General features: G+C 40.4%; 1 protein-coding gene and 1 long non-coding RNA gene across 10 annotated transcripts; both read left to right on the top strand.

Annotated features, from left to right (window-relative positions):
* Positions 1 to 5,384: 5,384 nt before the first annotated feature.
* LOC135315510 (uncharacterized) lies at positions 5,385 to 11,229 on the top strand. 2 transcript variants are annotated; one of them, XR_010374995.1, is made up of 3 exons: positions 5,385 to 5,606; positions 7,186 to 7,268; positions 10,743 to 11,229. It is a non-coding gene; the product is annotated as an uncharacterized LOC135315510 (long non-coding RNA). The 2 variants fall into 2 exon arrangements; XR_010374994.1 differs by having other exon boundaries at positions 10,263 to 11,229.
* A 13,787-nt stretch (positions 11,230 to 25,016) lies between these two features.
* On the top strand, positions 25,017 to 57,135 carry GPAM (glycerol-3-phosphate acyltransferase, mitochondrial). 8 transcript variants are annotated; one of them, XM_064464147.1, is made up of 21 exons: positions 25,017 to 25,132; positions 27,419 to 27,549; positions 29,566 to 29,688; positions 32,707 to 32,780; positions 35,681 to 35,794; positions 37,035 to 37,184; positions 38,103 to 38,199; positions 39,168 to 39,304; positions 40,638 to 40,737; positions 41,458 to 41,670; positions 42,063 to 42,176; positions 44,144 to 44,229; positions 45,240 to 45,355; positions 46,059 to 46,129; positions 47,242 to 47,506; positions 48,000 to 48,142; positions 49,681 to 49,758; positions 52,768 to 52,908; positions 53,664 to 53,853; positions 53,963 to 54,021; positions 55,242 to 57,135. In XM_064464147.1, the coding sequence occupies exons 2-21, from the start codon at positions 27,448 to 27,450 to the stop codon at positions 55,356 to 55,358; spliced, it is 2,490 nt and encodes an 829-aa protein (XP_064320217.1). In that variant the 5' UTR covers positions 25,017 to 25,132; positions 27,419 to 27,447; the 3' UTR covers positions 55,359 to 57,135. The 8 variants fall into 8 exon arrangements, with proteins under 8 accessions (XP_064320217.1, XP_064320215.1, XP_064320219.1 ...); XM_064464145.1 differs by lacking the exon at positions 25,017 to 25,132 and adding an exon at positions 25,597 to 25,699; XM_064464149.1 differs by lacking the exon at positions 25,017 to 25,132 and adding an exon at positions 25,714 to 25,746.
* Positions 57,136 to 62,231: the final 5,096 nt, after the last annotated feature.

The raw sequence follows: 62,231 nt of genomic DNA, 5'->3' as shown, positions 1-62,231 counted from the left end.
GAAGTTGACCCTATCTTCCTGAATGAATTTAAAGGCAAAAATACAAGTTACTGATTCTGGTAATTTTTCTGGAAATACAGTCTCTAAAGCCAAAGCTTTAGAGTTGTGAGTCAGTTCTTAAATGATTTTGAAATGAAAGGTGTCTGGGCCAATTAATATATATGAACAATATCCCCATGGCAATTTCCAGGATAACTCCTTAACATGCTATGTTGGACCTCTAGAGATATTTAAGTGTTTGGAAGGTTAAGACTGTGTCAAAGCCTTGTTTTAAATGCTTGAAAACAGCTGGATAAATTCACTGAGTGTTAACTGGACAGACCTCAGTCTTTTGACTGTCTGTACCAAAAGCACATAAAGTTGAAGAGTTACTTTTTGCATCTCTGGATGGTCTTAATATCTAAAAATTTACTAAAAAGAACAGGAAATACTGAATCTTTGGTAGCAATAGGTGGTGAAGACACATTAGTGATGTTTCAGAAACCTTGTAAGGTTCAAAGTGCTGAACTTGAAACACTGGAAAAGGGTTGGTTTTCACAGGCTTCTCCTTAATTTCAGTTTTGGTTTTCTCAGTGGGCCCCAAAACAAAGTGTACCCAAATTAATGTTCCATTCTGAAAATGCAAGCTGATTTCAGACTATTCCGGTACACCTTGCTGGAAACCCTTTGGAAAAAAAAAATGTAGTTGAAATGCCTGCACCCTACATCTAATTCTGTGGGGTTCCTTTTGGTATTATTTTGGCATACGTAAAGTCAGTGAATAAGAATGCATATAAGATACAGCAAAGATAATATTTTTCTAGGTTTGCAACACCTTTCATTCCAGGCTCTCACAAACCTTTATAAAGATTTAACTCCAGACACCAACTGGCCAGGAGATGGTGTTAGTGGTGTACTATAAACAGACAACACATAACACAGAAATGCAAAGTGACTCACTCCCTCATATGAAATCTGGTGAAGACATCTCACCCTTCTCTGAGTGCTGCCCCATCTCTTGGACCTTTCATTGGCCTGTTCCAATTATTTGCATTATCCATGATAATTATTATTCAGTGTTGCTGTTTCAACATGGCAAGCAAGCAAAGATACGAAGGCAAACATCATTTCCTTGAAATAATTTCTTTTGATATACTTTCATCAACTAAGAATGCAGATAATTTATTATCAGGTAATTTAAAATAGAATAGATCAAAGCCTACACCAGTCAGGAATATCAGATGTGAGTGAAGAAAGTTCAGTCATCCAGACATTTTTGACTTCTTTTCCAAGCCTTAATCTTGTGGCTAGTAACACATAGTTTGGAAAGATGTTCCTCTCCAGGACAAATGCCACACGTTCCCTTCCTCCTTCAGGTCCTGTCAGGAGCCAACTCAGCTGAGATCCCCAGTTGCAGTGACCTCGAACCTTTCAGTCTCCTTTTCTATCAGCATAGTTAATCTCTGTGCCAGCTCATTTCTCCATTCTCTGGTCTTCATTTTCCTCCGGTAGCTGCAACCTTACGGTCTGTCCAATATGCCACTAAAACCGCATCATCTGCAGTCGTAACTATGTAATGCCGCCTTCTGGTATTGTGGGCTGGCGTCTCATCTTCACACCTCCTTTAACGTTTCCGCTTCCACCACCCTTCTGTTCAGTTCCCACTTTCATTCAGGTCAGCAAACACTGATGCTCGTACGGTCTCCTTCACTTCATGACTTTGCCTGTGCTACTCAGATATGGTTGTGCATGAGATTTTGTTTGTAAATCTTTCCTTCCAACACTCCCCCACTTCGTGCAGGGTTTCAGTGATGGTTTCCTGTTTGCTTTTCTGCCTCTGCTCCTCTCACCAGGACTATGCCATCAGCCAGGAAGGGCTCTGGGGGGAGGGTGCTGGGTAGTCCATGGTGGTCAGCTAACACAGTTCCTTGGCATCAGGCTGTTGCTGTGATCCCAGGTTATTCATGCATGGTTTTGCACTTTATCAGCTGTTTTAATCATTATCATCCAAAGAGAAGGAAATGAAGGCTCTTGTGCTGCCTGTGTTACTGCACAGTCACAGCCAGGTACAGCCTGAGTTTTGCTGCTCAGAGGCCCCAGAAGCTCAAAGGAGAAAGAAGGAAACTGTACCTTGATATTTCATTGCTCTGCCTTCTTCAGGGAGATATCCATGGCTTGGTGTGCAAGGGGACCTGACCCAGCCTCCCCCGACGCATGGACTGTCCTTGCCTCTCATTTTGCACAGAACACATAAGAAAGGGCAGCTCCTCTTGTCCTCATATCTTTTATTTGTCTGTACATGCCAGAGCTGGGGGCATCCTGAACTAGTGGACGAGATAGTTCTTGTGCAGGGGCATGCCTTGATATTTGTACCTAAATGCTGTATATAGCCGTGTTATCTACAATAGTTATTTTTTAGATTGAACATGCTGGACAAAGTGTCCTAGATGGCCTGGGAAAAGAGCCATCAGGATTAAAGGCCACTGAGATCAATCATGCTGATGATTTATTTATGTGCTTGGCTACTGTGATGGTAACAGTTCTTTCTGCTTGGCCAGTATGCTTTAATTTTGAAATGGTTTTTCACCATTTTTACATAGCTATTCTATTCAAAACTTCCTCTTTATTGTCAAATATCTTAACTCAAGAGGGACTTGGCACCTAAATACCTTTAAAAAAAATTGACCTACGTGATTTAGATGGCTAATTCTTATTTTCAAAAAAAGATATTTAGGAGTCTAAATCTAGTGATTTTCAGGATTGCAAAACTGATGGTCCTCTTGCCATTACTATTCAGCACTGGAAGCTGCTTCGTCTACATTTGCCAAATGAATCTATTGCACTTTGAGTTTCACACAGACCAGCTTTTTAAAAAATAACTCCTATCTTTCATGAAGTACCTTTGCAATGAAGCTACTTTGCCTGCAGTGAGTCTACTTTACGTGAGGCTGTTGAGCCATCATGTATTCTTGAGATTGGTCTTCATCCTCAAGGACAGGGAGCCTCCATAATTTCTGAGGGCAATTCAGATTCATTGCCCTGAGAATACTGGCAGTGTTCACTCTGGAGGTGATCTGTTGCCCTTAAGTTATTTAAAAATGAGAACTGGTAAGGAGATAATGCTGCATTCTGTCAGGAGAGTATCTCTGTAGGATGTACCAATATTTCCATAGAGTTCATTATTTCAACTTTTCATTCAAATTCTGCAGAGAGTAAATGTGGAAATATTGCAGTGTTCTTCAGGATGGAAATTCTGAATTTTGATCAGCTGTGCTTACAAAGCTGGAAGCGCTTCTTATTTAGGAAAGTTTTCTGTCCCCCGGAATGCTCTAAAGCAGAAGTCTTTTCTCCCAAGAATTGTATAGACTGCAATTTTTACTTAGGAAGGGTGGAAGGAAAAGTCTACTTATTCAGTAGGTTTCTTTTTAAAGACTGGTCTTTAAGAAACTGAAAAGGCCTCAGTGTGTGAGGGAAATTGTGTTTGCATACAAAGGTCAGTTAACACAGAATTGGAGATTTATGTATGAGAATGTGAGAAAGCAGAAAATAGGCAAGTGTGGCTTGGGTACAAACATATATGGAATCCTAAGGAAAACAGCGATAGAATTCAGGAAATATTTAATCAGTGGTTGGACCATACCTGCAGCTCAAGCTTGGTAAATAAGTGACTACTCAAGGTAAGGATGCCAGTACAGGAACTTTAACAGGCTTCTTGCTGTTGTTTTAAATGGCCTTTGTAGCCTGAGGCCTCTCCTAGATATAATGTTAAAAATTTCCTTAGGTGTCACGGCATCATGTTTTGTTAAAATATTTTATTATTTTCACAGTCTTTGAGCTGAGAAATCTGTTGATTACAATTTCATTTAACTGCTACAGGTAGGATACCCTTCAGGAGATTACTGTCCTCATTCCTGCTGGCATTTCTGCTGTTGCAATGATGATGTTTTTTAAACATTGTTTTAGGAAAAAAAATATCTAGGGTTATTATTAATATATGATTATGATAATGAATTATGATGGCTTCAGTTTGTCTTCCAGTAATGCCCATGGAAGATCTGTGTGCACATCCAAAATAAGAGTCTTTAGGGGGCATTTACAGTAATTATATTCATTAGAGAACTGTTAGGGTAGTATTGCTACTTTCTAGCCCTTGGACTGACTATTTTAATCGCCCATGTGCAAAGACAATACTTCCCCGTATTTTGGTGAAGAAGGACTATCACAGTTACCTGAGAAGGGGGTGGCTTCAGCTGGATGATGAGTGCACCTGTGGCTGTGCAGCAGTGGAACCCATGTCCAGTCATCCAAAAAGACCAGTTTCAGGGCATGGCAGCATTTATTTTCTTGTGCAGACCTGTTGAATGTGAAACATATTTCTGAGAAACTAGAAGAAATTCAGGAAATAAAAATATTTTGCATAAACTGGCCACATGCATTAAACTGTGTAAGTGCCTGAGTAAGACTGCTTGTGCTTTGCAGTCATAACTTTTGTCATTTTGCTTTCTGCATTTTGTTTATCTTTCAGCTCACGTACTTATTGAACTTAATATTGTTAACTGCATCCATTTAGACAGAAATGAAAGTGAGGAGTTCTCTTGTTTTTCTGTTAGAAGTTCTTTTTGCCCCCATTATTGGGCATATGGGTACATATCTGCATACAAAATACACTATAATTTTGGAAGATGGACTGAGTCCATTTTTGGCTCATTTCTCTCTCATTGATGGTTTTAAAAAGGCTGCAGGATTGACATCAACATTACAGTTGTCTGGATGGCCCTGGTGACACTTTGGTTGAGGTTAAAGAAGATTCATTGTACAAAAAGCAAAGGAAAGGAAACTACAGAGTCTGGTTTAGAGAAGGATTTAAGAATGATACGTGTACGCATGAAGAATTAGGGTGTCAAAGCAAGCTGGATAATTCTGGAGTGGTCAGGTAAGCTCCGAGGCAGAACTGAATTCAAGTTGCGTGCAGATCCTGATAGCTCAAGAAATTCCATTTTTAAAATTGTACAATGATTTCCTTTAATCATTGTGGAAGGCTCTGAGAGGCAGAGGTGAAGGAGAAAAGGGCAGGCTGATCAGTCCAGGCACTAATTAGGACCAAGGTCTCTTGAGGAAGTTAATAAGTTTCTAAATAGCCAACTAGCAGCTGGTAGGGAGCGGAAGAATGGTCAGCCTCCACATCCTCTTTTTATTTCTGCCCTAATGTGGGAGATACCTTTAGGACATGTAGACAATGTTTCATGGTCAAAAATCTTCTACAAGGAAATATCTGCTTCTGATATGAAAACCTTCTTCTTACACACTGAGAGGGATAATTTAAACACATTTTTAGTTTCCTGAGATTGGTGATGATTTACATGAGAATCCCTTGAGTCTTACTGCAGTGCTCAGGATAGGTCATTTTGACTGATTTTAACTGTTCTGGTCTCCCTGACCCTGCCTTTGGCTACGCTTCTGAAAGCGTCTGGCATGACTGCTCTTGTTTGCACTTCTCCCCCATCTTTGTATGCCAAATAGCTTTTGCCATCTTCCTGACCTTGCTGGGTAAACATTGCAATAACACAGCTTTTGCATAGCATTCATTTGTTTTTGAAAAACAACAACCGCAAAAGAAATGCAAGTAGGTAAGTGAATGAGAAAAAAGAAATAAGATGGGAGGCCAAATTAGCACAAAGCAGCGGGGGATATGCTCGTAGCACAGACCAGAAAATTACCATGGAGGGGTGAGGGCTCTTCTTCAGTGTGCGTATGATGCTGTGTAGATACGTTATCCTAAATAGGGACAGAGATGCATGCACCCACCTGCGGATATGTGAATCAACAGTGCACCGACAGTGAAGATTTTCTCACTCAGGTTCTCAGCTCTAGAAGGGTCTGGTCTTTCTGAACCACTTGTGTGGTGGACCTGACTTCATCAATTTTGTTCCCACAGGACTCTATGCTACTCAGGCCTGATAGGTGTTTAATAGCATGTGTGATCTAAGTACAGTATTTTATCTGCTATAAGATTCCCTTTCATTTTCACTGCCTTACCAGCAGGTAGATCTGCATCAGGAAAGACCAGTGTATTTCCTTCCAGTTTGAAATGTTTATCATTCCTGTGGTGGCTCTTTTCTGAGTCACATCTTTTCTAATCACTATAAAAATAACATTAATATAGCAACAAGCAATTAAAAAAACCCCTGAATCTATTTGGCCCACGCTATCAATTGAGTGTGATTCCAGGGCTGTAATTAACTATGCAGTGTTTGGATGTGTGTTGTGTCCAAGACCTGCCTTCCCTGTGCTGAATTTCTGCTCCCTGTGTTGTTCTTACAGACCCAAACAGGAGTAAAAAGCAAGGCTCCAAACTGAGACATTTCTTGATTGAATGTCAAGGAGCCCAGGACTTCTCCTATGATGTGGTGGCGTGTCTTCTGCTGTTCTTGTTGAAACAATCCATGGTGACAGCTTAAGTTTTATGATCTTAACATTAAAGGCATTGATTGTTTCCAAGACAAATTGCCTGCCACTTTCTTTTTGGAAAAAACCTAACTCTCTCCCACCTGTAAAATAGGTAGTTGTTAATTCATTTATAGATTATGCTCTGCTTTTATGTGAAAGCAGTTGTTTTGTCATACATGTGTTTTACTTATGTCATGTTCATCGTTCTCTTTTAACTGCTTTTGGTTAATAATCTTTGGCTTAGGAGCATGGTTAGTGGACAGAATACCTCAGTGCCAGCACCTATATAAACTGGATATAGCTGAGCATGGGCATAATTTCTTGAACTTCAATATTTTCCCCTTTAAACTGGCATGTGAAAGGGAATTGCCAATGAGTCATGTGTTATTTGCAGGTTATTACTCTCCAGAACCTGGTGCCAAGGAAACGGATTTATTCTCTGTTATTACTATGTTATTCATTGCATTGTGCAATAGATCAATTCCAAACATAAACACACTGAGTAGTCCATGGGTAGGAATAAATCCTGTTATGTTCAAGTACGTACATGCTACATGCTAGCCCTGGCGCTGGGAATCAGACGTCTCATGTAGTTTCTTTGGATTTTTCATATTCTGCTACTAGTACTTTGATACAATTTTTTTTTTATTTGGCTGCTTCATTTTTGATGGCAACTTCAAAGAAATTACTTGAACAGAACATTTTGGACTTTGTTCTGAAACTCACCATGCTCACTGGGGGTCTCTTGTGTATTTTGAGCTCTGGGAGTCTTTGACAGTGGCATAAACTTTTGGAAGGACGTAATTTCACCTCGACTTTCCCACCAGGATTCAGCAGTTAAGGTATGTTTATTTTTGTATTGGTTACGTTTTGTTAGGTGTAGGAGATAGAATCACTCTGTGGTATTGTGTAGAACATATCCCTGTTTCTTGCAGCTCCTTGTGTTCAGACTGGAGGCACTCTGTGAACTTTGGTGTAGGTCAAAGCCCCTTTCCAGGCACGTGTGTCCAGTTTGGAAGGGATTTCTGCAGTGCCTTGGACCTCTCCTAAGGCTCACTCGGCGATTTGCGCTGGTCCTTTGTGGCTTCTGTAAAACAACTCTCTGATTCAGTTTGAGACTACTCATAATCAAATCCTCTACTGATTTCATCAGTCCTCAGACAGTGCTAGTAGGGTCAGTCATTTAGAAGCAGATTCTGCTGTCCATTTTACAGAAAAGTAGCCAGCAACTCATGCAATCTTGCACTGACTGAGATCTTTGGCTTCATATTAACATAAGGACAGTGTGAAAGGCATCGTTCCTTTTTTCTTGCAGTCTCTAGAGGGTTTTCTCATTTGCACTGGCACTCTCTGGCCTGTATTTAAGCAGTGCTGTGGGGACAGGGAACAGTCCTTGGGCGCACACCAGCCATGTGATCACAGGCATGGAGTATCACCCTGTGCCTTTGGCTGCCCTTCAGCCTCTGCCTTGTATTTTTAGCTTCCAGCCTCCTTAGTGGAAGAATTGTCTCTTCTTACTATATTTGTAGCACATCTAGCACAGTGGGTGGATTCACAGTTCTGCCCACTTCTCCTCTGGTCTGTAGTAAAAAGTAAATATTAAAGAAGGATTCCTTAACTGTGTTTAAGGAAGAACTGTATTTCCTAACACGTACGTGACAAAGCATCCTTGTTTAAGGGAATTTGTTTGAACTGGCATCCCAGCTTGCATATCTTTGTCACACAACAGGTGCTGCAAATCACTAATCCCCTGCAGTCCGAGCTGGCATTTATTCTTGTTCAATGTCAGAACCTTTTGCTTGGCGTAGCAGAGCATACCATGCAACCTGCAAATTGTGCTGGCGAGCATATTTAATCACACATCGTCAGATTATCTATAATTAGCTCCATCACAGCTAGATCATTGAAGATCTTCAGTGGCCAAATAATGTCTACTCCAAGGACTGAAGCAACCCTGCAAGGAAGATGGGTGCCCAGCTGCAAAGTACTGCTGGAATAGATTTGAGCTGGTTAAAGCCTTTGATGATCAGTCTGAAGTTGTTTATAGTTTCATATTTCAAAGTCCAGGCTTTGACTTCCTTGAGCTGTTCCTAACTACAAATATCTCAGGGCTTCATGTCAGTCTTGTCCATCTATAGAAACTCTTCATTTATTTGCCTTGTAACATACTGTCAAGGCTTGGCGACTGGGATGGACTTTACTCTGCCCATCACTAGAAGTCAGCGGTTTGTCTATATTTGGGCTAGTCACTTTACACTAATTTTGTATTCAGTGTAGAGAAGCAGGGTCCTTCACAGCTTGTCCTTCACATCTGGATGTTCGAGGCATCTGCTCTGGGATCAGATGAACTGTACCCTAGAAATTAATGTTTCTTCTCAGAGTGAGATATAGATATAGATGCCTAAGCCTAGCTGGAGGAAACTCACCCAGTACATTTGCCCTTCAGTCCGGTTTGGCTTTTCCTTAGCCTCTCAGTAATCTCAGTATTAGCAGGACTAAGCAGGACTTTGGATGATCCTTCTATGTTATAGGAGGCACAGAGAAAGCAGACAGAAAAGCAGGGTGTGGAAAATCACTTAAATAACTTGTTTGGACCTGGGAGTCTGCTCCAGTTTCATGCTATTAATGTTTTTTTTTTTAAAAAAAAAAACACTCCAAATTACCATCCCTTCTGAGTGTACTAGAGAAACACCTTCTACCTCATAGACCTTGCAGGTCTAGCATATGGCCAGGGAGACAGAATCACGTCTCCCCTTGGGCTAGACCTGGGGTTACAATATTGTGGCCAGGATACATGCAATATTTTCCCAGATGGTTAACGCCTCCAGATTAAAAACCCACACTAGATTTCGTGTTGCTATTACAGACTTTCCCACCTGATTAGCACCAAATCTGTTCTTCACTCATCTGAATATCTACCCACTAGTCATATTATATCTTATCAGCAACTGGATTTTCCTGGTTATTGGTATCTAATAATCTAATTTCTTGTAGGGATATATTTGAAAAGACTAAAAACTGAATCTTCTGATTTGGAGTGAACTGTGTCTATACCTTCCCCCCATAACAGACCAAGCTGCATCAGGATCACTTTTGTGACTTGAAAATCAAAATGAAATATGTATAAAAAGTAGAAGCAAGGAGACATACCTGAGGATGAGAATAAAGGTCAAGAATACAGGAATAAAGTCAGGAAGGCTAAACTGAGACATATTTGGGAGAGCATATAAAAAGCAAGAAGTAAAGATTCTGTAATAAAAATGTAAAGGAAAGACAAAGGCAAGTTAGAAGTTTACTACTTAACTTGGAAAGAGATCAAATAGCAGATGATAAGAAAATTAAATTATTCAAGGCTTTCAATCTGACAGGTATTTGCGTCCAGAAGTTTCGCAAAATTAATTCTAATTATGTGGTAGGAGCTTAAGTCTGAAAATGGAAAAAACAGTTTGAAGAATATTTTAAAGCAGATTCTGAAAAAAGTACCCTAAGATATTTGAGGAATTAGCAAAAGCAGCCACTGAATTGTTAGTTGTCTGTGGTAGTTGTGGAAAATTAAAAGATACAACACGATTCAGCCTTCTCAGCATCACTCATCAGTAGATTTCCATCTCCACTGAACAGCGAACACACTTTTTCCTTCCTCTTATTCGTGCACAGATTTCTGTCTTATTGCCTTTTATGGACCTTGTACCTTGAATCTTATTCTTTCTAATATGCATATCTAGGGGTTGAAATGGAAATTTTGAAAGCCTGTTACAAAAATTTAGACATGCTGGTGTAAAAATGTGCGAACTCCTCGTAGCCTTCATTCTGCCCTATTTCCTCTCCATGGAAAGTGCTGGATTGAAGTACGGCACAGCAGCAGCTACCAGCTCATCCCAGTTGCTGTGGAGAAGTGTCTGCAGGTACACATCTACTGCAGTATATCGCTGCTGCACTTACGTTGAATGCTTATAGATTTTTGTTTCTCCCAGTGCTGTGTGGTTGAAACGTATGTATCTATGTCAGGCTGCCATTAAGAGAACTGAAACCATACGTGCATAATGAGTTGCAAGTGAATTTCCAGTCTTGTGTCATGGCTCCTGTGAGTAATACTTATGTCACAGGCCTCTTCAGCATCACTGAGACTCTTCTCCTGAGAGGGGACTGTTCAGCCCAACAAATGTTCAAGTGTCAGGACTTGAGTTTATATTTTCTATTAATGCTTTTCTGCCGCAAACTGCCCTGCATGGCTAAACTTACTGGAAATATTGTCATGGCTATGTGCAATGCTGTGTCTGTAAAGAGAAGAGAGAACAGTTAGTCTGTGTTCACAGATTTGTCCAGAGATTCTGAAAGAGAAAACTCAAACGCCTGCCCATTCAGAAATACCGCTGCAGAGACCTGGCAAGAGGCATTTCAGTGCATGAACTTCCATCTCAGACAAAGTCTCTCCAGATGCACTACACCAGGGCAGATGTTGCAGAACATATAAGATAGCCAAGGATCCCAAAACAGAGAGGAGAATGAAGGCAGGAAGCATTCATTCTACATCTCTCCTGAAACAGAAGGATAACACACTATTAAGCTGTCAGCTCATCCTCCATCTCCATAAGGCAGCGTTGCAGTATTTCTGAGCTAACATCTTCATTTTTCAGCAAGTGATTGGGTCACAATTACTCATACTTCTGGACGAAATGAGAACTGAACAACAACAAAAATTCCCATGAAGACTGACTTTATATAATACTTGCCATCCATTCCGTCATGCAAAAATATCCTACCAGCTCTAATGCAAGGCATTATTAAAACCCATTAAGAACATTTTTGAGTTGGTTGGTTCTTACATCTGACTACACGACATTAAGGTTAATGTATTAAATTAATCTTAAAGCTTGTATTTGTTACAGCTGAGATAGCCACAATGATATTTCAGCATGAAGATATGAAAGGTGGAGCCCATGACTTCCCGAAGTCATTTGAATGAGTGCACTGTGTGAAACTGTCTAGCATTGTAGTCACCAATTGCTGTCCAAGCCCTCTGATTTTTACTAAGCTCAAAGTGTCATCCCTAAAACTAGAAATTTATTAAATACATGCCGAAAACATCCTTCATTACATTGCTGCAATGGTGCTGCTCCAGAAAGTGTCTTTGGCATCTGGAATTTCATGACATTTTCTTCTTCTATGTTTTTCCTTTGGTACCTTTATCGGTCACAGGTTTTCCGTCATGAGGATTTTGTCCAGGTATCTACAACATAACCCTGTGACTTTAAAACCAAGAATAAAAAATAGAAGTTGGTTTACAAATTACTACCTGAAAGGAGGTTGTAGTGGGGTGGGCATTGGTCTCTTCTCCCAAGTTACTAGCGATAGAACAAGAGGAAATGGCCTCAAGCTGCATCAGGGGAGGTTTAGATGGGATATTAGGAAAAATTTCTTCACTGGAAGAGTGGTCAGGCACTGGACCAGGCTGCCCAGGGAGGTGGTGGTGTCACCATCCCTGGAGGCCTTCAAAAAATCTGTAGACGTGGCATTCAGGGCATGGTTTAGGAGACATGGTGGTGTTGGGTTGATGGCTGGACTTGATGATCCTAGAGGTCTTTTCCAAGCTTAATGATTCTGTGATTCTGTGATTTTCATAATGAAAGCTGAAGCAAATTACTTCTGACTAAGCTTACTGAGCATGAACACATATTGTCATCAGCAAAATGATGGGAGATACATTAATGCTTTGTGTTAGAAGCATGGTACCAGATGAAAAATATTTAGATTAAACTGGAATACTAGGTATTTTAAGGGTAAAGATGTCAACATACTGAACACATTACTTTTCATTGCCAAGTGTTGTCCAAACCCATTATTAATTTTGAGCAATCCAGCCTTGCTTGTTTCTTTTGGCTACCAAGGCCTGTGAAGCTGTAAAGGCTGCAAGGGTGGTGACATGGGTGTGTGTTAACCAAATGTCAGTGGCTTGTAGATCTCTCTCTCTTGCAGGACTTAGCATTCAGCAGTCTTAAGAGCTTCACCAAATAACAGTTAATTATCTTTCCCAACATCCTACCAGGTTGGTATTTTGCCATTTTACAGATAACAATAATTATAAGCATGTTCACACTTTCTGGCTGTATGGTATCATATGGGAATCATAAATGATTGTATAAAGGACATTACTCCTCCATTTGTGCGAAAACAGGTGTATTGAGTTTATGGGCTAAGGGACATACAGTGTGCTGCTAGGCCAGCCAGCAATGGGTGCCTCTTCAGGAGAAGCTACCAGGTGATGTCCAACCACCAGCCTGAACTTCCATCACTCATAGTACATGTTAACATGTCTGTGTCCCATGCAGAAATCCCACTGCTGGCTTCAGTAAATTAACAAGATCATATATCAATAGGAATGAATCTCAATTCATATATTTATATCTGGGGGATAACTTCCTGATGCATGTAAACAGGTATATTTTGCTTCCAAATCAATTTCAGGTATAACATGGCTTTAAAGCATGTTCTGATAGTCTAACTTTGAAAACCTAAAGGCTTGAGTAAGTTAGTGGCATCTTCATCTAACAGAAATTAATTTAATTTCATGATCACATGAGCAATGAGGGAAATATAGTCTTACTAGGCACTCTGTGATTAAAATGATTGACTAAAATAGAAATTTTGAAGTCTTGTTTTGAAATATATTTATCTTGACAGCCATAGCTGAAAAGCATTTGGTGTGCATGAAAAGAAGGTGCTGTAAGTCAAACACCAGTTTATTTCAATCATTGGTCCATGTTCAGTAAAACGTCTAAGATGGGGGTTCTTGACTATTTTAGCATAAATGCTTGAGAAATACTTGGATGCTTCAGGAATGGGGTTAGGTGTTGATTAATATAAAAATGGTCGATAAACACCTTCTACTGATCAAGAGCTTGTGAAGCTTGTGTAATGTTCTGTTCTGTTCAAACTTCTGACCTAGGATAACCCATGTAATCTGTCCACCCTATTTAAGTGTTGTAAGAATAGCTGTATGTTCCTATATATTCTGGCATCATAGTAATGTGAGCCATGTAAATGCCTTAGCAAGATTGATAAAATCGCTGGGGACAGAGATTATCCCTGGCACGTCTCCTGGGTACCTCCCCTCAAAATATGAATCAGGCATCATCCAGGCAGATTTTATTCATGTCCTTGTACATGACCACACATTTGGCAACATTGGCTGGATGTGGTAAGACACTGGTTATTTTGTAATTATTTTTTGTGCATAAAGGAAAAGAAAATACAGTTAGAGATGCCCATACAGTGCTCAGGATACATCCAGGCAGAGTGAAGGGTGGGAGATAAATGGTTCTCAGGTGTCTTATAATGGGCAAAGTGAACTGAATTATTTGGGGCAGAGCAGCTTAATTTCTTCCAGAATCACTGCCTGCCTTCTTTTTATGTGTTCCTTTTTTGTTATTTTTTAATCAAGGAAGAGAAACCCACAATTAAAATAAGTCTGTGGAATGATGTTTTGTACTTATCTGTTAGTTAAAGCAATACAGTTAGGATGTAGATGAGAGACAATTCTGGAATAACCAGTACAAAGAAACATTTAAAAGAAACAAAGGTAAAAGTAATTTGGAAGATAGTAAATAAACACTTCATCACATTGCCCAGATACTTCTGTACTCATAGTGCTTCAGTTTGTATCCAGAAGTTTTAACCATGCATATAAGGATAAAATGGCAGTTTGCCAATAGTAGGCAAGGAAAGAAAGTAGCCTGTGTGACTGTATACCGGTTTCCACACTGTAGATGGAAGAAACCACTTAGAAAACCTATTTAATTACAAAAAAAAAATTATGTTCCTGACCAACATAATTATAGTGCTTTCAGGCATGGCTGAATTGGATGTAACTTGTAGCAAAACATTGAGGAAAACACCTTGTTCAAGAAAAACATGCTTTGGTAATTAATCCCATCGACACCACTGTGCTCTTAAGGACTTTGACAAATGGAATTTAGTTTTAATTAGGGAATGAATACACACATGTTCTGGTAAATTGAATTGCTCGCACACAAGCAAAACTGATTAATTTATCTTTTTATTTTTTAAACTGGGAATTTAAATGAGGGAAAAGGCATGTTATGAGTATTTAAGTAATTTTCCTTTTTTCACCCCCAGAAAACAAAACTAAGCCTTAACCTGGATAATCATGTAAAGAATGAACTTTTTAAAGCCAAGATTTGACCTCATTTTCCATGAAGTCTGTTTTCCTCCTGTGTCACTCCCTCCTCTATGTTTATGTTCTCATTCAGTAACAGGAAACTGTGCTATTCCACACAAGCAGTAGGATATAACTCTCTGAGCACAGCTCCACATACATGTCTTTTAATGGCCCTGACACTCTGTGCAGCTCCTGCCCGTCCCTCGGTTAGTCCTCCCACCCTTCCAGTGCCTCTACAGTTGGACCAGCATGGTGGTTTTGATCACAACTTATTTTTGAGGTGGATCTTTCCCCGCTTCCAGCTCACTGCACACCTCCCCGCTGGGGAATTTATTTTGTCGTGAGTTTTAACCAAAAACCCAAAGGAATGGTCTATTTTCCTTATGTTGAAAGAGGAGGGAAAAACCACGGAAAAGGTGAACCAGGAGAGGCCAGTTTTTCAGATGATTCTTAAACCTGGTCTTTGGGCTTTGTTGGGTAGGCTTTTCAGTGACTGAATGAATGTATTTAACTTATTTCCAAGTGATCGCATTTGGAAAGATGGAAGCCTAAGACCAGGAGACTCAACAGGGGAAATACAATGCCTCCTTAGGCTGGTGGGTCAGAAGTAAAGTTGGATGGGAGGACTCTTATAAGGCTGTGAAAAAGGTAAAAACAGAGCTTTCCCTCCTTTCAGCTTTCCTGTCCCCCTGAATGCAGCCCAGTTCTGTGTGCCCTGGTCACCCAGTACTGCTGTTTTACTGCTGTTTGAATATCTTTGATTCAAACACATTACCTCGTAAACCATTGTGAACACCTCGGTCGAGGAAGAAGGCAATGCCACAGGTTAAAAAAAAGCAAGCCCTGTGTAAGTGCCTTCTTCCAGGCCTGATGGCATTTAAAATACTTGAGTGCTTTCTGAAGATGTAAGGTAGTTAAACTTTGATAAACTAGACGTCTTCCAGAAGTATTTCTGACCATGCTGTTGTGTCTTGCCATGCATGTGAGTCTTTTTTACGGCTGGGGAAAAAAATTATCTTTTGTTATACCAGTAGGAATTTGGAGTCATCCCAATTTCTATTGACGTAAAAGTGACCAGAATCTGTCCCATAAAATAGTTTGTATAGCACTTCACCATCTGCAATATAAAGTACCTAAAAGGGGTCTCGGAATGTGCCTTTTGTACAAAATGAAAGTTATTTATCAAGAAATTAAATCTACTTTAAAAATATTCTGGAGATAGTACAACCATAATTGGATAGCATTTCTTGAAGTTACAATATATGTATCTATGGGCATGACTGCCTGAACTTAGACATACCCTGTGACCTAAGTTAACACCTAAGATAAAAGTATTGCCTGAATTAGCAGTTATAATTACAGGACACTAATAAACTTTGTACACAGAGAAATGGAGTGTGTTCTTCACCTGTACTAAATCTGAGAGGGCTGCAAGGCCCTGGCATTATGAAGACATACTCAGACATCAAACCCTGAGCATGTGAACAGAGAGTGAAAAACGGGATGACAGGAAGAGAGAGGCCCAAGTAACCACGGGGTGCAAAAGTATCTGTTTGCTAATGACCTGTTTGTTTTAGACCAAAAGTTTATTACTGCAGCCAGTAAAGATATGAGTTGAATTGCACACACATTTTGCGGCAGTGTTGGTCAAAGTTTGTATTAACAGGTTTTGAAGGATAAAAAGTTGACATTAGAAAGCCGCTATGTGGCAGACTCTGTATTAAGGCTTGCAGAAGTACTATCTGCCCACCAGCAACTGAAATGCAGAGCATCCCCTGAAATGCATTTAACATGAAAAAAGGGTTTTCTGCAGGTAGCATTTGCTTTCTGGCACTGCTTTGATGATTACTCAAGATCCTGTCTGTGCCATGGATTTTCATCTGTCGGTGGTGTTTGCACTAAGTTGTGTAACTACTTCTTAATGCCTGTTACGTAAGGATGCATAGATTGCAGCTCCATGAGGTATCGTGCACAAATCACAACTGATAATTTAAGCATGGTTTCAAAGGTTACTCTCGGTTGAATTAATTTTGCATTAATTAAAATACTCTCTATATACGTCACATACTTGATTAATACAGAATTGTATCATATAACTTCAAATAGGGCTCAGAAAATATGTAGCTGTGGTTGTCCTGTAATACAGTATATAAGTTATGTGATATTCATACCATATACCAGTGTGATTCAGCTTTCCTTTTCTGAGTGCGAGTTTCACCATTGACTTTTGCAATGCCATGATTTTACCCTGAGGCTCTCAGGCTATATCAGTTAAAACACAATAACATATAGACAGAGAAAACACCAGGACACTTAGTCAACAGTCACAAATTACATCTACTGTGTTAGCCCTTTTTCTTGTATTTAATATAATGTTAATTAGGCTAAGTCAGGATCTGTACTGGGGAAAGAGAGTCTAAAGATGGCTTGGACGTTGCACTGAATACAGAGTTTAGCCAGGAATTAAAGAAATTGAAGAGACTTGAGATGGGGAGGGGAATCTTAGTTTAGCAAAAATGAAACAAGTATTTCAATCTAAATCAGAAGATTATAGGCAGTTTGAAATTTGAAATGTTGTTAGCTATAGCAACACCTCCTTTCCTTCTATAATGCTAATTTAACACCTTTCTAAATGATTAATTTGAATTCCCATAGCAAACCCCACAAGTTAGATTTAAGGCATTTCTTCACTGGAGCACTTCATCAGGATATATTTTCTGGTGTGGTTCTCTGAAAATGCATGCCTTACTTTGTATGGACTTCTTCAGTTCTGAATAGCAACTGGCCACATGAATACGAGATGTGGCACATCTTTGGTCAGAAACCATCTTATATAGATTTACCAGAGCAATAAATAGAACAGAGAAGCAGAGAGAGTGAATCATGCTACCGACCACAAAGTTGCAAAATGGCATTTGGACTCTTTGATCGTGCATTGTTCTGCTTCCAAATTTTGCAAGTACAGAGATATGGATGACTACTTCTCCAGATCTGCCTGACCCAGGTTTTATGAGATTTAGCAAGGCCTAGATTAGAAAACAAATCATGTTCCAAAATATATTGGCGCTCACTTTGAGGGCTGATCATGAACAGATAACATATCTATGCTAGCGTTTGAAATATTAGTGGAAATATAGTAACTAAGACATTTTTAGCATCCAGCGTTCCTAGTGTAAACAAACAATGCAATTTTGCTCCATCTTTCATCATACTAGGATTACTGATGGTACCTCTTGGCCCATATGTACTAATGATCTACCAGAGGAGCTGAAACAGAATGAGGAATGGCCAAGAACAGCAGGATGATCCCATGATGTAGCCTGCACTTGAGGCTGATTATTTGGCCCATAATCCTCTTGGAAGGCTGTTCTAGAATTTACTTCTTAGCTGCATAGGAGCCTTTTCCAGCTTCCAACCTGGCCAGTAATTCCCAAGTGGCTTTTTTAATTCATTAACTTAATTAGCACGTTCTAAATTTGTGTCATATAAGAAGTACCAAATACTAACTACCTACAAAAACATATCTGAAAAATGTCACAAGTGAAAATGCACAGAAAGTTCTTTCATGAAAAAAGCTGGTGGGGAAACACAACTCAGCTTGAGTGGTGGAGCTCAGTTTGATCTTGGAGATGCTGCAGCAGCCCAGACAGAAAATGAGAAGAAAGCTTTTTGCAAGGAAGACCCTGAGGCAGACGCGTGCCCAGTATATTCTGACCGCTAAAGCAGATTTCTGAATGCACATTCAAAGTGCACTGGCCTGCTCTTTACTTTTTGTATTTCATAAAATCAGACCACTGTCTTCAATCCATAACATTAAAATTTAAAAAGTTCAATCACAAAATGCAGAAGTGCTGTCTATAGTTTATTGTTTTTTTTCCAGCTCTTCAGAAGAAATAAGACACTGTTGCTTCAAGAGGGTCCTCTTCTTACCTTTCAACCTGAATTCTATCACTTGTTATGTCAATTTTATTTTACCCGAACTACTGTGACACTTTTAGTAAGTCACGCTGATGGATAGGTGCTCAAATTTGCCCAATTTTTTTATGCTGGATTAAATGTTTTTGTAATTTTGTGCCTCTGAAAGACAGGCCGTTTAAAGGCAAAAGCTGATATAACTGTGACTTGTACCTCGGGTTAAGTGGGTTAGGTCCTAACAAAAGGCATCAGTCATTTCTCTTCCCCAAAAGACCTGGCTCGAAATGCCTCTGTCCTACAGCCGAGGGAATGTGTAGTCTGATCTCTCACTGCAGGCAAACATAAACCAAACAAGAACGCTCCAGAAACCACTGTTGCCGTACCCCTCCTATGGAGAGAACGAAAGGGGAAAGTGCAGTAAGGATAAGCAAGGCATATATGATCCTCCATTACCCTAAATCTGGAAGAGCTGTGGAGTGACTCAGTCCTAAGCCCACAAACAGCTTTATGAAACCAGCCTGTCATGCTATGCCCCATGCAATTTTCCTGAAGCAATGGTTGGTCATGTGTGAAATACCAAGCTAGTAATATGCACTGTTCTTTTACAAAGGGGAAAGGCCAGAGCTGCAAAAACATCGCCTCTTAGCAAGAGATTATATCGTTTTCAAGACCTCTGCCATTCCAGGTGAATATCCTGGAATAATTAAGCATTTTAATAGTTTAGGGTATACACATAGAAATATTTCTGCTTTCACAAAGGTTCAAGGTGCTTGGGAAAGTATTCGGTTATGCTTCAAACTATTAAAACAAACAACCAAGTAAGATTTTATGTTGTGAATTGAATATCAGTAACAAAGGTATGCTTTTGCCAGGTGGGTTGGTATTGGTTTGGTGAAATGATCGCTGATAGTTTGTGAAATCTAGCACTGCAATACAGTCGTTGGCTGGGCCTTAGGACTTAAGCAAAGAGATTTTTCTGCAGTTCCCAGATCCAGGACTCACATAAGTGGGAGTGGGGAAAAATGCCTTTGTTTGGGAATTACACTGTAGAAAAATTGCTCAACGTGATTTGAATGTCGGAACTGGAATATAACAACTGGTGTAGCCAGATCAGTGCAAAGAGAAGGCTAAAGGCAAAAAATCACTTTTGTTGGGGTTCTCAGTTAATTTTGTAGTGCTGAAACAAAATTTATAGTTTACTTTCTGTTGATTGTGTTCATAGATGAAATTTCAGCTATATAAAGTCAGTTATATTTATCTATGATAAACTAAAGCCCGGAGACACTGTATTTTTAGTAAGACCGACTTACAAAAGAACAGAAATACATTTAGACGTCTATGGGAAGTTTTAGTTCCTGTTTACTTTTTGCAAAACCAAAATCAGCGAATCCATTTTGTTCACCTGGATAAACTGGGCTGGGGAGTATTGTCCTGTGGAGATAGCTCTCTGTTCGTCTGCAGAAGAGATAATCAAATAGGAGACTGGAAAATAGCGGGATTGTAAAGCCCTCATCGGACTAAATATATGGCAGTCTGCATTAGGATCATTGCATCACGTCAGAACAGGTGCCTCAACACTCTCCTAACCCTCCCAGGGTGTTTGCAAAAGATGTCCCCAAAATTCTGAGATAACTTCCCAACCAACAGGTCTTATGTCTTCCATGTCAAAGGCATTAGGACTCTTCTGGTGATCCACATGGCAGCACCTTGATTAAGGTCCCAAATACCTGAAAATGAGGAGAAGGGTGGGATATCATGTGATTCAGCACCTGGGTCATATAATCTGTTGCAAAGACTCTTGTGCACCGGCGGTTGAAAGAGCTGTCTGTCATCCCAACTTCCAATATCTACAGTGCTTTAAATTATATGACGAGTCCTAAAGCCAACAGCTGCACAATAGAGCGAACCTGAGCAGTGAAAACCACCTCCTTTTGAGATGCTGATGAAAGACTTGCCTAGGATCTCATAATAATTAGGGGTTGTGTTATTCTAGAACTATTGGCAATCCCTCAAGGATGAGTCACAGCATATTTTATAAGATCACGATTTTGTGACTTTTTTTGTGATACGCCATTTTTTCAAAAGAGTCCATACTGCCCTCAGCCCTCAGGTTTCTTTATTTCTATTCCTTGGTTGTTTCTTCGGAGGGATAGAAAGCAGCTCTGCATTCCTCGAGAGGGAACCAGATGAGAAGAAACTCATCTTCTCTCTGTCTTCTGTGGGGGAGTTGGCGACAAGTAGAAGCCCACTGGGCCTGATGTAAGATAAAGCCGATAGTGAAACTTGAAATATCTGCAAACACAAAACTGGATTTATCCTTTATGTCCCCAGAGTCCCACACACATACTGATTTTTAATGACTTACAGATGGATCATATTTTTGAAGTATCCAAAGGTATTTAGGGCCTATATACACTATATTAGTTGTTTCATCTGTGTTATTTTTCAGATAAAATCGACTCTTAGATAAAATGTCAGCTTTGCAAATACCCTCAACAAACAAAAGTAAAGAACAGCAATAACCACCCTTACAAAATGTACCCCTTATTCACAGCAGGCACGGGGAAGCTTGCATTGTTATGGCAGATAATTGCTTAAGGTCTGAGTTTGGGAGAATCTTGTTCCAAATTCTGTCAGTCAGTGTTCCTAAATTAAAAATGCTTGCAAATTCCTTTGGACAGTTAAGATTTTCTGATTTGTACATAATGCAAGTGTGTGTGTAATTGCTTGATATACAAATGGTGCCAAGTTCGCCAGTATAAAAGTTAGTTATACTAGTTCTACCTCAGTAGTGCTTTCTGATAGAACAAAAGCCTTTTTGTACTAGTGTGAGTAACATGTTCAAGAGTAAAGCTAGGAGCAGCTTGGGCTGAAATGCCCCTATCTTTTCAACATTACAGTAATAAATACGATATTTGAGAAGAAATTACAGAAACACAATATGCTATATTATATAGGAGAGAGTCCCTGTACCCTTAATGAATTCTGCATTTGTTCTCAAGATAAGGGAGATGAAATGGAAGAGAAGAAATCATTTGTCTTGAAAAGAGATATAAAGTATACCCAAACCATTTCTACGTACAATCTTATCAGTCCGTTTCATGGCCACTTGCCACTCTCAGATGCTCTTAATACATTGTATACCAAAGGCAACGCTGCTGACATGGGGTCCTGCAACTGCCAAATTGCATATTCATTATTGTTCATAGCCGTGTGAGGTCGAGTTCGGTCACTGCTAACAAAGTACCTTTGTCTGGATCTTTACTCCCTCCTCACGCAGTTTTTGGTTTCCTAACTTTTGTAGCACTCCCTGGGTTGAAAGTTTCTTTTTAAAGAGGATGCTGTGTACTCTTTTGTAAACATGTCTCCATTACTAAAAGTGACATCATGGGAATTGCTGGAAGCGAGCTGGGAGCACAGACCCGGGGTAAAGGCCGTGTAAAAAGAAGTCCCCCTCATCCTTTCTCCCTCCTCTTCCCCACAGCATTGTCTAGCAAACAGGTACTTTGTTGCGCTCTGTTGGAAGCACCATGAGGAATTTAAACATAGGAAGGACTAATCATTATTTTAAAAAGACCCAAACGAGTCCTGCCAGCTCTTTCTCGTTTGCAGGCTGCTGTGCACGATGTGGTCAGCAGCTTATTCACACAAAGCCAGGGTTCTGCTGATTTGCCACCACATGCAAACTACCCCCCCGGACTCATTGGCACAGTAAACACCTCGGTTTAAGAAGTTTAAAAAGAGGGATTGCAAAACTTCGGCAGGCTCCCGCTCCTACTGAGATCAGCGGCAAGCCTCCCGTTGACTTCAATGGAAGCAGGATAGAGTCCCTCTTTTCTAGAAGCGAGACCCAGCGGTATTTGAGCTTTTTGGAGCACATGCAGCTCTGAAAGTCTGTTCCTTTAGGACATTCCAAAATTCTTCCCATTTGCTTGACTCCATGGCAACACAACATCACCACCAAGCTCTCAGTACTGAAGTGAGATTTTACTACTAAGCCTGAGGATTTATACAAGTGTATCCTGTGAAAAGATCTTGCTGGGCTGCAATTGCCATTGGACTAATTCTGCATCCTTTTCAGATGAGTGACAAAATTATCTCTGGGTTTATTTTACAAAAAGACAAGAATTTTCTAGGGTTAGAAAAACAAGAAAACTGCTTTACAATCATACCAGAAGGAATTTTTTCTTTTATTACACAGAATCACTGGGTTTGAGTAAAACACCGTATCCATTTACTATCTTTTGAAAACAGTCTAGAGAATAACCTAAGCAGTTTTCTCACAAATGATACTAAAATAAGACTCTAGAGACTGTATAAAATGCTGATAAAGCCACTGAGGCTTTTATTCTGATTTCTATCACAGAAATAAGTATTTTGCAACCTGGAAAATATACCAGTGTAAAAGCACGCAAGGAAAAAACATGCCAGAAGATCCATGTTAGATTCTGAATGCGCTGTAGTTCATCTTTTATAGCGGAAAGCAAAGCAGACAAACTCGCTTTACACTCTGTGGCTGAGACTTTGCTCTGAGTTACATTACAGCACGCTGAAACTGAGTGCACTCTTTGATTCCTTATTTCTATGCGTGGAAGTGGAAAAAAGTCAAAGTGATTCCGCACCTCGAGAACGTGAAGTTGAGTGTAAGCAATATCGATGGTCCTTTATAATGTAGAATACTTTCTGAGAACTTCCCAAGTAACAATACAAATGCAGTGGAGCAATGAAATTATTAGACTACACTGATAAGAATTATAACAGCATTATGTTTCATGCATTTGCTTGGACTCTAGGTGTAACCATTCATTGCCATCTCTGTTACAATCAGTTTTCATGTTGTTGAATCGTCTCCTCCAATGTGTTTTCTGAGATAATTCTCCCACTTTAGTCACCACTCTGGCTTCCCCCATTGCACTCAGTCTTACACAGACAGCCCCGTCCCGGAAGCAATGATACTGGGACTTTGACTACTTCTGTGATCTGCTCTGTATGCAAAGAGAGTTGTAAAAATACTCGATGCAACACTGGATTTCACTTTTCTGAGTGGAGCTCAGAGTTTCCCCTTCTGATGCTTCCGACGCAACTCCACGCAATCCTAAGTGTGGGATGTGGCCCTGCTGGGCCACAGGATCAGAGACAGGCGTCTCCTTCTCTGGCCCCCCAGACTCTTCCAAGTCAATGAGACGGTCGTTATGCAAGCAAGGCTGAGATGAGGATGTAATGACTGAGATCACACCAATCTGACAGTAACACTGTGACTGTTGGCGAAACCCGTACGTGTTTTCTTTCCGTACAGATGGCCTCCTGGGCTAGGCTCTCAGCAGCGAAGCAGTTACAAATCCACTTAGCTGCAATAGACCCAGATGAAAGCAGAATCTGCCCCCTCTTTCCCAGCTGACCTTCAGTAAATCAATTCAAGAAAAAGTTGATATCAAGTCAAAAGCTTTGTTATAAAGCTGGACAATTATGGGCTTGTATTTCAGAAGTGGCCAGGGAATCTGGGTATGTTGCTTTTCAAGACTAAAACTTGAAAGTGGGTGTTTGGCACTATTTCAACCAACTCTCCTTCAGGAGACACAGAACTGCTAATCAAATCTGAAATTCTTGGCCCGGATGATGAGAAAACTGGGAGAAAACTTCAGTATGTGAATGTGCTGCAAGAAATACAATTACACATTGTCCTTTCTCTATACAAAACACAATGCCCTAGAAAGTGGTGCTTTGCTATACACTGTGCACAAGTGCTGCTCTGTACATTATTCAGAAATACAAACTTTTATACGAGCTGTACATTTCACTACATCACATCTATTTGTGATTTGAAAAGTAGATGTCTTATATTCCAAAGCCCACCCCGCAAGAAAATAGAGTATCTTTTCTAGCTAAATGGAGGAAGATTCAGATCCAAAATCTCTTCTGACCCATAAACTGCAGACCGCTCTTCATGAAGTATCAGCTCTGATACCCCAGCGATAGGCACTCAGCTGTGGGAGGTCGGGCAGCTCGCATGTGCATGTAGCAGTTTGGGGTTTGTCTGTCGAATCTCATTCATTTTCTTTTATGTGTGAAAAAGATCTGTAATTCTTACTTAACAATTCTCATTTATAATAAATTGCACATGACACCTAGAAGAACTGAGACCTCTAGGAGAATACCTCCTTGGGTTACCTGAATTTGTAAGCAGAATATTTGCATTAGCATAAAATGATGTCTTGTATTTTGTCACTTTATTCGCGTGCTGCACTGTTTTGAATAACCGTGAAGACCTGGACGTTCAAAGAAGGCGCGGAGTGCTCGCCTGTCCGTAAGTCTGTAACTCAGCTTAAGCCACTGAAAGACTATCTTTAAATAGCCCAAGACTGTCAAAGCCAAAAAATACTCTCGGCCCATGTTTGTTTATATGCAGCAATCTCAATCAACATTTACTTTTGCGCTCAGTAAAAGGCAAACTGGCACTGCTGCAAGGTCAGGTAGGCAGATCGATGCCTGTCCCGAATATGCTGCAGTTGTTCATTTCTACAGCAACTCGGCTGCAGCTCGGAGTCGCTGTAACCGCATACGGACGCGGTTTTACCTAACTTCTCCAGCGTTTTTCTTGTTAGCAGCTCTGATGTGAGGGCCGAGTAACCGCCGGGCCCTTCTGCCGCCAGAAGCGAGGGCGGGGGAGGCGGGTCGGAGGCGCCAGCGCCTGTTTCCCCACGTCCCCGCGCCCGCAGCGGCGGCCGCAGCCGGGGGCACCGGGCACCGCGGGGAGCGGCCGCGCCGGGCTGCGGCTCCGCGCGGCGGCGGCCGGAGCTGCTCGGGGCCGCGCCGGGGCCGGGCACGGCAGCGGGTGCGCGGGGCTGGAACGGCGCCGCGGGGAGCGGGGAGCGGAGGGCAGCGGCGCGGCCGCGGCCGGGCGGGAGGCGGCGGGCCCGCGCTATGGCGACGGGCGCTCAGGAAGTCGCGTCAGGCCCGGCGCCGCCGCGCGGCCCGGCGGGCGGGCGGGCAGGGGGCCAGCGGCCGCTGCGGAGCTCCGCGGTGCGGGAAGGGGCCGGCGGCGGGGCCGGGGCGGGGCGAGGGGCTGCCGCGGGGCGGGCCGGGGCGGGCCGGGCCGGGGCGGCGGCGGCGGCAGCGGCGGCAGGAGGCGGAGGAGCGCGGAGCCGTGGCGCCTGGGCTGCGCGGGTGCGGAGGGCCCCGGTCAGTCAGTCGCCGTGCGGGCGCGGATGCGGGTGCGGAGGGCCCCGGTCGGTCCCCGCGCCCTCTGACGGCGGTGCCGGTCCCCGCGGCCGCCGTGGAGCCGGGCGGGGGGGCCGGGGTCAGCGGGGCGCGGGCAGCCCGGGCCGCCCCCGCGGGGGGCTGCGGGGCCGGGGGCTCGGCCGGCGGGGGTTTGTTCGCGGCAGAGCTGGGGGCGTGCGGGCTCGGCAGCCCCGCGCCCAGCCCCGCGCCCAGCCCCGCGCCCAGCCCCGCCGATGGCGTGCCGCGGGGAGCCGCGCAGGCGGCGCGGCGGGCAGCGGGCGCTCGGGAGGGCGGCTTTCGTTAGAGGTGCGTATGAAGTTGCTGTTGCTCAAACAGCCTTTTAATTACGTAAAGTTCATCTTCTGTGGGTGCCGGTGCAGCCAAGGTCACCTTGAGCGCGGCTGGAGGACGCCTTTTGCCTTCACCGTTTAGGTGTGCGTGAGCCTTTTCTTTTGTATCTATGGGTGGTTCGGGTATTAATTTGTCTGCGGGCTAATAAAAAAGAAAAAGGCACGTTGAGCATCAGAGCCAACAAAGAAAAAAGGATAACTTCGGTACGTAGGCTGCGGAGAGATAAGACCGTGCGCGGATGTGCCGGCTCGGCGCGCGGTTTGCGCTGGGAGCTCTGTACCGCAGGTATTGCGGGAGAGGTTTGTGCCTGCCTGGGGAGGACGGTACGAACGGCGAAATGTTGGACTGAAGTTTTAGGCCTTGCTCTTGCACACGTTGGCGCGGGGCGAGGAGAGTCATGCCTGGTGGCTCGTGGCTGGGCTGTAGCGTAAGCTCCTTGGCGGTGACAGATGGAAGAGGCGGTATTGCCGCTTCACGGTTTCTCTAGAGGGAAATGCCGGGATTCCTATTTTGATGCCTCTCTGTAACAAGGCGGTTTCATTTGTAGTCTTTTGCAGATACGCAATACAACGCAAAGTTCTTTTGCTGTTTGGCCTACTTTTTTTTTTCTTTGGCTGAGGAAGAATTATTTACTGTGCTTATTATATGAACTATATAACTTAAATTTAAAATAATAATGCAAGTTTAGACTTCTTTACTGCTTTTTAATCCCACAGTCCTGTAATGTCCCCTGTGTCAGCAGCACGTTCGGGTTTAGGGGTGTGCTTTTGTGTAGAGCGCTCCTTCCTCTGAGGAGTTTGCAGGCTGGTTTGACTATGGCTAGATCAGACACACAAAATGTACTGTGAGATAGGATTGGGGGAGAGCATTAATGAAATTTTTTTGTAGATAATAGGTGTCCTTGAGAAGCAGATGATGAAAGAGTAAGGTCATGGAGTGCAAGAGAATAGTAAACTTTTGAAAGTGGCTGAAATGTGTAGCCTTGTGGCTGAATGGTTTAAACCACACGGTGAAGAGCAGTGGAAAAGCATAAAGGGACTTTACTGAGCTGTAATGGGAAGAGGAGCAGGGAGAGAAAAACGTGCAGGGAGCCGATCGGTGTGCTGTGTTTATGGAAATCGAATGCGCTGTTTTTTTTATCACATTACAGTCATGCTGATTTCTGACTGCAATGAAACTTCTTCAGAAGCTAACTTTTACTGAAGGGTGCAAAAATACCAGTTTGCTAATTTATTGCTAGATACCCGTTACTGAAATTATGCGTGTCTACATGTGTTTCTGTGTACGTGTATATATATGTGTATATGTATGTATGTTATTATTTTGCAGCTTCTGATCTTCAGTTCAGCTCCTGTGTCATGGACGAAACTGCGTTGTCCCTTGGAACAATAGATGTTTCCTATCTGTCCACCTCGGCAGAGTGCAATATCAGTAGATGTAAGCATTCCAGTGAAGAATGGGTAAGTAAAAATTGTGACTGTTACTGGCCATATTTATCTTAGTTTTTTGTCAAATCAAAAGTGGACTTCTTTTTTTTGTTGTTCTGAAGAATGAAGATAAGACATCACCTCTGTCATGCACGGTACAGTTTGGTTTTAATTTAACTTGAAACATAAGGGGGAACCAACAGTTCAGTGCTGGGCCAAAGACTAATGTTGCTAGAAAGGAAAAACCCTAGCAAACCCTATTGATAGCCTTACAGTGTTCTGGTGTGATGTTACTAATAATTCTATATAGCAGTAAAATGTGCAGAGTCCTGTTCTGGAGTAGGCTGAGGTCAAACAGAAAGTCAAATAGAAAGCTCCTTGCTGTTCTGAAGGATGTCGTTTGAAACACACAAATGAAAAGGAGTGTGAAGCTAAAGATGCATGGTCATGTAGCCATTGTAGCTGGAGCTTTTCATGCAATAGAGGAGGCAGAGAAAATTTGGTGGATATAAGTAAGGAGCCTATTAAAAGTCTGTGTCCTCTGCTGAGCAAGGCTTGGGATTTGGAGGAGACAAAGGGACAGTGGGCAGAGAGGGCTGCGTGGAGCAAAAAGCCACGTGGGGACTGGGCTGGTGCGGGTTGGTTTAGAAGCAGAGGTCACGAAGAGTCAGACATGGCTCTGGAGAGGAGGAGTTTGAACTTGATACAGAAGAAGAGTTGGAGAGGTGGTCAGAGTTGAGGGAAAGGACAGATGTCCTGGCAGCTGGCTTTTCTGTGTAGCTAGGTGTAAGTTACATCAGACAGCAAGCTGCGGTAACCAAGAGGGCTGTGAGAGAGTGGGATAAAGGCAGGTGAAACAAAAGAGATGGGAAGGAGGTTTTGTGAGAAAGTGTTGGTGAGTTCAGTCAGGGCTTGGAGGCAAGGAGAAGGAAGACAGTATTGTTACAAAGTTGGTTGATTTTGGAGTTAGCTTTGTGGAAGGTGATAGAGAAGGGGTTGGACCAGGCTTAGCATCTTGATGCTTATTTCAGATGGAAGAGTTAGCATGGAATAACTGCCAATTCATACTGCTTGCAAAATGTGATATATGCACATTTTGGTTTTTAGGCATCTTCAGCTTCCGACTTTCTGGTTGTTTCTCACTGGGCTGGCTTTCCAGCTGAGAATGTAATGGTCTATATTTGTGTTTCCAACCCTTATGCTAGTTTAAGGTATTGGTTCTACCCTGCTTCTCTTCCACTTAAATGTGCTATTTTAAACAACAATTTGGTTTTGTTTGGGTTTGTTTCTGTAGCTTATCTTCTATTAAAAACTTAGCATACATGATTGAGAAAATAACAATCCTGTGCTTGTTCTCATGCAAACAATAATTCAGTAGACTTTAGTGGGAACAATCCATGTCTGTGTAAAATTTGTAGTTAAGTATATTTTAATTATGTCCTAACATAGAGAATGTGTCTGTGAATGCAGTTACTGTGGACTTTTTGACTCTGTAATCTTCAGAAAGGCAACGTAACACTGGAGAAGGCACAGTAGTTCCTTTTCCATATGACTTTGTATGAAACTGCTGAAAAAGAGCTTACAGAGTCAACCGAGTTAATATTTTGCATACATTCAGTCTTCTTGCAATTATACAGGGTGATGTCCAGTTAAAGCTTAAAATACGTTGCTTACATTACAAGCACCCTTACATTGCTAAGAGTGTAACTTACTCTTCTAGCAACTTTCCTCAGCTGTCAGTTTCCTTGCTGTTTCTTACTACAGTTATTATTTATTTTAGAAGTTTCTGTGTCAGCAAATGCTGCATTGCTTAAGATACACAAGTACAACACTGTGATTTTGCTTTTATTATTTAAAATCATATCATCTGTATATAAAAATTCATTTTAGAAAAATCTTGGAAAAAATTTGTGTTAGTTTTACATAATTTTGGGGTGTGATTTTTTGTTTTGTGTATGTGTGTCTGGCAATTCCTCTTACTCAGAGTTCTCACATACTCAGTAAAACATATATTTCTGGATATTTACACAGTGGTCTTTTGTTCTGCAGGGAGAGTGTAACTCTAGGCCCACTCTCTTCCGATCCGCCACTTTAAAATGGAAAGAGACTCTGTTGAGCAGAAAAAGGCCATTTGTGGGACGATGTTGCTACGTATGCACGCCCCAGAGCCGGGTAAGGAGATTATGGACTGGATTATGTTTGACAATAATGCATAGTTGCAGCGTAATGAAGTTTCAGTAGTTTTCTTACTTTCAGAATTAAGAACACAATGTTCTCATTTCATGAAGGAATATAGTTTTTCACCTTTCTTTCCGGTTATAATTTCTTTGTCATGGAATTAATGGATGGCACAGACCTGTTGTGATGCTTTGTCTCCCACTTTTCAGTGTGGACTTACTCCTTGCACAAAACCTTCCAGCTCTTCAGAATTAGCACTGGGAAATTGTATGGAAAAATCACCTGCTCTGCTAGATTAATAAATGCATATAACATATTAATAAGTGCATATAACAGTGTTAAGGCCTACTTTTAGGACACTTACTTATTCTGTGCATAGAGAATTACAGTTCTGAAAGCAAGCATTATGCTTCCTTTCAGACTTGGAGATCAATCCTGCACTTGAGAAGACAGGTTGGTTTTCTACACCTGGCTCATTCCCAGCTTCTCAGCCCAGAGTGGAAACGAGTGCCAGTTAGGATAGTGGGGATATTTGTCTGCTGGGAACAGCATCAAGATGGTGGCTCTAGAGGGGTTGCACAAGCTGATTTAAAATGTGAACTTTATTGAACTGCACTGGGCAGGCTTTCTGTAAGCTGAAGATGCAAAATGTTGATAAATGGCATAATATAGTTTGCAACCAGTTCATCGTGTAATTTGACTGTGTGTACACCACCAGCTTTAAACTGCACTCAGTTACACCTGTGCTGAGCTCCATGACTGGCTGGACTAGAGTCTTTGACTAGTTTCTTTGACCAAGGAAAAGTTATTTCACTCTATTCCTATGCCAGAATAGAAAATTGTAGCAATCATACACAAACATGGGATAGAAATCCAAATGTGCTGTGAAGGCTACGAATTATATGGGCAGCAAGACAAGCAATTAGATAAACGGAGACTACTTCTAACAGTCACTTAAGTGCTTTGACTTATGAAAGATCTGTAGGAATCCTCAACTTAGGCCTTTATAGATTTTTTTAATTAGTCTGTTAGTAATTAGGCTGTTCCTTTCAAGTTGGGAATTATGCTTTAGGAAGAAAAATCTTGTTCTGGATTTTGTCCATTTAATAAGGAACTAATTACCTGTTCTGAGATCCCACTCAGGAAAGGAGAATGGCCTGATTAAGCCCTTTACTGCCTTCTGCTACAAGGAGAAAATACCGTCCTTGCAGCAGATGATCACAGACCGGATCCTGTCATTACGCTCGAGATATTTCACCTTTTTTGAGTTGCCTGTTTTGTTAATTCTCTTAAGGAAAAGGGATGGATGAGTGAGACAGAATTCCTTAAGTGTGTTGGCCAAACTAACACCTTGCCAGCGTAGGGAGTGGGAGGTCTTGTTTCTCCCTCTTCTGTTCCTTCCTGCTCCGCTGGGGGCTGATCAAGTTCACTAATCAAGCAGAAAACTACCTGCTTTATTTATTCATTTAGTCTGGCTGTCTTAGTTTTCTACCTTGCTTGAATGAAGATGGCTCGTTAAGGGGTGTGATGAATGCTAGAGGTGGTGTAAGTTAGGAGGTGGGGGTAGCATTTAGTGGGAAAGGGTAGAATGTGGTGGTGGGAGCTGGGCTTCTCTCTCACAATGGCAGGGAGATGCTGCGTCAGCTCACTTGGTCTCACAGAACCACATCTTGACATAGGATCGGGGAAAAGTTAAACAAGGAAAAGCGAATGTGTGAAATTGCAGCCAGAGGATGAATTTCACAGAGTGAGGTTAAAACTAACAGAGCACTGGAGTGGACTTGGGCATTCAGTTGTATTTAACTTTGTTGCTGATTTTTGGGGGAGTCCGAGAACAAGTCATTTCACTTCTCTTTGCCAGAACATTTAATTTAGCTTTAAGATCCACAAAATATTACCAGTGAATAGTCACAGAAATTAATATTACCACTTAAGTTTCCTCTGAAGAGCCTAGAGCAACAATTTGTTGATTTTATCTACTACACAGTTATGCTTTAACATGGGCAAAAGACTGTGTGATCCCATTGTAGCATGTAATTTCCACCTGATCTGCAAATGACATAGGGCACTTGTATATCTTCATTTATGGCAAATGGTGTGTCCTAAACAAAATACAAACAAATGAGACTCTTATCTGATTCTCATTGCAAAATTGGTAGTGAGGCTGTTCTGCAGCTATGCTGTTGCTGGTAACCATCTTTCTCCTCCACTGTCCTGTTTTTGCCTTCCTTGACATGTACAGTCCCAGTGGTTTTAGCTGTAATTCAATGTTGGCATGGTACCAGTTTTATAATTAAACATTATTTGGGCAGAAAGAAACTAGCCTCTCGGCCAAGTTACTTACTTGGAATATGGAAGATTAAAGTTTCGGTCTTCCTGCCAGGGTGTATTTGTTTATCCAGAGTTGAACTGTTCCCAAACTCATCCCAGAGCACTTAATAGCCTGGTGTGTAGAGTCTGTACCAGGGATGCGGAAGGCTGGATTGAGTTTGTTGCTCAGGCAGAGCAGGGATGTGGAGATTTGCCACCTAACCATGGATGGATATCCTGACCCTTGGGCTGCCATTACGTGATGCCTGATCTGCTGCAAACTGGATGTCACAGACTGAGCGTCAAAAGGCTCATGATTATGCTAATGCTGAATGTAGCTTAATAAAATTCTGTCTCAAAGATGAGTTCTGTATAATGACAAGTCCTGGTTTATATTACATCAGAATATGATAAAATATCCTGGCTTGAAGGATATAACCAATACAATCATTTCTGTATGCGGTAAAGCCTAGAGAATAGTTTGAAAGTATTGGAGTTGGGAATAGTGACTTTCTGAATTTCATTTTTATTTCAGAACAGTTTGTGTGTACTTTATAAGCAAGTTCAGCACTTCTTCACTTTGGCTTTTGTTTATAGTAGAGGTGAAAAACAGTGTGTTATCTTAAATGTGATGAATGTCAAGACACCACTGTTCTTATGTAATGAAATAGTCCACTGATCTTTTTTTTCTTGGTTTTACAGGATAACTTCTTCAATGCTAGTATTCCTTCTTTGGGTCTACGTAATGTCATATATATCAATGAAACACATACAAGGTAATGTAGCAAGTCTTCCATTTGCTTTTAAAATTCAGTGTGTTCTGATCTTATGGCAGGGAAATCCCTAGGATAGTCCAGACTGAGTGAATATATATTGCTGTCCTAAAATGCAGGAATTGATGCTGACTTCAGGAAAGTAACATGCTTGTTAAATCCAGCTGTGTGCATCTGGGAGCTGGGCAAAGTCCTGTGGGGTTATAGGCAAGGAGTGTAAGGGTCAAACCTGCTTCACAAAAAAATGAGCGTGTTTAAATCCTTTCTCCTTTAGTGCAAATGGCAGAATCCATAGCATAAAGCTGAGAGGAGCTGTTTTATTCCCATGCTTAAGAATGACTTCAGGCTGCATTTTAATTTACTGAGCGGATCTGGCTCACAGTTTAGGCGTTGCGTATTATCACTAATGACAATTAAATCTGAACATGTCATGCTAGACTGTCTCTCCTCTGCCTCAGTAGCAGAGTGCACCTCCTGAAGGATGGTGTATATGACCTAAAAATGATGATGTATCTTTGCGCTATTGGAAACATATCTTTTGTTCTGGGATGAAGACACTGGAATTACACAAAAATCTTTATTCTGTTCTGTGGAAAGTTAATAATGCTTGCTAAGGTTTCTACAGTAATCATTAGCATAAGCAGATCCTGCAGTGTTTGTCATAGAGTCAGAGCAAACAAAGAGAGGCCAGCAGTCTGAAAGAAATGAGCCAAAGTGTCTGAGTAGAAGAAAGGCAGCATTGTGCTGAGCTTGAGAGGGAGGAAGCTAATGTTAGAGCCTGTTCTTTCTTCAATTTGAATTAATTATGGGGTTTTTTGAGAGTTGAGCTTGTAGTTTAGAATACAGAAAAATAACAGAAATAGTGTTTAACTTTTTTTAAAAATTAGTTTCAAAAGTCTAATGCTTGAATGGTTTTGAATGGTCAGAGTTACTTAAATTAGAAATATAAAGGCAACAAAATATAGGTTAATGAATTATTCTGAAATAAAATGCCTTTAGCTCAGAATGTCATTATAGTCTGAAAATTGACAATTTTAATGAACTTCTGAGTTCCCATGAGGTTACATAGTCACAGTTTCTTGGCCTTAGAAAGCAAGAGGCAAGAGGGATTCTCTTTAACTGCTGGCGTACTGCACTTGTATTGAGATGCTACCACAGCCTTTTTCTCAGGTGTGAATATGTCAGTTTTATAATATAACTTGACAGGGTCTATTCGGCGTGGTTTTTGTCTTCTATCATTGCTGCACAATTGGAAAACAGATTCTTCTAATTATATGATGTCATATCTAAGCTGTAAAATGAATGTGGAAGCCTTTACACCTTTACAGATCCCTGCAGTAGGTGTATGCTCTTGTGATGATATGTTCATAGTTACCAAAATTGTTGTCAGAAGGAAGTATATCCTTAACCTTGCTTTTCAGAAAAATCAGTAGGGCTCTCAAACTACAATGGGAAGATGGAAAAGGAATTAAAACAGAGTCACCAGTCTGTTTCCCTGGCAGCATGAATACCAAAATTCTTTGTCCTTCGAGAAAGTCTGAATATTTGTATGTGTGTTACATGTCAGACTATGCTGATGGCTTGTGCATTTGCACTCATCTTAATTATAGTGTGAGTGGCCTGTGCTCTCAGGTGGTTTGGCCTTTTACAGTGTAAAAGTTCCTTCTCGTCTTTCCTAGCTGATTGTAACACATGTATAAATTCACTGAAATGTGGTAGGGAGGTTTAACAGCCAGGATCAGTAACTCAGGTGACGACAGGGAATGAGACCTTGGCAGCACCCCAGCATGGAAACCAACATGAGTGTTGCCACCCATGGTTCGGTTTGGGACACTCGCCGGAGCATCAGCCATGCATTGCACCTGCAGCCCTCAGGGCAGGGTTTTTGCATAATACTGAGTGCTCCAGTCTTAGGAATGGCCAGAGTTTAACTTCTTCCAGTTCTGCCCCAGCACATCAGCTCTGCTGTTCGGGCGTCTCAGCTCTGTTTGGTTTGTGGAGTGACCAGCGTGAGTCATGGCTTGTCCAGTCCTGGCCTGGTGAGTGAGGTAGGGGGCTGCGAGGAGAGAAAATAGTAATGAGCATTCACTGCTGGGGACTGGATTTTACCGCTTCGCATGGCACACGCATCTTCTGTGATGTTAGGAAAACTGTTCAAAATAACATGCTTGTATGATCCAGAGAGTAGAGGACGGGGTTAATTTAAAAGGCAGAGGCTGGCCACATAAGCTAAGTTGCCTTACTTAAATGCTTGAATGGTAGAGATTTACTGATTATTTAGTGGTTCTACTGTTAAAACTTCAAGGAGGAGGTACGTATGACGCACATAGGACAGTGTTTAAAAACACTGGAAAGGAAGAAAAGATTAACAAAAAAGTGTTTTTAGTGTCGGTGGCTATTGCAGACATATTTTCAAAAGTACCCGTCGAAGTTTACCCTGCGCATACAACACGAGCAACTTTCCCAAGAGGTCTCAGTGCTTCATGAGGAAGCTGACAAACCTCTTAGCTGGGCATTTACATTCCTCAGCAGAAGGTCATCGAACTGGAAATGGGCACCACGTCTTCTTTTGTCCTCACTGAGCTGGAGAGTCGGTTCCAGCAGACAGACAAAATGTATATGCTGGTTTGTAGCTACTGTCCTGTGATACTATGGATGTTTTAAAGCCAGTATCAGCTTGAACTGAAGTAACGCAGACCTCATTGTCTCAGATACTTTGTGCTACACATCAGTTATGTCATGTGTAACATTAACATAATGACAATTTACCTGAAGATACAGAAGTAGGCAGCCCTTCATAAAATTTTGCTTACTTTTGCTTCTTAATTGTATTTTTAAAATAAATTTTTTTGGCGGTGAAATATTTTGAGGGTCTCACTCAAATACCCATTATATTTTTGTAGGTACAGAGGGTGGCTTGCAAGGCGCCTTTGTTATGTCCTTTTTGTGCAAGAGAGAGACGTTCATAAGGGTATGTTTGCCAAAAATCTGACAGAAAATGTGCTGAATAACAGCAGGTAAGATAATGCAAAATAAACTATTTTTTGTATGACTGATGCATTATAATACAATTTAAGAATTTGCAAACGGCTGGTTTTGAAAATCAGACTGTTTAACATATTAGAAGATACAGTATCTTCAGCACAGCCCTTCAGGGCTATAGCTGGTAATTACTGTTTGAATAATAAAAGAGGGGGATAAAGAATTGTAAATCTCCAAATGAATGGTGCATAGTGGGTGGACAGCAGACAGTACACAAGGAAATAAACTGCTACATGGGAACTCTTCTAACATTTGTTTATCTCATTCATGTAAATCATTACCACTCAAGTCATACTGCAGCCATCAGAAATTGTCAGCAATTCAGAAATAATAGGAAAGCAGCATTTCAGAGTACGCTGAGTGTATACCAAAAGTGTGAGGCAAAACTGGAAAAAAGCTATAGAGTGAAATATCCACCCTTTATTTTGTGGCACTTGTTTTCTATTTAATATACTGCATTTTAAATGGCATGTTGAGCCCCTGATTAGCTATTAAGGTATCCGTTTTCCCTGGACACAAAGAAATTCAACCGCATGCCCGCTCCTTGAGTCTGCTTTTTGTCAGAGGCCGCACGCTGTCTACATTACCATTCCCAAGCCTCCTGAATTTTTAATGTTTGAGTCCCATCTGAAGATGATCGTGTTGCTTTTGAAAAGTAAAGCAGACTGCGTTGTGCCACAGTTACGGTGTGTTAAACCACTAAATCTCTCTTAGACATGTTTTGAATGGGAAAATAGCCCTTACAAAATTTAGTTACACTTTGTAAAACTGAGAATTCAAGGGGGAAGATACAGTAGAAGTGCAAAATAGCAGCTACATAAATATGTCTAACGAGGTAAGTGAAATCGCTATGGCAGGAAAAGAAAATATTAACAAAGAGAAGATTTCACCTGTTCTTTCTGCATTTTTAACCTTGTTAACCATTTCGGAAAACTGGCAATCACCCAATATCAGTACCTGTGAACTGCGTACATGCTGCTTTATGTGGTCAACTTTTAAGTGTGTTTATCCATCACCCACCTATTTATACAGAGCTTGGAAAACTACTGAATTAATGGAAATGCATTTGGAATACAAAACACTTCAGTATGCATGTTCTTTTATGCCTGCAAGTTACTGCTGTTGTAATATAGAGCTCATTCCCTGCAGTTGTTTTCTGTGTCTTGAACTCTTCTGTTGCGGGACTGTCTCATAAGTTCTACTTTTTAATGTTAGAGTCCAGAAGGCCATTGTAGATGAAGCTTCAGAACCAAGTGCTCCAGGTAGTTTTGCTCAGACGGATCCTAAAGCTATCAACAAAGTGAAGAAAAAAGCTAGGAAAATTCTCCAGGAAATGGTAGCAAATGTGTCACCTGCTTTAATCAGGTAAGAAAAATGGCTCATCAGTATTGTCAGTGGGTAGAAGGATGGCCAGGATTTCTCTGTATTACACCAGCAGAGCTTGTAACACATTATTCATAAATAATGAATAATTATTTCTAAAAAAATACATTATTCATTAAAATCTTTTTTCTAATGTTAACTCATGAAATGGTAGTTAATAATTTTCAGATGCAGCAGAAGCCCACTGCCTTTTCAAGGGATAAATCTTGTGATAAGATCAAATATAGAATGGGTTTTTTTCCTCCTGAAACTAGGCTTGGTGCTAGTACTTAGACCAATATTCGTGTCCTTGGCTGTGTCAGGCTGATGCAGTCACAAGCAGCTAGTTGCAGCAGCTTAGACTGTGAAAGATCTTTTTTCCAGTAGCCCAAATATCATAACATACAGTTAGAAATATCTCGGAGAGAGTCTTAGGTAAAGCCTTCTACTGTGGTGTCTGCCTTTACTGCTGAGGATGAATTTGTCTCTGTCATGTTTCTAGCCCCCTTCACTGACTTTTGTGATGGAAACCCTGTATTTTTTGTAACTATATTAAATTCTCCCACAAGACCAGATACACGCTGTCACCTAACATGTCACCTAACTAGCTCAGTTATTATAATTGACCATAGGACCTCCACTAACTTTTGCCCCATATGTAAAGCAGTCTCTGCCCTTTGAACAGCCTTCACTGAGGCTGACAATAACAAGTTTTGTGTCATAATTGCAGGAGACTGAAATGTGGTCACTAGCCATGGTTTAGCTGATAGGCAAAAACTTGTTAAGCAATTGGATTTTATAGTAATTTTGTTTGAATATAAAGGAATCGGTTTTTATGGCTTTGCATTTAGTGATATAGAAGCCGTATGAAACAGAGGCAATAACGAATGAAACTTTGAGCTGTGTTTGGTTTTCCTTCAGGTTGACTGGCTGGGTGTTACTGAAGTTGTTTAACAGCTTTTTCTGGAATATCCAGATCCACAGAGGTCAAATAGAAATGGTCAAAGCAGCAACAGAGGTAAGGGAGATGTGGGAAAGAATCTAGTATGGCAGATTTGTGATGTCGTTTCTATTAAATATTTACATTGCTTTCTCTCTTTAGAAGAGTTCTTCTTGTATGATACCAGATTGTCGATAGGTGTCTCTCATATCTGTGAAGTAGTGTTTTTAATTAAATAGAATGTTCCTTGTGTTGTGTAACCTAAAATACTATGTGAACTCTGGTTTTACCTTTGTTTTGGGATCGAATTCAAACTATCAGGCTGAAGGATTATCTTGGACAACCTGCATCCAGCAGGATTTCTTTTTTTTGTGCTGAGGCAGCCAGTAATAAATTAGTAGGTTTATTTAGGACTTTCCACTGTTACCTTAATTTGGAATAAAAATCTTTAAGAAATAAACTTTTCCAGTTTCTTACTAGCAATCTGTTACCAGTCCTTCAATATTTATTGAAATTAATCAAAATAACTCCTAAATTCTACCATGTTCTTTACACTCAACGGAATTGATTCTTTTTGCAGGGTTTACCTTAGAAAGATGGATTAGATAAATATTCCTAATATTTTCTGTTATCTTTTGATTACAGTGTTTGGGAACTCCCTGCTCATAGATCCTTGCTGATATCTAATAGAAAGAAATAGCAGTATTTGGGCGACAGTGATGATTTGGCCACATCTCTTTAATTGTTTGTTGTCTGAGTACTGTGAGTCTGAAGAAACTGGGAATACTAATCATTGTTTCTTGTCATGCATACAACTAAAAACTACAATCCATGAAAATTAACAAGTACAGTTGACTAAAATGTTCTCATTGTCACAGCTGACTGAAAACCAGAAGTAAACAAACTGCATGATGGTAACTGGAAAACACCATCAGTTCTGACAAAAAGATGCTAGCAATCTCAGTGATGGATTTTAGAAAAGGAGTAATACCCCACAGTTCTTACCAACTGTCCTCTTTCTTTTTTTCTTTCTCTCTCCACGATAGATGAATTTGCCTCTTATCTTCTTGCCCGTTCACAAATCCCACATTGACTACCTGCTCCTTACATTCATTCTTTTCTGCCATAACATCAAAGCACCCTACATTGCTGCAGGGAACAACCTCAACATTCCCATCTTTAGGTAATGACCTCTCGTCTTATTTGAAAAAGGCTGAAGTGGGGGGATCTTCAGGTGACCTATTGCACAATATCAGTAATGTCCAAGCGTAAGAATCTGAGTATTATTGGGCCATCATGTAGAACTTCTTTGGTTCTTATTACATGCTCAGAGAGAGAGCATAACAAAATCCTTCTGAGAAATTCCGTCATAACCTAAGTAGGGTAAGGAAGGATATTCCCTTCTGGGAGTCTCAAAGTGAGTAGGTGACTAAGTATGTGAAAAAGTGTTGTGAATGGTCAACTTTTCACGAAAGTTAATGAGGTAGCGAATAAGCAGCGACAGTACTGAGTGAGAAATACTTTCTGGGAAAGTGCCCCAATTTGGTCTCTGTTTAAATTATATTTCTGGTGGCTGAAGAACATAAGAAGGTCTTTTAGATAGTATTTTTCCAGTGAGACAGAATTTGGGGATAACTGATTTCTGAAAACCCACTGGATATTGCAGAAAATTATGAGGAAAGAAGGGAGATACCTTGACTTAGAGGGTGTTTTGCACCGGTAGGTGGTGGTCTGTGGTGATCTCAGTAAGAAAAGCATTCAGACTATATAAAGTATCAGCTAAAATGCTGTTTATTAGGGCTAGCAGTATAAAGAATGAGAGACTAGCATAGGTAATCTAACGTCCCTTTAGTTGTGGGAACCCTGAGTTGGGCAGCGTTTAGCAGGCCTCCCATGCACATGCAGCACACTGTGCGGGCCCTGCCCTCAAACAGGGTTGTCCCATTTTCGACATTTGAGCTAGTATAGGGTTCTCTTACAAGAAGACAATTCTATTCATCATTCATTCTGTCAAGCAGAAAGGATGTTCTTAGAAGAACTTCTTGCTGCACTCTTAGATAAAGGCAAGGCCTTGCTCTTGGCATAATTGCTGGTGCCAAGTGGGAGCTGCCTGCAGGCTGCGCTGTTACAATCAGGTGGCTGAGCTGATCCTGCAGCGAAGGGGTATGTGCATGGGCATGAAGGCCACGATGCATGTGCAGTGGAGCACAGACTTGGGCCAGCTCAAGTTAACTGTTACGTGGGTCACCAGCATCTCAATGTACAATGGTCTCCCAGGCAGGGTCACTGCAGAGGGTAAGTGGTCTGTCAAGGGAGTGAAATGGAGCAAGACAGTGTAGAGAAGCCTGTTTCTTAAATAAAGTTATATTTGTGTAGTCCCATCATGTGCAAATAGTGTTAGTCTTTGTGAATTTCAGTAATTTCAGCTCCTGTTGTGTGCTAGGAGTTTTGTACTGGGCAGGTAGTAGTTCCCTGCAAACTAAAATCAATGAGTATAATTCTTCTTTATTTTGTAGCACATTGATCCGCAAGCTAGGAGGATTTTTCATTCGACGAAAGTTAGATCAGAGTCCTGATGGTCGTAAGGACTTCCTCTACAGAGCTTTGCTCTATGTGGTACGTATTTCTTGTCTTAGTTTCTGTAGGTAGCATTTCAGTCGGGTGGCAAGTGGGAAAGTGAGTTCCATCAGTGTGCAGATGTTTTTTACTGCTTTGAATTTGTCTTCGGTTTCATGCTGCAAAAAAAGGGTACATTTTTATATGAAGTCTTGAATGTATAGAACAAAACAGTTGAATGCCCAGGACATTTGAGGATGAGCAAATTTTCACCTTATGTAATCCTTATTAAAGAGAGCGGAATTAATACTCTCTGAATTAGCATTAAACTTCAGCCTTGTTTCTCTGATTTCTTTTGTACTGGGGCATATCTACACTGATTCTGTTAACTTAACGGAAGGCTCTGTTTACGATGGGTTGATGTAATCCTTTGTGCCATTCAGTATAATAGCTGTATTTGTGTCTTAGAAGATGGGATGTACTGAGGAACCGGAAGGAGAGGTGTATGCAAATTGGCTAGATCAACTGTTGCTAGAGATGCTGTTCTTGAACAAATGGCATTATACTGCTTGTCTATTCATGCAAATTCAGTTGCAGTTTGGTCTGGGTTTGTGTCAAGCATTAATTACTGCTTTTGGTTTTTTCACAAGTATTCATGACAACTCATGATCTTCCAATGTTTTTAAAAGGAAATGATTGCTAACAATATATTTCAAATGTGAATTTGCCAGTGTAATTAGATATTTATTTTTTCCTTTTTTCCAATCTTTTTGTATTCAGCACATAGAAGAATTGTTGAGACAGCAGCAGTTTTTAGAAATATTCTTGGAAGGCACACGGTCTCGAAGTGGAAAGACATCTGGAGCTAGAGCAGGTCTTTTATCTGTGGTGGTAGATGCTCTTTTCTCAAATGCTACCCCTGATGTTCTAATTATACCTGTGGGAATCTCCTATGATCGCATAATTGAAGGCCACTATAACAGCGAACAGCTGGTGAGAGCAATTGAACAACTTGTTTTGCCTAGGGGATTTTCTGTGTATGTGAGGAAAATGTGTTACATAGTTAAATCGTGTGCTAGTAGTCCTCTGTCACATGTACTTGGTGCTAGTGTTGAAGAGCGTAGAGCCATGAATCACAGAACCTCTCTGGTAGGGAGTGCTGAGGTACAGGTGACATACTTCTAAACGAAAATTCATGACATAACAAATAATATATTCAAGTGGATATATATGGAAAACAATAATTCTTTAGATTTACTTCAAGTTAAAAGGTGTGTCAAAAGATTTGGCCTTGTTTTGTCTGCTCTTGCATGCATTTTAATTTTAAATGTAACCTTTTAGCTGCAAACTGGAAAAAAAACAAAACAACCACCCCTGTTTTCCAGGGCAAGCCTAAGAAGAATGAAAGTCTTTGGAGTATAGCTAGAGGAGTCTTCAGAATGCTGCGGAAGAATTATGGGTGTGTCAGAGTAGATTTTGCACAACCATTTTCCTTAAAAGTAAGTTTCATATTTTGAAGAACCTTTTGAAAGTTTGACATTTTTGATGTTTCAATAGCGGGATGCATTTATTTTGACTTTTCTCATAGTGGGTTATCATCACTAGCATTATCTGCTGAGGTCTGTTCCAGTGGGACAAAAGTACCCCTGTTTTGCTGAAGGCACGAGTCTTTGGACACGTTTGTGTTAAGCTGAAGTAGTCTCAGAGTTGATATAAAAGGTTGTGTTAGGTTTGGAATGGTGCAAGTATTCTCACTGGGGTTCTTTGCTTGGTTTTAACAATCAATTTTTAAAATGATCCTTGTACCCCCTTTAAGTTGTTGGGACACTTAGAGTTGAAGGAAACTGAATACTGTTCTCCAGTTCTAGGAAGGGCATTTACCTCACTGGATTTTTAAAACTGCTAAGCAAACTGATAGCTATAAAAGTATCGTAGATCATATATCATAAAAATCTGCATATACTTTCAATGTCATAGTTTACTATTAGTTTAGAATTATTACCTATACTAGTTCACCGAATACTGTTGTGTAGTTTCTCAGGGAATAGGATGGTGCAGTACTAGCTGCCTTCACTTTTTACATTTTCTGTGGTCCCTTTGCAGAATCTGCTAGTACTATATTTAATTTACCTACATTTCACTAATCTGTGTTCTGCTACAGTATACCTTATTTTTAGTGGGACTTTAATAAGATTAACTACTGAAACAACAACCTACTAGAACATTATTCAAATTAATCAGGTGTTCTTTCTGCCCTACTTCTCTCAGGAAAGCAGTAGGTTGGAGAGCTTTGGAGGGTTCAATTACCACAGCATGAAATTATTGTGACCGTCTGCACCACATTATAATTAGCGTAGTAGGAAAAGATATTAACTCACTTCTAAAGGAGAAGACTTGGGTCACTTCCAGGCTGTTCGTGGTAGGGACTTAACAGTTGTTCTCGGATCAGTGTAAGGAAAAGAAGGTTATCTGCCCTCTTAATCTAGTGAAATGCTGATCACTCTGCACCTTCCTAGCAACCTCTGTCAGGTCTCATTTGTATCTGTATTCATTCTTGTACTCCAGAACGGTAATAAAGGACATAATAAGTATGCCATAACCAAGATTTGCAGAAGTGTAACTGTATTTTTAAATTGATGTAGTTGTGTCACTGCAGGTTTTTCTAAAAGAGAGGAGCTTTGGGCGTTAATTTTGGGCTTCTGCAGTTCTGTGAGCACAGGCTTAGAAGCAGAAGAGAGTGAGCTGGCTGTGACAGTCTTTTAAGCAGCTTTCCTGGGAGGGAGCTGTTTTCCTGACCAGCAGGTTAAGTGGCTCTTTAGTTTCCCACATCAGGCTTTATAGCACTGAAAGAACACAGTGTCCTGAAGACAGAGTAATGTAAATGCTAACCTGTAAGGAGAGGTCTTTGGTTTTTGAGAAATTTGGGATTCAAGAATTCCAAGCATGCAGTACCCTGCCTGCTTCCTGGGTGCTTTAGTTTGTGGCACTGTGAGGGGTCTTGCAACTGGGGTTTCTACACTGGTGTTTACTTATGGAGAAGTTCCCTATCCTGGTGTTTGAGGAAAGCAGCAGCAAGCAATAATTACAGTCTCTGTGTTGTTTCTGAAAGGGTATTAGACTTTGCTCTCATTCATGTTAATGAAGGCCGTTCTTATTAATTTAATCACGGAGAAGCTAGTCTCAGAGGAGTTGTTCCCAGCAGGGTGCTGACAGGGGTTATGTATTGTTTTGGTTGCATGGATTCCTTGCTTTGGGAAGTTCGCCTTTTCATAAAATAAAATCAAAAGTGAGTAAAATGTTGCAAACTTTTAATTTCTGTGGCCCTATTACTGCTCTTTTAGTGTGAGCTATTTTTAATCACAGTTGCATTTTGAATAATTGCCTTTTTCACATAATGGTATTGCCAGTTGAATCCAAGAATAAGGTGGGAAAAGTAAAAAAAAAATAATAAGTCTTCTCTTAACAGGAATATGTAAACAGCCAAAGCCAAAAACCTGTGCCTGCTCCTCTTTCTTTGGAACAAGCTTTGTTACCAGCTATACTTCCATCAAGGTAGAGATTTTTTGTGTGCTGGGGAGAGGAAGAACAGTTTGCGGGTTTTTTGTTTATTTCTTTGTCTCTCTAGTGTTCTGCATTACATTCCAGGCATTGCTTGAGTTCCCCAAGGATAATCTAATTGTGTACAGAAAAACTAAAAACTTAAACAATTTTAACTGTGCAATTTATTAGGAGAGTTGCATTCTTTCTGGGGAGCTCTGTTTAAATAAGCTTGAGGAGGCTTTTTAAAATTTATTTTCTAATTTTAGTGACCTCTGTTGGTTGAATTTTAAATTTTATGTAATAACTTAGGGAAGAAAATGGCACATATAATGAAAAATTAAGGATTTGGTTTTAAACCTCACAAACATTTCAGGTGGGTTTGAGTATAATTCCAAAGCAAGTAGGACTTGTGAGTAAGTAGCCTTTGCTCAAGGAGGTGACTGTCACTCAGAAATGAAGACTATGCTGAAGGGCTGGGTCTGCATTTGTTCCATGGATATACATTTTAGTTGAGGTCTTAGCTTGACTTGGACAAACCTGTGTGATCCTAGTAGAGTCAGTCATTTATCTTTAGAAAATTGTAGGTCCATGCAAAAGACCATTTCAAGTTTGTAGAGAGGTTGGGCTGGAAACTGCCTTTTAGGCAGATTTGGTTAATCTGCTGTTGTCCATATTCACTGAGGGAGAAGAGCTGTGGGGAGTGCAAATGATGTAATGGCAAAGTCAGGAATAGCCATAGGACAAGGTAAATGTTCTTGTTTGCAAATTGTATTGCAATGTTTCTTTTGGTAGTCTTATCTTGGATTGTTGTTTAGGGTGAAGTAATAATCTGGGAAAGTTGGTAGATGTGAAAATTTTTGTGGAGCTTGCCATGCATCACATTTTTGTGCCCTTGCCAGACTGCATAGTGGTTTTTTGCACTGCGGTTCAGTTAGTGTATAAAAAAACCCCAATCGATCTAGGTTATTTTACATTTTGATCAAAATCTAAATGTCATGATGTGAATTTTACTCTGTATTCAGACCTAATGACACTGTGGATGAAGGTACAGAGGCCTCACTGCCCAACTCCAGGGATATCACCAGTGAACCCTTCAGAAGAGAGCTGATATCCAACTTGGCTGAGCACATTTTGTTCAGTAAGTGTTATAGTATCACTATCAGCTACCTGTTTTGTTTTGCTGATCGCATGAGCTAACTTGCTGTTTGGTAATGCCATTCTTCCCAATTCCCTCCATTCAGGTGATCATTTCATGACTTCAAATTCTCTCTTGACAATTCTCCATCCTTTGCCTCCCTCTCTCCCTCCTCTTCAAACTCTCCTTCTGATTAAGGACAAGCTTTTTATTCTGTTTATTTTGGTAACTTATGTATTCCTTGGACGAGTATACTGAACTTGCTGTACTCTGCAGTGTTTGATTTCACTGATTTCTTATCACTTCATGTAAGAAGTTATTGCAGTGTCTTAATGGCGTTATTTGAGATAATACCCATGTGAACTCATCTAGCTGCACGGACCAGTGTTGCCAGGTTTTATAGATTATGTGGTGTATGCTTCATCAGTAGATCTGTGATTTGTGGTATGAGGCATGCATGCAGAATGGTACTTAGCTTAGTAGACGTTTAAGCTTTAGTCAGCCTTCTTAGGTCAAGTTACTTTCATTTGATTACTTTAATACTGTTACTATATAGACATAACACGCTTTGTGTTTCATTCAGAAGGTACGGTTTTGTGCCAGTATCAATTTTTTTGTTTGATTGTTAAATAATGGGTACTCTTTCACTTATAATGATGTTCTGAACTTCTCAGGTGCTTAACAAGTTTATCTTGTTTACATCTAGCTGCTAACAAGTCCTGTGCTGTGATGTCTACCCACATCGTTGCCTGTTTGCTGCTGTACAGACACAGGCAGGTAAGAATTCTGTGCTGCTTAAACAGGCAAACATTACTTTGGCCTTGTGAATTAAAAAAATAGTATGATTTTACTATTGTATGGTAGTAATAAATAAGAAAGATGCATTTAAATTGAAGTGGATTTGAGGTAGCCTGGGTGCTAATATTCTAGTTAGTAGTGGATGCTTGAAGATAAGCCATTATTGATGGGATGATAATAAATACTCACGTGGAAATAGATTTTTTTTTTTTGTAATTCAAAATGTGATTACGCTTTCTTAAAAGAATACATTGTTTTGGTTCATTGTATTAAGATTTTTTTTCTAGTCCTTCAACATATTCACTAATGAATATATTAGCAACTCTTCTGTTAATTTTCAAATTATTTTTGCTGTTCCTTGGTACTAGAATGTTATACTACGATGGCAAAATCATACTAATGTTTAACTGAAGTCTTGTGCATGGGGCATGGAAGAAATTTTTTTTTTCTCCTACAAGTGTGTTTAGCATTTTTCTGAAATCCTTCTGCCTTGAATCTGAAACTTTTATTGCACATAAATTGAGAACAAATTGAAAAACATTGGACAGACAGGTGATCTTCCTAGTTGAGGACGGTATCACTATTGCTGTCAGTCCAGTGTTTTCAACTGTCTAAAATAATGGGATCAAAGAAGCATTTTACAATGTGATCTGAAGCCATCTTGACAAAAACAAGGAAAGGAAGTGCTTGAGGGGAAGCTTTTCCTCATGTCCCCAATCAATTGAAGTTCTGCTAATTACAGTATTCCCAGATAACTGATCATTCGTTCTATAGCGTAAGTAATGGAAATATGATATCTCTAACATGTTCTTAAAGTATAACTCAGGTCTCTGCAGGGTATGAGATAAACCAAGAAGCAAAGAAAAAACTTGGATTCTCAAATAGCTGCATGGCTTTAAAATATAATTGCATATAATTCAAAACCTGTGGACTGTTTTAACAATATCTGTGTGAAAACAAGGATTTCTAATACTACTATTGTGCTTTAGATTTTCGAAAATTAGTGGCTTGTTTATGTGTTTGCTCTATACTCCTGTGTTAAAAAAAAAATAAAATAAATTGTTTCAGTTTGATTCTGATTTTACTTCTAGGGAACTGATCTTTCCAGGTTGGTAGAAGATTTCTTCTCCATGAAGGAGGAGGTCTTAGCCCGTGACTTTGACCTGGGATTTTCAGGGAACTCAGATGATGTTGTCATGCATGCCATCCACTTGTTGGGGAACTGTGTAAATATCACAAACACTAGCCGAACCAATGAGTTCTTCATCACTCCCAGCACAACGATACCGGCTGTCTTTGAACTCAACTTCTACAGCAATGGTGTGCTTCATGTATTTATTAAAGAGGCCATTATTGGTATGTGTTGCGGTTTACCAAGGAAAGAATTTCTTGTATCTGCACAACCTCCCCAACCCCCCATATATATATGTAGTTTACATATATATATTTCTTCCCTCTCTGCTTCAGCCCATGTTTCCTCTAACAAAAACAATTTTAAAGTAAACTTGGTTTTGGTTTGTAGAATGCTTCACTTATTTTTCTCATCACCCTTTATCTTTCTTGGAGGTATTCATGTATCGGTCACTGCCTCAGGCAGGGCACTATCAGAGTTCTGAGCCAGTATGGCAAAACATGTGCTTTGGTCACAAATATTTTAATGAGATATTGTTTCATTTCAATCTGACTTTAATTGGACACAAATGAAGTAGTGGTGAATCTGTCTTCATTATTCAACTGCATGTGTAATGTTTGACTGCTTTAGGTCTAGAAACAGACAAAAGTTTTAAGTTTCCTTTGCTGTTAAGCTCTATGGAAAAATAAATTTTGCTTGTGTTTGTTTCTGCTCTAGCCTGCAGTCTTCGTGCAGTTCAGAGTAGGAGGTACAGAAATGGTACCAATGGTGCTTCTCCCAGTTTGATTAGTCAAGAACACCTGGTCCGAAAAGCTGCCAGCTTGTGTTACTTGCTTTCTAATGAATTTACTGTGTCTTTGGTAAGTAAGTAGTTGCATTAATTGTCCATGTCTTTTTTTTTTTTTTCTGCTTGTAACTGCCTTTTTTACTATAAACAGAATTTATGCTTTCTTCAAGTGTCTCAGTTCTGATATGTTCGCTGTAAGTACAGTCAAATGATAATGGGTATCAAGAGGTTGAACATCCAAGGAAACATTTGAATGAATGTAGCTCCATCAGAACAGTTCATCTGGAAGACGTTTGGCCTAAGATAACACATGAACTAACTTGGCACACTCCTGTCACTACCTTGTTTCCTGGCAAGGGGTGACAAGATCAGTCGATCCGGTTTAGGGGATACATACTGAGTGCATGTCCGCTGCTCCTGCAGGTGCTAAGTGGGTGATGCTGGGGTGAGCCTGCAGCACTTCTGCTGTGCTGGCTTTAGGCCTTCCCTGAGAAAGGAAAGCTGCTTGCTGTATCTCTGTCAGCTTCCCACAACTTGAGATTGGGCTTCTTAATGCCTTCTAACAGATTTTGTATTGCTTATGTCATTAGACCGTCACAACTATATCTGCATTCTGCCAAAACTATTTAAATATTTTTTTTCCTTAAACAAGTACAAGTCTCCGAGAGTACCCAACTCAAATGAGTTTGCGTAGATGATTGAAATTACGCTGGCAACTAAGGCTCCAGATTCTAAAGATACTCTTAATTTGCATAGGAGTGCAATAGTCAGTGTGCCACACCTAGTACTTAGTAGCAATTTTAAACATGGCCTGACTTTGGTTTTTGTTTTGTTACAAAACACTGAGGAGAGGTGATGTTATCTGAGTTTGCAGTCATGCTGTATACTTACACTCTGTATTCCTGCAATTTTAAGTGCTAGATATTTTTTTCTTATGTGTGGAAGTTCTGAAGATTCTTGAATTACTTCTTAAATTTACACACATGTTTCTGACTTGTGCCTTTTTAAAATGAAGCATAAGCCAAATTTAGTATTGTTGTCTGGGCAGTAATGTAGCTCAGATGGTGGGGTTCTTCAGTAATCTTATCCTTCTGCTTTCAGAGTTAACAACTGATTTTTTTAACTTAGAAAATATTTCCTACATTATTATGAACAATGTAAAAGAGGTTGTTTTTTTATTCAGTTTCAAAACACATAGGGAATTTCTTAAAAGTGTATTTTCCTTTAAATGATAAATAAACCACTGGTGTGAGTCTCAATGATTTTAGTTTTATGATTATTTTATTGCAGGATTGTTAACAAACTAAAATTTGGTTAGAGGCGATTAAAAGGGGAGAATATTTAATGTGGTTTTCTACCAGTAATGCATTTCTTCAAAAAACCTGGACAAATTTTAAATATCATATTTCACTGTGATTTTTTTAGTGTCTGCCTGTCTGCCAGGATAAATGTAAGAGTGGTGCTTTAGGATTGTGCTGGTAAAAGTTTAATAACTTGCTTAAAAGGAATAATACTGCTGTATCCAAACAACTCATACTGCCCAGGGAACTGGTGTTGCTATAATGGGTATAATGGAGGTGATTTTCTCAGTGCATTTCTTTTGTTGTGCAGCCTTGCCAGGTGATATATCAAGTTTGCCATGAATCTGTGGAAAGGCTGATACAATATGGTATTCTTCTGGTGGCTGAGGTAAGGCGCTAGACATACTAAATGAGCTTTTTTTGTTGTGCTTGACTTCACCCATAGGTAGTTTATGCTTCTTAGTTGTGAGTCTTGTTCTAGATATATGCTGTTACTAAAAGCTTGTAACAACAAGTCCAGGGCTGATACTACTTCATTCTTACATTTAAAAGCATCAGACGTTTGGATATAGTCATCCTGTGATGCTATGAATGACTGTGTCATTTTACTGTACCAAACCTACTAAGGAAGATAGATATTTTATACTGTCATGTAAAATGGGGATTTATTTATTATTGGAGCCCTTTCAAATTCTAGAACAGCTACATGGAGTTTTACTCTCTCTACTCTACAGGAGTCAGTAGTCCAGATCTTTTGTCATTCTTTGAATCCTTTGCATTGGTCTCAAAATTATTGTAAACCTCCTCTGCTGGCATGGTTTGCAGTTCCAGGGACGTGCTGGGGTCACTGTGTGGCGCAATCTGCCAGAGGCGTGCAGCGTAAAGAAACCCTGGGGACCAGGGGCAGCTGACTCAGCATACCTTTGCTTCCCAAACTTTTTTTGTGCACAGCAAACAAACCTTGGTGCCCAGGAGAAAGCATCAAAATTTAATGAGCAGGTAGAAAAAAGTTACATATTTGGCTGTTTTCTTCTTGCAGCTCTGCAGTTTCAAAGCAGGCTAGAGCTGCTTCTGGTGTATTTGTTAATGGCCACTGCTTCACTCTAATCTTGCTGCATGCCTTTTGATACATGCTTCCATTTTTATTCTATGTAACCGTAGGTACTATTTAATTGATATACCTGGATACTAAAAATTCTTCTCTGGAGTTACTACTGCTTACTTTTTATCTGAAGTACTGACATCTTGTCATCTTGTCATGCAGTAGATTGTAATCATTATTAGATAAATCCAAACATGAATGCTAATCCAGAGGATTAGGAAGAAACCTGTATGTTCCATGCCTGGGGACAGTTGAGGAAAATAGGCGTGGGCAGCAGTAGATCGGCATCTCTGTCTACTCAAGCATGAAACCTGTCTTGAGGGTTCTTCTATAACTGTTGGTTGCTGAGTCTGGTGCTTTGCTGTTTATAGCTGAGGTACAGATAGCTATTAGGCAGTATATAAATATTTGTCTGTGTTGTCTGATATACACTACCAGCGCAACATTTGAATGCTTAAAAAGGAGAAATATTCCATCAGTAAATGTCTTTAAACTTAGAAAACCTCTGGACCTGCTTACTTCTTTTAAAATATTAAGAATTTGCATAATCAGTGCAAATGCTGTAAGCAATAGTTGTTTCATGACTTCAGACAGGTTGGAAATGTTTGTGGGGTTTTTACAACCTCTTCTCTAAGATAGGTAGCCAAGTTCTGCCACTTTTAATTATTCCCTTTACTGCTGACATTAACACGTTGATAAATTTCCCATTAAATTGAGCTTGATCGATCTCTGCTTTTTTTTCAAATTCTCTTCCTGTGGTTCTAGTGTCTACTGCAAAAACTAAGAAATACTCGTAACACACAGTGACCTCTGGCATTTTTTTAAACTTATTTTGTGGCCTTTGCTTCATTCAAAATAAAACATTTGATCAGAATGTAAGATTGGAAGGATGTCGTTCTTCATTTGCTGCAGAGACCTTTTTCTTTGTCATGAATATTATGACAACAGTAACATCTACGAGGTGTCTGTTATCCATTTCGTTTTAATCTTGCCTGATTCTCATTTCTAAATGGAGTAACTGTATGGGGGTTTCTCGTGACTTAGCACTGATGACCTTAGAAAAGTCTTTCTGTTCTACTACTTTAAGGAAAACAAATAATGGTGAATGATTGACACTAAGGCTTCCCTTATTCTTTCCAGTGTATGTTTATTATCTCTAAAACTCATTTCTGAAGATGCATTGTTGAAGTTGAATGTTGCATCAGACACTGATCAGTCAGGTGGAGTATTTCTGTTGCACCTCAGTTACTGTACACCTGAACTTCTGACATACCTGCATTATTGCACAACAGAACGAAATCAGTATTCAAGTACATCTAGTATGTATATATGTGCTTATTGTTTCTGGCAGATTACCTCACTATGCCCTTGCAAGGGAACTTTACAATACTTTGCAACTCTACAAAGCACTTTACTAATTAATGGTTTACTAAAATAGATGGTTTTACTGAATAGACGAAAAGCAAACAAAGAACTCTTCTTCCCTCACAATATTCAAGTTAACAAGTTCTACCAAGGGTGTTCTTGCTGTCACGCACTCAACTCGAAAGCCTGAAGAAATGCATACCTACTTAAGACACCTACCTGCTAATAAGTGTCAATCCCTGTCTGGCTCTGAGGGCGGATTACTCTGGGGCATTTGTAGGCTAAACTTGGATGGTGCTTGTCAGGGTGATTAGCAGAAGGGAGTTGCTGTGATGCAACAGGTGGAGGGGTCTTAATGTCTCAATGTAATCAAGGTTTAAACAATCTGGGGCCTTTGATTAAAACTGGCTTATTCTTTTCCAGCCAATATCTCACTTGGGGGCAAGTACAAGAACAGCATCACTAGAGGCAGTTAGTTACCACTTCCAAATAGTAACTTGTGGTATTCTGCATTAATTGAGATGTTGGCGATTGTAATATAACAACAGAGTTTACTACTCTGTCTGCAAGGCAGCAGTAGTACGGAGGTTAGCAACATCCACATCCAGATAGCATCTCAACTTTTTATCCTAACATAACTGAAAACTTTATCTTGGCATGCTTACTGCATGGCCTCTGGTAGGAAGATTCAGAAACACTTGCGAAGATTTTCACTTTCAGGTGACAGGCAAGCTAAAGAAAAATAGTCTTTCACCAAATGTCTCTCCTCTCTGCTTATCTCAACCCTGTCTATAATAGGGTGTCACTTGCTTTCATTAAATATTGGTTAATGAATGGACTGATTAAGTTAGATGAGATTATAAAATAAACCTATTTTTTGCTTGGATTTGGGTTTTTTACCTATTTACTGCCTTTTCTTTCAAATTTAAGCAGGATGATCAGGAGGATGTTAGCCCCAGTCTTACAGAGCAGCAGTGGGATAAAAAACTCCCAGAACCATTATCTTGGAGAAGTGACGAGGAAGATGAAGACAGTGATTTTGGGGAAGAGCAAAGAGATTGCTACCTGAAGGTAATATTCTCCTTAGGCTAATAACTCTGAAGCCTTGAAAGAGAGACAAACTACTTCACTAGTTCAGGAGGGGTAATGATAATTTTTTTTTTCCTCTGGTTAACGGTGATAGTCTTGTATTTTGCTACAGTCAGTAAAACACCTTTCTCTCCTTCCCATGAGGAAAACACCTGAAGAAACATCGAATAATCTTGTAGGGAGGTGGAAGGGCAATGGTTAGTGTCATGAAAACTGATAAGGCTCAAGTATCTTAGCCTCTAAATGTTTTGTTCTTGACTGACTGCACACACTCTAAAAGTGGCACATTGTGCTGGTATTTATTTTCAGCATAAATGTCACTTCATCGGTTGATCTCATTGATTTTAGACATATTACCAGTGTTCTCACAGAGCTGACACAAACACTCTTTAGCATATCTTGTTAACACTTGGAAACTTCCGTCCATCTCTGTGAATGTATGGCAACCCTTCTGTTGACTGCAGAACAGTATGGTGCCTTTAATGTTATCTTAGGAAAATCGTTGTTAATATCCTGAAGGAGAAAAAAGTAGCACTGATCTGTGATGTGCAGTGCCTGCTTTGTCCCTCGTAGTACGCTGCTTTTTTGCTACGCTTTCGTAATGTGCTGTGTTGTGCCCCTGTACTCCTTTTTGCACTAAGCATTATTTGGGCTGTCATTTTGCTGTGTGCTGTGTTGCAGGTCCTTTCTTGTTTCTGCTGGTCTCTGTCACTTAAGCTATCGTTGCCCTTTCTTAGGTGAGCCAGTCCCAAGAGCACCAGCAGTACATCACTTTCCTGCAGAGGTTGTTGGGACCTTTACTGGAGGCATACAGTTCTGCTGTTATCTTCGTGCACAATTTTAGCGGTCCTGTTTCAGAGTCTGAATACCTTCAAAAGTTACACAGGCACTTAATAAGCAGGACGGAGAAGAACGTTGCTGTATATGGTATGTTAAACTGGTTTTGGAACTGGATTTGATTCATTCTGTTCCTCCTAGCACAAGTTAGCCCAAATCCAATTGCAGTTTGTCTATCTCTGTGTTTTCTTTCTTGCAGCTGAGAGTGCTACCTACAGTCATGTGAAAAACGCAGTGAAAGTCTTCAAGGAAATTGGGGTAAGTGTTCGGTGATCAAATTTGGAGACTGTTAAGTTTCATTTTAATGATGAGCACAGTCTTGACAATTCATGAACCTGTTCAGTGTCAGTTTAAAATATAGGAATATATCTCTGCAAATGTGTTGTGGCTTTTGAGGATTTTGCTTCCCTTAAAGCTCAGGGCTGTAGCAGAAGATCCCACACTGCAGAACAGGGCACTTCTTGCCTGTGAGAAAACCTGTCTAGCTGAGGGCTAGGTGACTAGGCATTGTTTTTATTCACAACAAATGAAGTTTCTCTGCTCTGCTCCATGTCCTTACTGGACATCAGTGATGATGTTGGAAGGCTGCAAGCATGCTCTGTGCTTAAGCGACAGCTAAATCTAAGTTTGAAGGACTGATTAAGTCTTCAGAAAGTATTAGTTACTGAATTTTGGCTTAGCGGTGATTGATGCTCCAGCAGAACCATCCTAATAGACCTCCAGTGTACACCCCACCATGAGGATACAGATCGTCTTTAAATAACAGACCAGTTTTGCACTTTACCACTATCCTTTCGAATTTTAAATTGCTTATCTAGATTTTGCAAATGAAGAGTATCTTTCATTAGAATGACATGACTTCCTGAATACCAGATGGGATTTAGCATTATAATTTTGACAGCATCAGCATTTAGGCAAAGTATTGCTAGATAAAGGTTTTTAAGTCTTTGTCCTTGAATTCTGCTGTATTAAATAATCTAACACTAGTCAGTCTAAGTGAAGGTGTCTTCCTGTAGACTGTAAGAGCTGTGAAGAAAGCACGTATCAAATCCATCATTTAATTCTAGTTTATTCTGCTGTTGGAAAAGTGGAACTAGATAGCGTCTATTGAGCATCTATTCAGAGCATAGCATCTGAATTCTTGTTTTCTAAGTGCTTACGCTTTCAGTTCAGGTGCCTTTTGAGCTCATGTTTTATCCTTTGCTGTTAGGAGCTGGCTGTTTATCATACACTGTGCTTATTTCTCAGTTTCTCTCCTCCTGTACCACTTGAAGGGCTTCAATATTGAGTGAATTCTAATGATATCTAAAGGCATTGCTATCTAAGCCTCCAAGAAAGGAGGGAAAAAAAAAGTCTTGTAAATGAGGGCAAATTTATTATAGTATACAGTAGTGTAGTATACAGTAAACTTCTACTCACAAAAGGACAGACATGCCTTGAACATGGTCATACTTACCTACATTCATGCTGTGCTTTAGGTTTTCAATCAGACGAAACAAAGAAGAGACACCATTTTGGAACTAAGCACTACGTTCCTACCTCAGCGCAACAGGCAAAAACTACTGGAATTCATCATGAGCTTCATGGTATTATAGACCACATATAGCACCTTTGTCCAGGGACACAAAGACAGGTTTTGACACCGTGTCAAAGCCTGGGGACATTTGCTAATCCTTCAGAGTGTAAGGTGCCACTGTCTGGGTAAGGCCTTCTCTGACTTGAACTACTGGAAGACAAGTGCCTTCTTATGTATGCATTTATGGGTTTCTTACAGTCCCAATCCTGTTGTAATACAGCGATACTCAGATGACACTTTGGATACAAGTAAACATGTTGCAAAAATAAGATAAATTATTAGAATTAGATTTAAAATGAAGAGTGAAGTTTTATCAGTGTTATGTTTTAAATATGCTTTTAAAGACTGTAGCAGATGCACAAATACACATATTTGTCATCTGCAGCTAACCCTGCGATCTTGAGCTTAGTGGCAACACAGTTCATGGTATAAACAAGTAACTTTCATTCCAATTCAGATTTATTGTTTTAAATAAATAGTTTAAAAACTTTGCTTAGGCAGGATATATATTTCATGGATAAAGCCATAGTTTTTCATAAATGTTAACATAAATGCCAAAATCCTAATGAGAATAATGGTTACAGACATCTGAGGATAATGATCATGTAGCAGATGATTGTGAGAAACATTGTTAGCAGGCACACCTTGCACTATTAGAGCTGTGTAGTGCAGTGGTAAATTGCACTAATCACTGCTGGCATGAAGAATGTGAGAGTAGCCTTCTTGTTTTTATTACGGCATCTGTCATTCAGCCAGATGAAAGTCAGGAGACAGTTGCCTGAATGTGAATATTTTGTAAAATCTTAGATTATTATTTAATTGAGAAAAGCTATTAGGGTTTTTTTTTAATTAATAAGATGTCAGATTTTTTTTTAAAGTGGAGTAAAGACTTGATTTGGTGAAATAATATTTAATTTTGGCCCTAAAAATTTCAGCAATAACTTTTGCAATTCTTTGGAAATGAGTGTTCATATTGTGTTCTGTTGCTGAGCAGACCTAAACTGGCATGAAGTAGTAACCTCGAGAAACACAGAAATATCATAAACAATATACTTTTGACTCAGATCTAACTGACAAAAAAAAATTCACAGACAAAACTGAATGATGAATAAATTCTGTCCTATGAAACAGGACTCTGGTCTTGCGATTTGATCCTTTTGCGTGGAGGACTTGCACTGTAGATCTCATCTTCTCTTCATGTGAGCGGAGATCAGATTGCAACCTGTAGTCCTGTACTCTAGTACAGCTGGTCTAGCTGAAGCAATAACTTGGTGGTATGTGAAGCTGGTTTGCTTGTGAAATGTGCTCTTCCCCATTTAGATTGCCTTCTATATGAGGGAAGTCGGGCATTTCCATTACTGCAATGTTCCGCTTGATCCTCGCATCCTGGCCTTGTGAGCAGAAAATCCCTCAACTTTCATCATGTCGTCTCTGTTGCTTAACATAAATACAGAAGAGCATACTTGAATCCCAGCACTTGCACTCTTATGCCAGCACAAAACTGATGCACACAATTGGAGTTTGTGGCCAAGGAGCTCACATTTCTACTGCACATTTGTCAACAAGAATATTTCTGTAAATTTTTTTATTAAATGCTGTTAATATTTGAAACCTGCAGTTTATAGTTTATTAGCATTAAGCTGTTAGCACTGTGAGACGCATGTGTTCTGTCACTAAACCAGGTGCTCTACAACACTTAAAGAATTTCTGAACCAAAGCTACATTAATATGGATAGAAACTGACCCTAGAGTCGCTTTTGTTCTCATGTCCTTCTGCTGACTCAGCAGGGTAGTGACTACATCACACATAATTTGTTTTGTGAAGTCTATTAGCTATTTAGAAACAGTCTCATCTCATACTAGCTAACGGGCACTGTTTGTTAACCCGATGAATGCTCCGTACAACAGTTGTTGCTGATGGCTTCCATTTAATGTCAAAAAAAGACTAGGTGCTTCTGAATAATGGGCTCTCATAGTTTACTGCATTTCAGTAAATCTAAAGTGTAGTAACTTCACTTACCAGCGATGACTGTACATCAAGAAGATTTTTTAAAATGAAGCAATACGAAGAACACAAAGCTTGAGTCCTTTGATTAAGAATGTTCTGCCAACTGATGAATTAGTTGCTGTAAAACCCAGGGTACTGTGGCCACTGGACTGTTCTGGCTAGGTGTTGCAACTCAGATAACTTATGGCTTATATGAAAAAAAAACAACTAGAAAAGTAAATCTGGTTAACATAAATCAGCGAGTGGGTAGGTAACAATGCATGTGAGTACACATTAATGAATAAATCGTATGCAGAGGAGGGGGCACCTCTAAAACTGGTTTTGTATGAAAAAAAACCTGCATGTGAGAAGTCAGTACTATGAACCGTATGCCACTGGAAGCCTTTGCATTCTGCAGCAAGGGTGTACGTATACACATATATGCAAGCGTGTATATTATGACACAGAACAACTACGCTTTTCCCTGGAAATAAAGCACAGAATATAAAATTGTCAGGCTGTAACAGTCAAAAACTAAAACCAACACTTTTGCACTGTATTTACACCTTCAGTGTCTTCTGATTTTATTAGCCTCTCACGTTTCCTTTGCTGATAGAATGCCAGGTTGAGCTAATTTCGGTAAAGTTAACTGGTAGAGAAGAAAGGACTGGCCCTGAATTACCACAAATGTGTTTGAAGACTCCCCTCTTACAAAGGCTTACAGGAGTCTTGTCATTCATACGAGCATATTACTCCGGTGCGCAAGTCTTTTTGGGCCAGGATCTTTCACAATATGAGAAACTTAATCTTCCCATATGTGTCCTGCAGATCTCACATTTTTAGAGTGATGAAAACATAGAATTCCAGCTACCCAGGTCCCCAGGGATCATAAACCTGTTAACACATTTACTTTCTACGCACACTGACGTCGGAGGCATACCTGCCTTCTCTTCGACAGGATAGGGCTTCATTCACCTGTCTCTGATGCGGAAGCACATACGCACACCTGCGTTCAGCTGCCCGCCTGCTCCACAGAGCAGTATCAGCATCGCCGTGCAGAAGGCGGCCGGGCTGGGAGGGGATGTAGGATACTGCCGCTCTTGTGTTGCTGTGCTAATGAGCCTGACGCTGCTTCCTTGAGAATGTTACCACGTTTACCTGTTATGTGTAATGCTGTGTCTGTTGTAGAAGCACAGAGGTGTACTGGAGGCATTTTAATAAATTAAACTGTTTGCAAATACGACATTTAACGAGCTCTTCTAGTGTTTTTTTTGTTTTGTTTTGTTTGGTTTTGGTGTTTTTCTTCAAATAACCTGCTAAGATAATTTGTTCAATAACTTTGTCGCATTCCAGGTGGTTTCTGAAATTAAACCATGAAAATATTTCGTTGTAGAAGTTTCTCTACCAGTGTATGTGCTGGAGCAGAACCATTTAAAAAGCAGATTGAGGTGACGTCCTGAGTCTGTTCTGTTGCGAAGTGGACGTGCCGTTTCGCTTCTCTGTTTCCCCATCCCCACAAGGCTTTTGTACATGGCTTCCTCTTCTAAAGTTCCTCTCGCCTTACAGGGGCTGGGTGGTCATTCAGAAGTGTGGGGCGGCTCTGATGCTGCAGACTGCCCCTTCTCGTGGCGATTTCAGGCTGACCTGGAGTGCAATAACCACCTGTCAGCAATTCTGACAGCATCTGGCAAATGTGAATCAATCAGAGTGGGGCTTTAATGTAATAAAACCTGCATAGATGATCATTACTTAAATTGAGGAGGAGGGATGCTGTTTCACCCTTCAGGAAGAAGAAAAGTTGTAATCAACTGATTCTTTAGGAGGCCTCTAGCAATGTTCACATGCAAGCAAGGCTCGATTAATTGACAACTCCAGGCTGAGGCAGGAAACTAAAATTCAATTATTGTCAATAGCTTGAATAAAACCCAATTCTTATTGGTGATGACCTTACATGTTATTCTTTCTGTAAATGTCTTCCTATTTCTCAGTCTTTTAAAATCCCAAATGTCAGATAAAGCACTTATCTCCAGTTTTTGCTTAATTCAGTTTTCTTGTAATAAAAGCTTGTCAGGCTTATTTAGAAGGATCGCTTGATTTGAGCTCTCTGCTTTGTTCTCTCTTATGGTACACCAAGTTTTCAGCAGCCCCGTATTTTCAGGGTAAAATCCACATTGATCTGAATTGCTGCTTGAAACATTCTCTTTTCAGTCTTCTATAGATGTTCACCGCACTGTGCCTTTGCTGGGTGAGAAGTACCGTCCTTATTTCGTCTCTAAGTTGGCCAACCTGTTAGTGTAATTGTCCAGAAAGTATCAGAGTTAATACTGACCTTAGAGTAAGGAACTTGCTGGCTTTTGGGAAGAAACATATATGAAATGTTCGCTGCTGCCTGTAATGTGAGAGTTCAGACCTGAGAGACCGTAAACTCCAGAGAGACCTTTAGATTTCATCTGCCATAAAGCATTGACAGTTACCGAAACAAAAGCTATTTAATTAATTATTGTATAACTTAGTTATACAAATACGTGTGTATGTAATTATGCAATGCAAAATTTCAATAAAAGGTGTATGGCATAGTTGCTACGAGCAATTGGCATGAAAAGGGTGTTTTCCAGTGTAGTAATAATATTGGTTCTTAAACAGATAGTATTTGCAGTCTCTTGGTCTCAAATGTTTTACAGAGCCGCAGTCTCTGACAGATGAGGAAGCCCAGACACGGAGATCGGACAATGTGTCCAAGGCCGTGCGGGGGTTCAGTGACAGCTATGAGGCTATTCTTTTGCTCCTAATCTACGTGTCACTTCTGATGCTGTCTTGTATTTTCCTTAGCAAGTGATGGTAGTTTGAGGAAGGCTGCACGTGTACAGGTACTAAGTGGATTCTTTTTCTCTCCTGAAAGCACAAATTGCAGTCAGAATGGAAGAATCATGGAGTGGAAGAATTACTAATAGTACTGGCCATGATTCTGCTAGCACCTCTTCTGGGCCTTGTTTATTCAGCATCTTCGTTAGTGACCTGAGTAAGGGAAGAGAGAGTTTGCTTTTTAAATTTGAGGATAACAAGACGTGGGAGAGCCAGGTAGTATATTGGAGGTTGTCATGATCCCAATGGTAATGATACACTTTTGGAAAGACCTGAAGGCAAAAAGAAGAATGCAATTCAGCAGGGGAAGTTCAAGGTATTACAGCTGAGAGAAGAAAAACTAAACGCACAGGCACGGGAGAGGGAAAAAATGGACCGTGTAGCAATTCTTTGGCAAAAACTCCAATTTAGTGGCATATCACAAGCAGAACATGAGTCAATAGTGCCATGCTGTTACGAAAAGGACAGGTGTCACGCAAAGATACCTTACACCTGCACGTGAATGAAAAACACAGGGCAAGACTTCCCAGCGCATTCAGATTGATAAGGTCTCAGCTGGGGTACGTGTTCTGTTCGAGGAGCTCTATTTGAAGGATGATATAGGCAAGAGGGAAGGGGAAAAAAATGGCTTTTATTTTCCCCTTTGTGGAGAAGAAAAGAACCTGGCTTATTCCCTGGATACGGGAGTACCCAGGTTGGATGAAAGTAGTGAACTTGGTCTTCAGTTGCAGTGAACAGAATCAGGTTCTGTACTGTAAAATCTTTTTCTGTAAGCACAGAGAAGCACCGAAACAGACCACCTGAGGGGGCTGATGTTTCCCTTGTGGGTATTGGGTCCCTGTCACGGCTGGTTGCACCGTGCTGCGTAGCCGCGAGCAGAATGGAGGGGAGGTGAGGCTCTGCCTTCCAGGTCTGGGCACCTTTGCAAAACAGAAATGGATTTGTGCAGAAGCAGCTTGGTCAGGCTGCTTTGGCCGGTGGTCTGGCTGGCTCTTTATCCCCGAGACCAGCGGCAGCTCTCATATAGATTATATTTGTTCCTATAATCATTCAGGACTAAAATATATGAGGACTTTATTAAGGTTGTTCTGTAAAAATGTTTGCTTAGCGTTTCTGCCGGTCAAAAAGCAGATGGAGCGCCAGCAGTGGTCAGGAAAAGGAACCGAGAAGAAACCACATAACATCACCGTGCCTCTGCACTGCATCTTGAGAGTTGTGTGAGCGCTCTCAGAGACGCGTCCTGCCTCTCCCAGCAGTAAAATCCCCAGTGGCTGGAAAGATGGGTTGGGATCCTGCCCCTTCCACACCGTTCCTGGCAGATTACAGTAACAGATTACAGATTAACCCTGTAATCTCTTAACAGATTACAGTTTAACTCTGACCCTGCTTTGGAAGTGCTGAAAACCAAGTGATACTTCCTGAGTTGCGTTTACAGCTGCCTTGGCTGCTGTGTTATCTCAGGAATTCAGGCTCCAGTGATTGTATCTACCCAAAGGAAACAACAACATTTATAAATGCGACAGTGGCACTGTTTTAGCAGAATGTGTTTTCTTTGGAAGGCTTTCCAGGATCCTCAGAAAATAATTCAGCAACCTCTTTAAGCAAGCTCTGTACTGTGTGATGGCTACCGTGGAATTGGTACCCAAGATGGGTTGTTAGCAGCTAGTTGGAGCATGTCTATAAAACGAGTTTCTCACCTTTGATTCGTTGTCCTTGTTCAGATGAGGCTAAGGACGGCTGATAGATTGGTTTTGTTCCCCAGTTAGGCATTTTGCATATCTGTGGAAAGTTTTACAGGCTCACCTTATGGCTATGTTAACATACGTGTTCTCTAAACCTAGCTGGGCCCTAATTTTGGCAGCAGTGCTAGGCATCTTTTACAATCAGCCTTCCTCTTGTCTCTGCAGGATGGAGAAGGCTAATTAAACTACTGCCTGTCAGAAAGCTGTAAAAGCCATTTTTCAGTGTTGCTATTTCCCCTTCATTAAATTTAATTATCATAATTCAGCACCTTTGCCTACAAATCTCTCCCTTTGTCTTGCT

The sequence above is a fragment of the Phalacrocorax carbo genome, chromosome 12 (assembly GCF_963921805.1).
Source record: "Phalacrocorax carbo chromosome 12, bPhaCar2.1, whole genome shotgun sequence".
Lineage (NCBI taxonomy): Eukaryota > Metazoa > Chordata > Aves > Suliformes > Phalacrocoracidae > Phalacrocorax > Phalacrocorax carbo.
Note: the sequence above shows the minus strand (reverse complement) of the source record. Positions and strands in the feature narration are given on the sequence as shown.

Coding starts and splice junctions, on each gene's coding strand:
- GPAM (XM_064464143.1), top strand. CDS start 25,972: ATGGCGTGCCGCGGGGAGCCGCGCAGGCGGCGCGGCGGGCAGCGGGCG. Junction 26,045..27,418: donor GAGGGCGGCTTTCGTTAGAG/GTGCGTATGAAG, acceptor ATTATTTTGCAG/CTTCTGATCTTCAGTTCAGC. Junction 27,550..29,565: donor AGCATTCCAGTGAAGAATGG/GTAAGTAAAAAT, acceptor TTTGTTCTGCAG/GGAGAGTGTAACTCTAGGCC.